Consider the following 65,253-nt stretch of genomic DNA (forward strand, 5'->3'; position numbering starts at 1 on the left):
TGGAATAGACCTCAACAATCTTCATTTCCTCTTTTGCACCGCTGCGTCTCCAGATACGTGTGTGTGTGTGTGTGTGTGTGTGTGTGTGTGTGTGTGTGTGCGCGTGCGTGTGTGTGTGTGGTCTTGTGTTTATTTCCATGTCATCATAATAATTATTGAGTGTATTTCACAATATTTTCTCAGCCAGGGCAACATGTCTGTATTTGGGGGGATGGCTCTGTGGGGGAAACTCCCCGGCCGTCCGAGCAGCCTTGAAACACCACATCCCCATCAGGTCAAACAGGTTAGAACGCCCTGGACCAGAGATCTGAAGGGCTTTGCGGGCCGCTTCTTAAAGGACGCCCCCTGACCCTAGCCCCCCGAAGGGCAGGGAAACCCCCCCTAATGTCAGGGAACCTGGAGAATAAACCCAGAAGAGGGGTCCCTCTCCAGGGATGGTAGGAGTGCAATAGGAGACGTAATAATGTGCAGACGTAATGATAGCATAACAAGTGCTATCTGAGAGATATGCTCTATCCATCGCTATCTCTAGTCTTTATAGTGCAACACTTAAAAGATGTTGCTGTAGTTATTTCATGATTTTGTTTATGTGTAGTTATAGGATTCTTTAAGGGGAGAGAGAGAGAGAGAGAGAGAGAGAGAGAGAGAGAGAGAGAGAGGAGAGAGAGAGAGAGAGAGAGAGAGTTCTCATTAGACTTGAAAACCAATGTGGGGCTGGGGGAGGCGGCACACCTGTTGCTCGTTGACCAATCAGTGGTCAGCAGGTTAAGGTACGCTGTCTCTGATCCACAGTGTCGTCCAATCACAGGGAGAGGGTTGGGCTCACAGAGGGAAGATTGCATTGGGAATCGGGATTGGGAAGAGTGTTTTTGTAAGTTGTGTGTGAGAAAAAGAGTGTGTGAGCGTGTTGGTTATTGTGCGTTGAGCATGTGAGTGAGTGAGTGAGTGAGAGGATTTAAACAGTTACTTCTCGGAGGTGGTGTGATTAAGAGGAAGGATATGGCTATTTTAGTGATGTGGTTGACATGGTGTGAATTATTGCAACTGTTCGTATGAATTCTGCATTCTCTGTTCGCAAACCACATGAACAATTATCACTATTTTAAAATGACGCATTTTTACTTGGAAAAGTGACTTTTGTGCCTGGACAAGTGAAAGGTAAATGTACTTATCCGAGGGACAAGGCCTCACGAAGAAGTTAATGTTGACACACACACACACACACACATACACGATGCAAAGGAAATGGCTCCTACAGTCATACATATAAGTTTTTCATTAGCTCATCTTACAACTGGGCTCAATAGTCAGTGATATTACTTAATCAGTTACTTCAGGTGATCTTATAACTGGGTCATATTGTCAGAGATATTAGTTATTCATTGACTTGCTGTTATGGGGTTATTGAACAGCTAGGGCCTTTAGTAAAGACTGGAACCACAAAGACGGGACATAAAGTGAATAACAAAGAGGTTATCACTTTACTTTACTTAACTAATTAAGTTAGTGTTAAAGTTCAACCTTAAAGCTTCTCCACACAGAGCAGCTGCTGGAGCTCAATTTGAATTAGTCTCTAAAGCGCCACCCAGTGGACAAAGATGGGACTAGTAATGATAGGACTTATGAAAACCAAACTTACGTTTAGACACACTGATTGAGACTCCACTGTTGTGTGTGTGGTCATATCCTCCCTCCACACACTGATGAAGAGGTGATGGAGACTCCACTGTTGTGTGTGTGGTCATATCCTCCCTCCACACACTGATGAAGAGGTGATGGAGACTCCACTGTTGTGTGTGTGGTCATATCCTCCCTCCACACACTGATGAAGAGGTGATGGAGACTCCACTGTTGTGTGTGTGGTCATATCCTCCCTCCACACACTGATGAAGAGGTGATGGAGACTCCACTGTTGTGTGTGTGGTCATATCCTCCCTCCACACACTGATGAAGAGGTGGTGGAGACTCCACTGTTGTGTGTGCTAATATCCTCCCTCCACACACTGATGGGCAACCTGGATGGTGTTACATCCAGAGCTATATATATACTATACAGACTATATACCGGTAGATGTACAGATATATAGTGTGTGTATCAGTGGCGTGCACACATAGACACTAGGTGGTGCTAACGCACCAGGACTTTTGCCCTTTATCAACGAAAATGCCCTTTTGAAACATTTTTTTTTTTTTTTATATCATTAACATTTTACTGAGGCCGGTTTTGAAATGATCTTTTAAAAACCTAAGCGATTAAAAACGACTGAAACAATGCCCAAAAATGAGCCACGTCCCCCTTGCACAGACCAGACTCAATTCTCTTCCTTTGTCACGTGCACTCGCGCTGGCACGCGCAGGGCACCACATGCGCTTCAGTAAACAGAAGCGTCTCCAGCATAGCAGGCACGGTCGCAGACAGGCATCTTCTCCCGTGTTCCCACCAGCCAGGTAACATACAGATCAAGTAAAATCGTATAGTTTGCCCTCTAAGCCCAACGTGTAGCCTAATCATTTTGTTGTGCAGTAAAATGTCTCATACAGCAACAAACCATTAAGCATTTTTAGCCGACTGGTCACCTGATAAAGTTTTACGCTGTATAGCCCAATGACAGATAACGCAAGGACGACCATAGGCTTATTAGGCTACAAATTATTTCGGTAGAGTTTGCAATTGCAAATCTGCAAATGTGTTAGGACGAACATTTTCTGTTGTATAGGTTTTGTCAGGCAACATAAATTAACACATTTATTTGTTTTGACCAAGAAGTGGAGGGTGAACAGAAGACAGTGGAGGGCAAAGTGAAGTTTATCTACTTCGCCGAGATGTCTAGAGTTCATCTTGGGACTTAATAATGACTGTATATAGTTAATATAGGATGTGGATTTTATCTGTTGGTGGTGTGACTTTTTTCTATAGGAAACTCACGTGTAGAGAATGATACAAATAAAAGTAAAATTTCATTCAACATGTGCCTGTAACTTTTTTATAATAAGGTGTTCCGCGTGCGCTAAAAAGTGCCCTTCCCTTCCCCCCTGAGCACCTGCCCCCCAAAATGTCTGTGCACGCCACTGGTGTGTATATATATATATCAAATAAATGATTGTGATGTAAGTGTTTGATTGGCTAATTTCATTTGATGCCTCAAATAGTGACTTAAATAGGCCTATTTCCTTTACAGTAAAAGAACAGGGGTGTTTCTAAGTTTCATTAACATCCGGGGAAATGAAAATGCCAAAATTATTTGTATGTATTATTTTGCATGCACATTTTTTAATAATGCTTTCCCTAAATAAACAAAATACACCGTTTATTATAGCTTTAAATAGCTGCCTGACTGCTGTGCTGCTCATCCCCAACATCTTAAGTTCCATTCAAGTTATTTCAGAGTAAAATGAATACAAGTGAGACAGACCTTACACACGCACACACAGAGATCTGACTGGGGATAGGAGAGGTTAATTCACTTGAGGTGGTAAACAGGTAATATTTTTAAACTGTTCATTCTCTTGCCAGATGGACTATCTAGGCTAGGCTACTTATAAATATTTGTATTTTTTTTTTTTTTTTCACCCAGAAATTATATTCAGGGCTAATTAAATAACATCCGGGGCTTTAGCCCCGAATAAACAGCATAGTGACGCCAATGGGTTCTGGGTTCAGGGTCTGTGTTTAGGATATCTGTGTTTAGGTTCTGGGTTCAGGGTCTTATCGACCAGGTAAACACCCGTCCTGCTGTCCTCTGAGCTCCAAGAAGCGCACCAAGTTCCAGGTGGTTAATTACCTCAGACCTCGTTCGCTGAATACATTCATGATCCAAAATCTGACGGCAGCTGACCTCAGATCTGGTGAACTGGGCTTTTATTTCATTCACTTCATACGTTTCGACCAATCCTGTTGCTGGAGGCAGAGTTATTTGCAGACAAACTACACCTGGGGCCTGTACTACGAAGCTCGATTAGAGGGTTAGCGAGGTATGTTGAGCGCAAAGCCTGGGTTAGCTGGACCACGAAAGTCGATCTCTTATAGCGTCGCTGTATCACCATGGTGACTTATGCTCGCAACCAAACCTGGTTGGGAGCAGCTTTTCAGCTTAGTCTACCCGGAGATCCAATAGTATGGAAGTAAATCTGTGCCATCGGGTTTTGAAAATAAAAACACATTGAATTATAAGCACTGAATATTTATGCATTGAAATAACCAATCTGAATTTTTTGCCTCTGAATTTAACTCTTTACATTTTCAATATATCATATTCACCTTTATTTTTCAATGTTAAAAAATTCAACGTTAAATAATTCAACGTTAAAATATTCAACTCAAATATTTTCAACTTCCAAAAATTCAGTCCGCCAAAGTCACCATCAAAATTCAATGTACGAAATTCAGTGTTAACATCCGGGGATCCAAGAAAGAGCAATCGATCCTAGATGCTAGATCGCGGTCAAACGAGTTGTCGCGTCATTCTCGTTAGAGAATGACTCTCACGCGGGAAGGTAAAGCAGATTTAGCCATGTCCAACGGCAACCGCAGCAGTAATGGTACGGAGCCCCGTACCATTACTGCGAGACATCGCAAACCAACTTCCGGGTCAGAGGAAAAAACTAACAACCACAACGATGGAGTTTGGGGGTTTTATCAATGTTTATTTTGAGTTTGGCCTCAAATATTCGGACATCAAATCAATACTTGCCAGTAGGCACGCCTTCCACATAAGTGAGAGACATCTGAAGAGGATACTGCGAGATAGGGGACACTCGCCGCAAGGCGTACTCTGACCTGTCGGTCCTGGTGGATTTTATTAGCGACCAACTGCAGTACTCTGGACAGCTTCACGGGTACCGATGGATGTACGCTAAATGCAGGGAGCATGGACTGCGTGTGAGGAAAGAGGATGTGCGGTTGTTGTTGAAAGAGCTCGATCCCAGAGGAGTGTCACGAAGGGCGAGACGTCTCAGACGACGAAACAAACTACTAGTGTAGATAATAATAGTGTACATAATATACAACTAGTATTACTTTTCATACCCTGACATGTTTTGATTGTTAATGTTCCTGCAGTCTTCTTCTAAATGTCACATGATGTTGCTGTGGTGTCAAGACAGCTGATTTTATACAGGTTTCAGGTCATCCTACTTGAACCGGCAGGACGACCGCACCCCCTGCTGTATACAATCAGCTGTCTTGACACCACAGCAACATAATGTGACATTAAGAAGACTGCAGGAACTTTTCATGGTATGAAAAGTAATACTAGTCTGATTACAAGAATAATTAAGTAAATTGTGATCTGATCATTAAGTTTTTCATCTAGCTAATGTGGCCAGTGAAAAATATGGACTAAAAATATCAGGAAACAGCACCAAACTTGTTTGTCAATTTTTTGTTTATTCAGAGTTCCACATACAGGATAGCAATATAGTTACAGTAATAACAAATCTTCCATTCTCAACAAAAACATGAATAGCGTGTGTTCTCTCAGTATTTGAAACCACAGGTTGTAAATGCACAGATAATTTCAAAATGCTTTTCTGTCGGTAACATGTCAATATTTGTACTGATTGGCCATCAGAAGTTCAGAGTTCGATAGATACATACATTTTTTTGATCCCATCATTTGAAATCCAATGATATTCTATCATGAAAGACTCAGAATAAGTATTCACATTTAGTTACTGAAGCCAGTTACCTTTTTTGTTGAATACAATTCTAACTGAAAAAAGTGATACATTTGTCAAAGTAAAGTTCTGAAATTGATACACATTTGATTTACTTTTTACAGGCTTTGTCTATAAAGCCCCCCCCTCATTTCTGTGTTTCTAAACTATCGTTTAAAGGAATATAACATTTGCCAAAAGCTAGAGATGTTGAGCTATGACTTTAAAGGAAACTTATAAAGGAAAAGGACAGCAAGGTGAATTACTTATGTGACCAAAGAATCCTGCCACTTCGAAGCTCAACACAAAACACAACTAAATACGTCTGACCTACACACATGCCCTGATGGCCTCTCTGAGGTGCATGTACAAATTCACTGCCTGATATGGATCTGTTGCTAGAGTGAGATTGGACTCAGCCATAAAGAGGTTGCATAGTTCATATAGATCTGGATCACACGGTTTGGTCTGGCGAAAGATACATTCATTTTTGCACAGTTGAAAATCATAAGCTTCAATTGGGGAAAGGAAGTCTCTTGTCCCATAGAGTTCGGGGGACGTAAGCGCCGCGGAACGGCTGCGCCGCGGTCACCGCTGATCGCTGCCAGCCTGCAACTCTAATCGCGTGATTAGAGTTGCAGTCCCCGCTGGGGACGTTAAGGTTTTTCGATGGCCTGATGGTGTGTGTGTTCCAGGCCTGTCCAGTGTCATCCAACTCATCCTGTTAAAAGCAAGAACATAAAAACAGTAAATACATTAAGGAAGAACTATAAATGCATATCCAGGGCTGTTTGCTTATTTTTTTTAAGTGGTAGCACTGGTGCCAGCAAGCACAAAAATTCAGTAGCATAAAAATAAATTTTGTAGCAGTGTGAACTTGCATAACCATAACCCTTGCATTTCACTCTAATTACCTTTGAGCATGTCATCTTGGTCCATTGGCCCATAGAACAATAATATTAATATCTATATCTGTATATTGTTTATCTATACACATAATTATCATAATAATGATAAACATTTTTAGAACATTTCCTTTTAATTAAAACCAAACTTTATATATTGAACACAGCCCATTCAATTAATTAGTATACATATCTCTACAATCTAGGATAAATTAAATAGGTTGTTGTGAATGTTTTTGGAGTTTTTCTTCCATGGCTTATTAAAAAATGTGTCTATATAGGCTACTGTTGACTGCTCTCAGCTCTCTGCAGCTGAAGGACAAGATGTGTCCAGCCAAAGTGGCGGGTGGACTCAATAACTTAAGACTACTTTTCCCAGTTTGGCGAGTGTTAATTTTGAGCCCTCTAAGCAGTGTTGTGCATCACTTATGGAAGTAAATCTGTGCCATCGGATTTTGAAAATAAAAACCCATTGAATTCTAAGCACTGAATATTTATGCATTGAAATAACGTAACTCAAAATAAAATGTTTGTATCATTGGATATTTTGAATAATTATTAGCTATTGCATATATAAACCCACACATGCATAATCCCATTCACAAATATATACATGTTTTAACAATACTTGCTACACTTTTGTAGTTGGTTATTTATTTAGTTTAATTGATTATTTATGTTTTTTCTTGAAGTGCTATTTTTTTTTACATTACATACATTGCACATACTGCACCCCTGAAATCTTCAATATATACGTTATAAAACAATGTACATGGGGTGAGTAGTGGTGTAAAATAACGTGATTCTGCAGTGGGAGCATTATTTGATAGAGCCAATTGGTCTATCCACATACTGTGCAACGTGCGATGGTACAGTAGGTCAGGGTTAGCATGAAGGAGGCAACATGCGAGATTCTCCTCACGGTACTTTTAGTATACTATAGCTTTTGACCATACCACGCCAGGTCTCCAGGGCACTATATATATTTAACACACAGGTGGAAAGTCCGGGATTCCTGCCTACAACAAATCAGTAACTAAATATCTCATATTAAAAAGGGAGACTTCGATCGTATACTGCTGTTTATTCTAGCCGAGCGAAAGAGCACGCACTTCTTCACTCCACGTTATCTCGTATATCCAAACAAAAGAGGGAGGCGCTACATATTATAAACCTGACTGTTACTGTACCCCTGAAATTTTCAATAAAGACGTTATAAACCAGCATCAAAATATGCCCGTTGACTTGCGCTAGCCTAGCTAGCCTAGTCTCCAATGATAAAGAACACCAAGGCTAACTTGGGAATCAGGCCCTATGTCCAAAATTCCGAACTACCCCGTCCGTTAGTATTGTCCATTGCTGAATCTTACAGAAACAACCCATACGAATGGCATATATATATAAGAAAATGTACTCACCGAAGCACTATTACTGCTGCTGTTGCCGTTGGACATGGCTAAATCTGTTTTGCCTTCCCGCGTGAGAGAGTCAGGTATCCAACGACGCGCACACTCGTTTGACCACGATCTAGCATCTAGGATCGATTGCTCATTCTTGGATACCCGGATGTTAACACTGAATTTCGTACACTGAATTTTGATGGTGACTTTGGCGGACTGAATTTTTGGACGTTGAAAATATTTGAGTTGAATATTTTAACGTTGAATATTTTAACGTTGAATTTTTTAACATTGAAAAATAAAGGTGAATATGATATATTGAAAATGTAAAGAGTTAAATTCAGAGGCAAAAAATTCAGATAGGTTATTTCAATGCATAAATATTCAGTGCTTATAATTCAATGTGTTTTTATTTTCAAAACCCGATGGCACAGATTTACTTCCATACAATAGTATCTGTCTGCGTCCTGCAAGACGGAGGCGTAACTTGTACTAGGAGGCGTAACTTGTTCTTTTCTAAACCGCGGTCCACGCGAGATCTTTCTCTTTTCGCGGTAAACAAAAAGCGTTGTAAATCACGGTTCACACGAGATCTTCATTGAAGTCAGGTCTTAAACATGAACATATCTGTTGTAACTCTGCCTTTGTAACTATGACTTTGTATTCTATCAGGCCATGAGCGCGGAAGAGCCAGACCCCAAGGTCAGTTTTCTTTGTTATCATCAAATAAGGTTTCTAGTGCAAAAGATTCTGAAAATGCAAACAAGTTTGTGTTGTCTGTTTCAGTCTTTGAGCAGGTTTTGCGCCTGGGCACGCCAATCCGGGGCAGAAAGTCATCTACCATTATAGAATGACTATCAGAAATCCCAGTTTAAATGTATTGTTTATTAGTTGTAGTTAGCCTACTAATCCCCCGTCTATAGCCAGGAAGGCTTGCAGACACACCCTCAACATATTCCCAAACATACCTTTTGGATATTTGAGGCTTTGTCTATCTAATTATTTGACTTTATGATGAAAGCTGCTTTCTAAGGTGCTAGCTATGCTTACATTACTTTACGACCTGCCACATTTGAGATGAACACGTTTGAGATGCACACTGAACAGTCACTTAATACTCAGGCTAGTAGATGTTGCTTGCCCGAGTTTGCACAGTGCAACAGTGATGACGTACCTGAGAAATCCATGTATGAAGACCGGCAAATATATATAAAATGAAGGCTTGTAATGTGAACGCCATAATATGAAGGCTTTCTCATAACTATCCTCCTGTTAGTGGCATTGTTCTTGTCTTGTTTCTATCAGTAATATTTAGTTTAATTCATTGTTTTCTATCTCATGCAGGACCTTGAAAACATGCAGCAAGCGATCAATAACAATATGTATTCAATACAATTATTTGAATTATTAAACTGCTGTCTTTAATTATTTAATCATTTATCTGCTGTCTTTTTGTTAAAGGTATTAAGGGATTAAGTAGGCTAAATTTAAGCAGGTTCCCCACGTTAAACTGCTATATGCATTACATGTCATTGTAAAATTGTAATAGGCTTCTTTTCTTAAATGCATATTACTCAGGGATGTCGGTTTCACGTAAGGCTATGATTAAGCTAATCAAGAGCATATCAAGATTAAGCTAATCAAGAGCATATTTTTAAATGGGCGGGTCGGGTGCATTATTTTTATATAAGGCCTAATATTTGAGGTCCGAGTTGCGGTCATTTATGTACCCGCGCACCACTGCTACATACAGATCACTTCCGCGATTTAGAAAAGTACTAGACACGCCTCCGACTACAAGCTACGCCTCCGACTACAAGTTACGCCTCCGACTACAAGTTACGCCTCCGACTACAAGTTACGCCTCCTACTACAAGTTACGCCTCCTCCTACTACAAGTTACGCCTCCTCCTACTACAAGTTACGCCTCCTCCTACTACAAGTTACGCCTCCTCCGACTACAAGTTACGCCTCCGACTACAAGTTACGCCTCCTACTACAAGTTACGCCTCCTCCTACTACAAGTTACGCCTCCTACTACAAGTTACGCCTCCTACTACAAGTTACGCCTCAGACTACAAGTTACGCCTCCTCCGACTACAAGTTACGCCTCCGACTACAAGTTACGCCTCCTACTACAAGTTGCGCCTCCTCCGACTACAAGTTACGCCTCCTCCTACTACAAGTTACGCCTCCTACTACAAGTTACGCCTCCGACTACAAGTTACGCCTCCTACTACTACAAGTTACGCCTCCTACTACAAGTTACGCCTCCTCCGACTACAAGTTACGCCTCCTCCGACTACAAGTTACGCCTCCGACTACAAGTTACGCCTCCTACTACAAGTTGCGCCTCCTCCGACTACAAGTTACGCCTCCTCCTACTACAAGTTACGCCTCCTCCTACTACAAGTTACGCCTCCGACTACAAGTTACGCCTCCGACTACAAGTTACGCCTCCTACTACAAGTTACGCCTCCTACTACAAGTTACGCCTCCTCCGACTACAAGTTACGCCTCCTACTACAAGTTGCGCCTCCTACTACAAGTTGCGCCTCCTCCGACTACAAGTTACGCCTCCTCCTACTACAAGTTACGCCTCCTCCGACTACAAGTTACGCCTCCTACTACAAGTTACTCCTCCTACTACAAGTTACGCCTCCTACTACAAGTTACGCCTCCTCCGACTACAAGTTACGCCTCCTCCGACTACAAGTTACGCCTCATCCGACTACAAGTTACGCCTCCGACTACAAGTTACGCCTCCGACTACATGTTACGCCTCCGACTACAAGTTACGCCTCCTACTACAAGTTACTCCTCCGACTACATGTTACGCCTCCTAGTGCAAGTTACGCCTCCTCCTACTACAAGTTACGCCTCCTACTACAAGTTACGCCTCCTACTACAAGTTACGCCTCCTCCTACTACAAGTTACGCCTCCTACTACAAGTTACGCCTCCTCCTACTACAAGTTACGCCTCCTACTACAAGTTACGCCTCCTAGTGCAAGTTACGCCTCCTCCTACTACAAGTTACGCCTCCTACTACAAGTTACGCCTCCTACTACAAGTTACGCCTCCTCCTACTACAAGTTACGCCTCCTCCTACTACAAGTTACGCCTCCTACTACAAGTTATACCTCCTCCTACTACAAGTTACGCCTCCTACTACAAGTTACGCCTCCGTCTTGCAGGACGCAGACAGACCCAACTTCGGAGATCGGCTACTTAAAGCTAGGATGGGCGATTTTGGAGAAAACAGCCGTTGAGATTCCGTCGCGTGCTCTCTGGCCCGTCCCTGCCACGCTACCTGCTGTAGCTCCTCCCACCGAACGTCAGTTATGCGCGTTCATGTGAATTCAGTTACATTGATAGGAAGACGAAACACCATGTCCGATTCCGAGGTAATTAAACATTAGTGCTGATAGCTACATAAGTACATATATAGCATCAACATCTTACTCACAGACATACCATGTATGTTATCTTAAAATCATTGCAATGGCGCTGGTAGGCCTAAGAAAGGTAGCTGTATCAGCCAAGCAAGATAGCAAACTAATTGCAACTGTAGTTCGTTAGCATAAGCTGCCAGAGCTAGTAACCTGGTCATCAATATATTATATACTGACGTTTTGAAGTCATGAATTGTACTACAATAACGCTAATTTTTTGCATTATAAGAGTGTCCAAGAAGAGAGCCAAGCTGGCTCTGCGGACAATTATCCCAGGTCCTAGCAGCACAGGACGTGGGATATGTAGGGTCAGCGGACGTTCTGCTGCTAGAGGCAGGCAGCCTAGGGGCAGAGGCAGGGGCAGAGGAAGGGGACGAGGTCGCGGTAGGAGAGGTCCTGACACGATAGGGCAAGAGGACATGGCCCGTGTGGAAGCAATCAGGATTCAACGAATCACAAATGAGCAGGTATGTTTATTTCATGTCATACTTTTAAAAATCAGGCGAGCCAATTGTCAGTATAAATGTGTAATAAGTAATTGTACATTTCCTGGCCAGGTTCGAATCAGAAACCTGAACCTAGAAGCTTCCCACCATCTGCTGGAGCCGTGTTTGGAACGGGAACCATCCCTCATCTTTGACCTCCTGGCCATGTCCATCCCTCATCCCACATCTGACCCACAACAGCCTGGTCCCAGTGACCCACAGCAGCCAGCCTGGTGCATTTGCACCAAATGCAAGGAGATGCCTACGGATATAGAGAGGAAATGCTGTGGACAACTCCTGGACTCCTGTGTCTCCATGATGCCTCACATGGACGCATACATAATGCAGGGGGGGGTTCTACGGCTGGCCAGGAGGATCTGGAATGATGTCCGTGCTGTGGCTGACCATCCAGACCCAGGGGAGGACAACAAACTATTTAGGTTTGCCGCCTATAGGCAGTTTGTTGTTTGGCAATACGGAGCACTGGCTCGGGGACACAGGGTCGTCATCCCTAGTTGTTGTGTCTGGAGGATACGGGACAAGTACCCAGACCCACTTGGACAATATGTTGGCTTCCTCACAAGGAGACTTTAAGCATCATTAAAAAGTGTTTAAAAAATACATGTTCAGTTTCCTGTTATTATGACCCATCTTTTCATTGTCGGTTACAGCAGACAATAACTATAGCATATCATAATAACAATGCACATTCAGCAGGTGTAATGCTGGATAAAGGATGAGGGCAGGTGCGGTAAAAAGCTTTTTTATTAAATAAAACAATAAGATAATAACTCACACACACAGGAACACCCTGGCCTTCGATGACTACATGCAGCACAAGTGCAAATTCTAAATAAGTATAAAAGCACTACATGACAAAATGCCTTTTTAGCAGAACAATCGTGCAACTGCATTGAAAATATGTCAATTATAAACAAATTGATCATAAAAAACTATATACAAAATCCTATTTTTTTTTTTTAATATATTTTATAAGAACAAAGTGTAAATAATTCAAAACTGTGAAGGACATTTAGACCTAATAAATCGAATATTTACAAATATCAAAAATCAAAAAGTGAGCAGCGTAATACTATTCCAAACAGCCCCCAGCAGCCTACAGTCAGCTCCAGTTTAGTTGGTATGGGACCTCCAATCTCTTCTAGGTCTCTTACTGCATTCCTTGCCCTGTTGAAAGAATAAAGTCACTACTTTTCCTAAGTGTTTAATTTCCCTTTACTTGGGATATGTACTGTATCATGTGTAGATAATATGTCAAACAGGATTCATTCCATACCTACTCCTCTGTGGAATTGGGTTTGCAACAGGTCCTGGGTGGTGGGATGCTTGCAAGAACCCCATATTGCCGTGGGTCATTAGGCCTTTTTTTCTGGTCTTTGGCAAACCCTTGTCTGATGTCAGCCGGGCTTCTAGGATAGCACTCTGCAGGTCTGCCATGTATCCGTAGTCCTTCTCCACCTTCACAGTGTATAGACTCCAAGTCTTTGACTTTTTATTGTAGAGCTTGCAGTACCTGACACAGGATGAAATAATGTCTCAATGTATCCACATCAGTCATGCAGCTTAGAATATTGTAAATCTGAAATAGATATATATGAAAATTATTGAAAACGTACTCTATTGAGCCATCAGCCTTCCTCTTCACCGGTCTGTGAACATGATGGTTATAGTCCAACGCTGCTAAGAGGGTGCCTGCTTTGTAAACAGGTGGGCTAAAGCTGAATCGCTTGCTGGCATACATCAGTATATGATTATGGAAGGATTCCAGCTCAGCGGTTGACCTTACAGAATAAAAGAAACAGATGAATAAGCTATGACCCCATATCTATACACATATAATATAACTTTAGTTCTCATTTGAAAGTGGCCATGAATACAGCGTTATAGATATGCTTGTAAGAGCCATTACCATGAATAGTGTTTATAACACCATGTGCCCAGTATTGTGACAAGTGTAAGACAGTGTATAGCAAGCACCTCAGCCAAGTCATTAGCCTGAGCACTGTATCTCAAATGCCCATATAGCAGGACTTAGCCACTTACAATAACCTTCTTATGAAAAAATGTTTACTTACCTGAAACTCAGGAACTTCTCCACATTCTTCAGCCAGTGCTCATCCAGCACTATTTCTGACAGAACCTGAAAGGCCTCAGAATCACTCTGGATCCACTCCTTCTCCCTGTCGGCCGACAAGGGGCCATGTTCACAGCAAGATAGGGCCCACTCATGCTCTCCTTGAACATGGTGGAGAAGACCTGTCCACATATCCCACAGTAGAACAGAACTGCATCATTTCTTATTGTGTTTTTTTTTTTTACACAATAAATAATACCTATTTTGTCATTATATAAATGCTAGTACAAGTTTTTAAAATAAATATAAAATAAAATAACCAGTCAATTTATCAATAAAATCAAAATGTAATAAATGGTCAGGAATCGCAAAGTGAAATCCAAAACAGACCAATACTTACACCGAACTGATCAATGTTCTGTGCAGTCTTACAGCAATACCAGAAATGGTTGCATATCTCCTTACTCCAGGTAAGGAGAATTGAACATCCTTTCCGAAGGCCTGCCTTGACACGGAATGGAAAATAACATTTAAATAAAGCTCAGACTTTGTCATCAATGTTGATTTGGCAAATTCTCTGGAACCAGGAACCTGATGTAATCACCATCTGTGTGGTAGACACCTGGCTTATAACTGAATGGCAGGAAATGGCACGACCTTTACATTCAGTCATTGTGATCATCATCTCAAAGAAGTTGTTTTAACATAAACAACATGAGTAGAAATCAAGTAGGAAAAACTGTGTTGTTCGACTTGGTATTATAACAATCTATTATCAAGGACCAATAACAGAATCGAAGTCAGGAACTTACTGCATGGATTTTTTTACCCAAGTTCTTTGACCCATGCCAGATGTCAAGGGTGTGTCGAACACCAGAGTCCTTGAACCTGCCTTTTGTTGGATCTGCATGGAAGGATGCAAACAGATATGTGTTAGACGCAGGCTAAAACATTTTGACAATGATCAATCATGAAATACATAGAGCAATACTTCATCCGTAAAATTATGCACATAAATATCTTTGCACTTACTGAAGAGCGCCGAGATCTGTGAATGAGCATCAGTGCAAAACTCCTGTAGGCGAATCTCTTTGTGGAGAGTCTCAAAGGTCCGGATGAAAGCCTCCTTCTCCATGATAACCGAATTCTTCTGGGTCTCCCTCTTATCAATATTGACAATTGATATGATCTCTTTACTGTCGTTGTCCATCGTTGTGTATGTACAGTACTGTGCTGAAAACCCAGGACTATCCATACGACCGTCACCTATGAAAGATGAAAAAAAACACAAAAATAAACATTGCAGATATAATAGATAAAAGCCACATTCTCTCACTTATCAATGTCAAAGGTGAACATAGTATGAAATTACACATTACACAAAAAGTAAATAAATCAAATGTAGTTGAGCCACATTGTAATCAGCTGTGTGTAGGACTGCAGGAGTAATATTTGTAGGAGAGGGATTTGCAAACTTACCAAGGGCCACTACACTGTCCTTTGATTTCAGCCGGGTAATAATGGCTGACCTCTTGTCATCCCAGTCGTCCTCGATGGCGTCAAAGCAGTAGGCGTCCTGGATTTTAAAGAATGTGGTTCTGTGTACTATTCCCAAGTTCATGAATTTGAACAGCAGAGCCACCTTCCCGTAGTTGTTCCCAGAGAGTAGGATGTTCGAGGACAACATGAAGTCACCTGCATGCATCCCATATTTTAGAGTGGGCTGGGAGTTCCACCTCCAGACACTGTGACCCTGATGACATATCTGAAAAAGGAAAAAAGAGCAACACAGCACAGAGCAGTAGCTGTCATTAAATAGATAATAAAGCATGTGTACACTATGCCCTCAAAGTGAAATATATGATCCTACAGTATGTCTTTATTGCTAACTAAGTACTCACCCATTCCACGACAACTGATGTGCCCCTGGAAGTTATTTTCACCTCAAATGGTCTAAGTGCTCCACATTCAGCATCAGTTACTGGGTCCTTTGTGTTGCACTTGGGGATTGGTAAGACAAGATACTGAGCCAGCTGTTTAAGACAGCTATGGTAGACAATGGAAGCTGGTTGTCCAATTATATCTTCCTTGCAGAGGACTTGGGTCTTCTCTGGTAGCGGTGGTATCACTTCTGAGGAATTGTGTCCATCATCAAGGTCATGAACAGTCTCCTCCAGACCAACAGCTGGTAATGTGTCCAGCCATTTGCTCTTTTGGAGAGCTCCACCAGTCCTGTGATAGCAACATATACAAACGCTACAGAGTTTAGGAATAACATTTGCATATTGAAAGGCCTGAACCACAATACAGATATATCAAACATGCAAGTTGCTGGAGCAATTATAATATTGTTTTTCGTGTTATTTGGGGAATATGCCGTTTTATGTTTTGACTGCTGCGTGGATTAATTGTTCATGGGAAGGCATTTAGGTTATCACCTGGCATGGTGTATGTAATTCGGGGCAGCTGACAGTTTTGTACCGTGTCCCAAGTCATGGGAATTGTTTGCTTTGTATTGAACTGAATTGAATACCTGATATGGCAAATAGACGTAATTGAGTTGCATGTTGTAATTTAGTTGCATCATGTGCTACGGTGAGCAAGAACCAGCAATGGATAAACGGGTCACAACACTCAAAGATATTTGATTTATTATACGTACCGCACACAGAGATAAGGCACGTAATCGATGTCACTGTCATCACTGCATTCACAGTCTTCCCCCATCATTTCTTCCTCCTCTGAAGATGACCCATTGTCCATCTCCATTTCTGGGTACCAACTGTCATCTTCTCCACTGTCATCTTCCCAGGTGTTATCGGCCCAGCCAATTCTATGAAGGAGATTTTTTAGAGGGCTAAGTTTAAAAAGTGTAGTGCATCAATAATACAGGGATTTGATGGAACATACAAGTGAACACTAGATCCGAGGACACACTTACGTAGAGTTCCGGATGTCATTAAATTCTTCTTCAGTTATGACTTCAATGTCATTTACCTGTGGAGAAATACTAAAAATACAAAAACAATGAAATACAATATTAACATATTTGAGTACTTGAGAAGTCAATAAATGGAGAGGTATTAATGTTGATTAGTTGATACAGAAGTAACTTTTTCCACTGTTCCACTGTTCTTTCTTTACCTTGTAGCCATACTTTGAAAGGTAGTGGCAGGATTGGTGTCCTCTACATCTTCAGCATCCAAGAAGTCATCGGCTCTGAGAATATAAATAGTGTTATGAAATAAAGATCTTTGAAATTAGTTATTAGGCTATATTGTCTTCTATAAAGGTGGAAGCTGAAAATAAATGTACACAATTTCATATTTTGGAAATGTTAATGGAAAATGGTGGTGGGGTAGTGATCACCTGTCTAAGAGTGTCTCTGAATGAATGCTTGAAGCTTGGGGAAGAGGCAGGTTTCTCCTGCGCTTGCATGGTGTGGATGAAGTAGGGGATGTGAGGTTCTCATAACTGCCAAAACAGGTGAAGCACAAGAGTGATTGGTCAACAAAGAAAAACGTTATCGGAATTAAAAAAATATATATATTTGTTAAAATAACACAGAAAGCCAGATTACACACAAGGAAATCGTCACTTCAAAGCGATCGCAAAACTGAGCTAGGCTGCTGCTAGCTTGCAACAACGTTATAACAATACATGGAATATCTTATGCTAGACTTCCCTCGCTGTGCTTATCTTGGCAGTTGCGTCAAAGTAGCTTTTACACAAACGTGACTCGGACATTATCCACAGTTGAGTTGAGGCCTAGGCCACGTGTTAGCACAATCTCTGTGTTATTCCGACAGGGTTGGTGTGACCATAACTAACCTATAAAACGGACCGGGAAAAGAACCATGGGCTGATGCAAGACATCCTACAGAACCGTATTGAAATGGTTACATTACAGAACCGTAATATAACGGTTATCATGGCTTTGCTTAGTAAAAACCATACCAGCCGACACTTCACATATTCATCACAATATACTATGGAGAGATAACACAATTCCTTACCTGTCTATAAGAAATGTAGCCATCTCAGCGTCCGATTTTAAGTTTCTCAGGTCACGTAACTCTCTCCATCGCTCATAAGCCACGCCGATGTTTACTCTGGTTTTATTTCGAGCTCTCTCCGCCTCCCTTTTAGTAGCTGTCCTTTCAACAAGTGTCTTTCCTCTTTTTTTCGCTGTCTTAGTGGTGTTAGTTGATGGTATCTGGGGAATGGGAAATTTATGGGCCGTTGATGAAGACATGGCTATTCATTTGTTGTCCGCCGTAGTAGTACAAAACTGTCAGACCGCTAGGCTCGTGAACGCTCACGCAGGGACGCACCAACGTCGTTGCCAAGGTGACCGGACAGTCCCACAGCCAATAAGAACGGAGAATCGGAGCCTCGCTCTGATTGGTCAAAGTGTACATGAGCGGTGGCAATTTTTGGGTGCGGCCCACAGAGGCAGGGGAGAGCAAAGTTATGAGCAGATATTCTCAGAGCACTTCACCTACATATAGCTGACTGGCTATTAGGACAGTTTTGCCAAATATTACAGTAAAGAAATTACCCACCCTAGCTTTAAGCAGATAACACTTATTTTACAAATGACATTTATTCTTGTTGCTAACTTTATATTTGCATTGTATGTAATTGTTTAATGGCATTTAGCTAGTAAACTGAGTGTATTAACATAAGCTAGCTAGACTGATACATTTAAAAACACTAGCTAAATTCAATACAAATATAAAGTAAAAAAAAGTGTTGTCTGTATTAGGGCTGCAACAACGAATCGATAAAAATCGATTACTAAATGCGTTGGCAACGAATTTGGTCGTCGATTCGTTGTGTCGCGCGATTAATAAGTTACTCATAGGCGCAGCACTGTTTACAGCCATCCGCGGACAGGTTGGTTCACGGTTCATGCACGCCCACAGCGAGCTTTAGTGTGAGCGACCACAGCTTGTATTTTGGTCATAACTTAAAACTGGACTGTAGGCCTACATAAAAGTGTTGTACCTTGTGATGGAAAATCTACATGTTGTATTGTTTTGGTCTATATGAATTTAAGTTTTGTTGCTATTCTGTGTAATTTTATATAGTGTCTGCCTTCTGCTCTCCTTTTGGGTCATTTAAAGTGTGGACGTTCGAGAGTCGTGTGATACATTTTATTGCCTGCCTGTTCCTATCTTTTCGTGTGTCATCTCCCAAGCAATGCTTTGAAGTATGGGCCTTTTCCTCAACACTCTGGCTAGCGTAAACAAAGTCAGAGAGCTACATGTCACGGCCGCCGACCCCACCTTAGCCTCGGGGGGGGGGAGCTTCAACTGTAAAGATAACAATCTGGTGAACAAAGACTTTTAGTATTGGGGGACCACCCCCTCCAGATGCCAACCCAAGTGAATAAAAACTCATTGATTGGAAGACTCAGTGGACTTGTCTGAGCGTACCTTCCGAGAATGAAGTAACACGCAAAGAGGAGCTCCCATCTGGGGCCTCAGATTATTGTAATGTATGCCTGTTATGTCAACACAGTCTCACTCCCTACTCGTCAAACGTGTGACGCATGGCCAAGGATCCCTGGCGTCAATTTCCGACGAAAAAGTGGTACCCTTTTCGTCGTTTTTCAACGCGGGGTCCGAACAGATAGACATTCATGTTAATCCCTCAGCGTCGGATATAGACGAAAGGAAATCGATGTTTATCAACGGTGATGCCGTAGCTATTGTCTATTGATTTGTTTGACAGATTCACCATTAAACGTGTTTCTAATGCCATTTCTAGCGAGAAATGTACCTTTTCCTTGAATAATCTTCAGTCAGTGAATGTGTATGATCTTTATTAATATTTATTATCTGAATGGGAAATGCAATATTTTAGGACCGATTCACCGTTAAACGTGTTTCTAATAACATTTCTAGCGAGAAATATGCTTTTTACTTGCATAATCTTCAGTCAGTGATTGTGTCTGATCTTTAGTTTTATAGTTATCAGGAACACTTTATCGGCTCGCTCGCATGTTTCAACGACGTCAGGTTGCTAGGGACGCTGCTTTCGCTAAACTAGCAGCTCACGTGTTTCCTGCGTTTGTGTTATTAAACCGTTACTTTATGTAACTTTTAATGATATTGTAATAACCACAGGCGAGGTAGTGAGCGGAGTAAGCTTGATAGCAGGTTTATTGGATTCCACAATCGGACAGGCAGGCACAGCTCCACCGGAAAACTACAACAACCAAAACTCCCGCCCGGAAGGAAACCCCCGGAACCCCCTCTCAGAAGGCCCGCCCCTTCCCCCCAAACCCTGTGACGCTACAATACAGGCCCCCAGGACTGGTGCATATTTCCGGAATCCACCAGTGCTCAGAGGCCACGCCTGGTATTGCAGTCGGTTTAGTGGGCTGTGGACGGGTCCCGGAAGTAGATATCCTTGTTCACTCCAATACAAGTGGGGAGCAGGAATGTGTCTCCGCAGAAAATGTGTGGATATCAATCAAAGGTTCATAATTATCTTTATACCGTGTACTAAAAAAATGTACGTTTCTTCTTTTCAAAACGCCACCTCAAGCGTTTTATTAGCCGTTATCTCGCTGGGAAGAGGGGTGTGCAGCTGAAAGGAGTCGTAGTGAAACAAATGGCATCCGAGAGGGCCTAGTTCAGTGCTCCGTTAACGTGTCCGATTTTTGGACTGGTTCATCTGCTGCTCAATAACTCTTACGGTACTCTGCTTGCAATCATTGTGATTCATCATGTATTGATCCATTTATTCAAACGATCCAAAGACAAAGAACAGGTGCATTACGGTATAATTTTATATTGTTGTTGGACCGGAGTGGGTGGATGGGCACGGATCCCTGGCGTCGATTTCCGACGACAAATGGGTACCTTTTTCGTCGTTTTTCAACGCGGGGTCCGTCAGATAGACCTTCATGTTCAACACGGTCTCACTCACGTGCAGGCCCCCACCCTCGTGTTCTTCCAAGGCCCTCCCCCAGCTGACCTAATGATTCGCCCCCACACTGATTGACAAGAAGAACATTACAATACAAGCACATAGAACAACTGGCATAACGGACAACGAAATACAATGCAACACATAACACACAAACTATTTAACTGTCCCAGGGTCGCTACAATATCGTAAATACGAATTCGTTCTCAGCCTATTTTTGCCATTTATTTACCGTGTTACTATGGCAGAATAAAGAATAAATTCATGCATCATCATTCAACTTGAACATGTGTTTTTACAGTATAGAGTGGTGGAGAGGGACGACGTATGTTGGCAAACCCGGAAGTGAGCGTCGCCCTCGGTTCCCTTGACAAAAAGCCAACGGGTTTTCCTTTGGATTAGTGCAGAAAAATGTGCATCTTTGAAGCAACTCCTCAAAAATGGAAAATAAATAAATAAATAAAAATAACCGTGCTCCAAAGAACGAAGTGTAAACCAATGCATTCTGAATGGGAGTGTTTCTCCAATTTTTCCATGCTACACAGAACGAAATGTAAACCCATGCAAATAAAGACTTCATGTTCATAATAATTTAAATATCATTAATCTACAGAGTGTGTAGGGAGGTATTATATTTTTTTCAACGGGGCTGAATCCAGTCACTTGACCGTCATGGTTGCTATGGTGGTTGCTATCGACCGCCCCCTCTAATACTCGTGGCTCTAAAAACCACGCGGCAAAGGAGCTGCCGTAAATTGTGTTGTTTTTGTCGTAAACTAGGGTCCGATGGTTGAAAAATAGACAGATATTCCAAGGTATCCTTAAAAGGCAGCTTGGATGTGTTTATTTTCTGCAGTTTAGACTTCTATAACTCATTTTTGAAAGCAGAACACCAAGCTCATTGATTTAACAAGGGAGGGTTATTTGAAACAATTTATTAAATAAATATTTGTGAGAGGTCATTCCTTCTCCTGATTTTACTTCCTATTTATGTCTAGGGTAAACCCCTACTGTCCACAAGCATCCCCCCCCTCCCCATATGGATTTGGAGAATTGTTGCCACGTCCCAGTGGTGGAGGTATCATATATATATGAAAGAGGGCATTCAATTATAGCCTACTACAATGATCAATTAGGAGGCCGAAGCCCTAAAGGAAGTGATCCAATAGGTGACTGAGTCGACAACATTTAAGTAAGCTGTATAGGGTCTCTTATATATCAAAGGGGGTCTCAAAGGACGCATACGCTTCAACCTGTGGCTCCAGCACTACAGGAAATGACTCTGCAAGTGCTCCATCTCGTTGCAACTCACCCAGCGGCTCACTTGCAAGATTTTGGCCTGAAGTTCTTCCCAGACCTACACCCTAGCCATCCAACATGCATATCTGAGAATCGGGCCTCTCTTTAATAATGACAAAAAGTTATGAGAGAAACACACATTAACTTTTTGTTATCTCATAAGCGGCGTGGTGCCGGCTCCTTTTGACCTTTTGACCCCAGACTTCAAAAACGTGGCCACAGGCCAGCTGTGTCTACACACCTTTAGCCACAAATGTACACCTCCATCCCACAAAAAATGGGGACTAGAAACTAACCTCTGTCTTATGTACATTTACTGTACTGTTGGAGGTCACGCCCCTTTGCCGACCTTTTCGAGATAGCTAGGGATGCTAAAATGTTTACACACATTTCCCGGGGCCCCGTGAACGACATATCCGAGATTTGGAGTTCTAGCCCTTAGAGAAAAAAAGTTTTCCCAAATGGAGTGTCATTTGGACAAAGCCCCTCAGAAGTGTAGCCTGCAAGACCTAATGGTTCAGAATGTGGTGGAAAAACAGTTTTTGAGATAGGAAGGTCCTACCGCCCTGAAATTTTAATACCTTATTCTAGGCCCTAACTGGGACCTCCGCACCGAAACTTGGCCCGGTCGGACCCCGAGGGCAGGGAGGGGGGGCCCTTCCTGCCCGAAACTTGGCCCGGTCAGACCCCGAGGGCAGACCCCACCCTTCCGGCCCTCGGGGTCCGACCGGGCCAAATTTCGGTGCGGAGGTCCCAGTTAAGCCCTAGAATAAGGTCTTAAAATTTCAGGGCGGTAGGACCTTCCTATCTCAAAAACTGTTTTTCGACCACATTCTGAACCATTAGGTCTTGCAGGCTACACTTCTGAGGGGCTTTGTCCAAATGACACTCCATTTGGGAAAACTTTTTTTCTCTAAGGGCTAGAACTCCAAATCTCGGATATGTCGTTCACGGGGCCCCGGGAAATGTGTGTAAACATTTTAGCATCCCTAGCTATCTCGAAAAGGTCGGCAAAGGGGCGTGACCTCCAACAGTACAGTAAATGTACATAAGACAGAGGTTAGTTTCTAGTCCCCATTTTTTGTGGGATGGAGGTGTACATTTGTGGCTAAAGGTGTGTAGACACAGCTGGCCTGTGGCCACGTTTTTGAAGTCTGGGGTCAAAAGGTCAAAAGGAGCCGGCACCACGCCGCTTATGAGATAACAAAAAGTTAATGTGTGTTTCTCTCATAACTTTTTGTCATTATTAAAGAGAGGCCTGATTCTCAGATATGCATGTTGGATGGCTAGGGTGTAGGTCTGGGAAGAACTTCAGGCCAAAATCTTGCAAGTGAGCCGCTGGGTGAGTTGCAACGAGATGGAGCACTTGCAGAGTCATTTCCTGTAGTGCTGGAGCCACAGGTTGAAGCGTATGCGTCCTTTGAGACCCCCTTTGATATATAAGAGACCCTATACAGCTTACTTAAATGTTGTCGACTCAGTCACCTATTGGATCACTTCCTTTAGGGCTTCGGCCTCCTAATTGATCATTGTAGTAGGCTATAATTGAATGCCCTCTTTCATATATATATGATACCTCCACCACTGGGACGTGGCAACAATTCTCCAAATCCATATGGGGAGGGGGGGGATGCTTGTGGACAGTAGGGGTTTACCCTAGACATAAATAGGAAGTAAAATCAGGAGAAGGAATGACCTCTCACAAATATTTATTTAATAAATTGTTTCAAATAACCCTCCCTTGTTAAATCAATGAGCTTGGTGTTCTGCTTTCAAAAATGAGTTATAGAAGTCTAAACTGCAGAAAATAAACACATCCAAGCTGCCTTTTAAGGATACCTTGGAATATCTGTCTATTTTTCAACCATCGGACCCTAGTTTACGACAAAAACAACACAATTTACGGCAGCTCCTTTGCCGCGTGGTTTTTAGAGCCACGAGTATTAGAGGGGGCGGTCGATAGCAACCACCATAGCAACCATGACGGTCAAGTGACTGGATTCAGCCCCGTTGAAAAAAATATAATACCTCCCTACACACTCTGTAGATTAATGATATTTAAATTATTATGAACATGAAGTCTTTATTTGCATGGGTTTACATTTCGTTCTGTGTAGCATGGAAAAATTGGAGAAACACTCCCATTCAGAATGCATTGGTTTACACTTCGTTCTTTGGAGCACGGTTATTTTTATTTATTTATTTATTTTCCATTTTTGAGGAGTTGCTTCAAAGATGCACATTTTTCTGCACTAATCCAAAGGAAAACCCGTTGGCTTTTTGTCAAGGGAACCGAGGGCGACGCTCACTTCCGGGTTTGCCAACATACGTCGTCCCTCTCCACCACTCTATACTGTAAAAACACATGTTCAAGTTGAATGATGATGCATGAATTTATTCTTTATTCTGCCATAGTAACACGGTAAATAAATGGCAAAAATAGGCTGAGAACGAATTCGTATTTACGATATTGTAGCGACCCTGGGACAGTTAAATAGTTTGTGTGTTATGTGTTGCATTGTATTTCGTTGTCCGTTATGCCAGTTGTTCTATGTGCTTGTATTGTAATGTTCTTCTTGTCAATCAGTGTGGGGGCGAATCATTAGGTCAGCTGGGGGAGGGCCTTGGAAGAACACGAGGGTGGGGGCCTGCACGTGAGTGAGACCGTGTTGAACATGAAGGTCTATCTGACGGACCCCGCGTTGAAAAACGACGAAAAAGGTACCCATTTGTCGTCGGAAATCGACGCCAGGGATCCGTGCCCATCCACCCACTCCGGTCCAACAACAATATAAAATTATACCGTAATGCACCTGTTCTTTGTCTTTGGATCGTTTGAATAAATGGATCAATACATGATGAATCACAATGATTGCAAGCAGAGTACCGTAAGAGTTATTGAGCAGCAGATGAACCAGTCCAAAAATCGGACACGTTAACGGAGCACTGAACTAGGCCCTCTCGGATGCCATTTGTTTCACTACGACTCCTTTCAGCTGCACACCCCTCTTCCCCAGCGAGATAACGGCTAATAAAACGCTTGAGGTGGCGTTTTGAAAAGAAGAAACGTACATTTTTTTAGTACACGGTATAAAGATAATTATGAACCTTTGATTGATATCCACACATTTTCTGCGGAGACACATTCCTGCTCCCCACTTGTATTGGAGTGAACGAGGATATCTACTTCCGGGACCCGTCCACAGCCCACTAAACCGACTGCAATACCAGGCGTGGCCTCTGAGCACTGGTGGATTCCGGAAATATGCACCAGTCCTGGGGGCCTGTATTGTAGCGTCACAGGGTTTGGGGGGAAGGGGCGGGCCTTCTGAGAGGGGGTTCCGGGGGTTTCCTTCCGGGCGGGAGTTTTGGTTGTTGTAGTTTTCCGGTGGAGCTGTGCCTGCCTGTCCGATTGTGGAATCCAATAAACCTGCTATCAAGCTTACTCCGCTCACTACCTCGCCTGTGGTTATTACAATATCATTAAAAGTTACATAAAGTAACGGTTTAATAACACAAACGCAGGAAACACGTGAGCTGCTAGTTTAGCGAAAGCAGCGTCCCTAGCAACCTGACGTCGTTGAAACATGCGAGCGAGCCGATAAAGTGTTCCTGATAACTATAAAACTAAAGATCAGACACAATCACTGACTGAAGATTATGCAAGTAAAAAGCATATTTCTCGCTAGAAATGTTATTAGAAACACGTTTAACGGTGAATCGGTCCTAAAATATTGCATTTCCCATTCAGATAATAAATATTAATAAAGATCATACACATTCACTGACTGAAGATTATTCAAGGAAAAGGTACATTTCTCGCTAGAAATGGCATTAGAAACACGTTTAATGGTGAATCTGTCAAACAAATCAATAGACAATAGCTACGGCATCACCGTTGATAAACATCGATTTCCTTTCGTCTATATCCGACGCTGAGGGATTAACATGAATGTCTATCTGACGGACCCCGCGTTGAAAAACGACGAAAAGGGTACCACTTTTTCGTCGGAAATTGACGCCAGGGATCCTTGGCCATGCGTCACACGTTTGACGAGTAGGGAGTGAGACTGTGTTGGTTATGTTGTTTGTTGATGCATGTTGTGATGTATCTTTGTTCGTACTTTTAATACAAATATATATAACCACTAATTGTCAACAGTATTGTGTGCTTTTTGCATCTAAATATCTCATCTGCTTAGACGCAATATCTGATACAGAAATTGCCACGACAACCTTCACTGTCTTTGGGTTAAAAAAACTCCTTCAACTCAGTATCCGTCTAGTCCAACCGAAAACTCTGTCAGCTGCTGCTGCTGCAGACGGTGTGCAGACAGGCTCGGAGTCGGCACCGCGTGCATCAACAGTCATTCAAAGCAGCGGTAGTAATCACACAACCGGACGGTGTAGAAAGTCCCCTCAGTTAAAAATAGTAATGCAGTTTTTAAATCCATGTTAAAATCGGCAGGATATAGAGCTAGTTAGCTTAAAAAAAATAACTAACCAATGGTCACAAACAGTGTCAAATGTGATGTGTTCAGGTCGGCTCAGTAATATGATTGATGCGTTCAAATGCAGCAGTAAAAAAATAATAATAATTGAGATTTTGGTGAAAACTTGTTTTCCCAGTAATATAAAATAGTCAAGATAGAATTATGACCTGTTTAATGTCCTATCTTGAACTATCATCATCTTATCAGCAATTAAAGCAATAATACAAGTTCTAGTTCAAGGAGTCTCGAAAATGGTAGCAATAGGTTTGACCGGTTAACCATGGACATCCCTTATATACATATAAAAGTATATCATACATTGTATGTTTTTTTTTTTGTGTTATCCCAGTTATGTTTGTTTAATCTTTTTATTATTTAATATTACTTTTGATAGTTCCGGGACGTTGGAGCAATAAACTGGTGTTTTAACACTTCAGTCTGCACTGTGAATTTGAAGTAATGTTCAGTTTTTGAATAAAGATGCGGCAATTCAAATATATATATTTTTTTTTTTTTCTATCCGATTCATCGATTAATCGAAAAAATAATCGACAGATTAATCGATTATTAAGATAATCGTTAGTTGCAGCCCTAGTCTGTATTATGTCATTTCTTCTTTGGCAATATGAGCGCAAATGTTTTGAAACCTGTCTAGCAACACACAGAGTCAGTTGAACTAGGCCCGTTGATCAAGCCTCTTGTGCTGAAGAAAATGACAGCAGCTTCCCCAGACCAACGAGTCTGGCAATAGCCAGGCTACACTTACGACTCATTAAATCATAGAGGTGTGTGCTTTCTAGGGGTGTGTGCTGGAGTTGTAACAGAGGACGCCTCTCATTTGGATGCTGAATAAGAAGTTGATTTCCAACCTGCACACTCAGCTCCTCGTGGCGGACCAGCCACTCGCCGCGCTCCAGGCTCTTGGCCGCGCTGTGGTCCGCAGACAGCGAGTTCAGGGGCTCCACTTCTGACGAGGTGAAGAGGGTGATATGGCCGTCCACCGCCAGTGGGCCCTCCCCTTTACCGTAGACGCTCAGGATCCGCAACACCCCGCTGTGACTGGACATGTGGGAGGAGCCAGGGGCGTCCACACCCAGACTCTCCGAGGTGGCGCCGCGCTGCGTGCTACAGTCTCCAAAGGCATCACAGTCTTCTGCAGAGGGAGAAAAAAAGAACAAGTAATTGTATTGATACACTGTTTGCATAAAAGGAGGAAGTGTGTATTTGTACACATGAAATAAACTTTTTAAATGCATGTTTATTAGGGCTGTAACGATGTGCATATCGAAACCGGAATCACGACACTCAAAACAACAAACCTGTCTCGCGGTGTGAGAAGGCACAAGCGCGATACGCCCTTTCTAACTCTCCGGTCAAATTGTCCGATGGAAATTTGCTAATAATCTGTTTAAGTAATAGTCTGCTGACACCGCCCCCTCTTATCGATGCCGTAAGTCTGCGACGAGATGCCCTCTCTGTGATGACAGCTCTCCGTGGCTACGGAGGATTGCATTTCTCCACAGCCTGCGAAGTCCTCATATGCGATATGAACGACATTTATCCAGAGTGGGACAAATGTGAAAAAATAGCCTGTGTGATCCTGTCTCTAGTGTTTTGTGTGCTTTGAACGGCAGTTGGTCTGCTTATAGGTCGGAATGAAGCGGCCACCGATTGACAGGATGGGTACTTTATTCTACCGGACTCGTTTGTTTCTTCACTAGACACACGCACACGCTACCACTCGCTCTCCTCGCTCGTCCACTCACTCGCTGACGACACACACACACACACACACACACACACACACACACACACACACACCACACACACACACACACACACACACACACACACACACACACACACACACACACACACACACACACACACACACACACACACACACACACACACACACACACAGCCTCGTTATCGCGAATTAGACGTTCATGTTTTTTCCCCATCTATTTGAAAGTTAGGCTATTAAACATGTTGCATTCTATCCGGCCTGATTATGTCATTAATTAAGCTACATAGCCTAATAAGAATCTATAATAGGATATTTGACTAAACCACAAAACTAGTTGAGGGTTTTTGCCTACCTGCAAGCATCCTCCAACAGCAATCTTTGGTTATTTATTTATTAATGTAGCGATACATTAATAGTATTCTTTCTGTTCAAATCTGATCAGTGTTCCAATTAAGTGTTGTTTAAGATTAAAAAAAAATCGTGGGATGTATCGAACAGTGGGTTAAAAATCTTGATCCAAACCGAATCGTGAGTTGGTTTATTGTTACAGCCCTAATGTTTATGTAACATTGAGACCGAGGGTTTAAAATGTGTACTGCAGACAAAGATTCAGAGTTTTGGAGAGGGATGTCTCCTCCAGCATCCTCCCCCCTAGACTCAAAGCTCAAGCGGGGGCCAGGTGGAGGACACCGAACGAACACCAGCGCAAAATGATCTGAGCATGACATGCGAGACAAGCGCAATTATTCTATTTTGACAATAGCAAGTGACAACGTGTCCTTCCCTGTAAGCTGATCAGCTAACATTTATACATTTTGAGTTCATTGATCTTTGAGAATAATAAACCAGCTCATGCAGTGGTGTAGTGGTCCCTGGAGAAGTGGGTATACTCTAAATGTTTGCCCTTTTTTTAACGCAGCCCAGAAAAACACCCTTTTTTTAGAAACAGTGATATTTGAGACTACTCTTTTTAGTTTACTTACATTGGCACATAATTTCTGCTGCTTGATCTCAGGGAGGAAGGATTATGAAATGACTAAACAAATACTGGCCCACAGACTAGTGAGAGACAACTATTCCTTATTCCTGGAATGACACTTATTCTCTCACATGGCAAATCAGTAATTTCTTTTGTAAACGGTGTCTTTGAACAGCTGATTCGCAACACATAGCATGGGCCAGAGTGTGCCACTATTATGAAATTAACATGACTTGATCAGGAGCAGTAGGTATTACTGGTCACACAGGCAGCCAGCATGAATGTAAAATATAGATGAGGCAAACATGGTGTTTCAGTAATTTTTTGAACATTTATTTAAATAACATACTACTTATGTAGTATGTTATTTAAATAAATAACATACTAAAGTCATTTCAGTGATACTGCATCCTTATTCATATTTCACCTTAGATTAAACATTAGATTATTTCTCTTCCACAACAATCATCTCGTTAGATATGTATAATATCAATATATATATAAATATCATATGATGATTGTACATCATCATTCAAATTATTCAACAAAAAAATATATGTAACAAAACAACAATATTTAATTCAATTCAATTTTTTAAATAAATGCATTTACAACACATCAACTGTGATATGCTCTCTGAGCCCAGTACTGGGTTTCTAACCATGATCATACTACAGTATATTCCAGACAGACTTGCTTTCTGCAGGAGTTTTCACACTGCACTGTCTAGAACGCACAGAAGAGGCAGCCCGATGGCTCTTCAACCAGGTCTCAAACAGCCTCCTCTCCGACGGGGGCGGGGGGCAGAGCGGGCGTCGACGGTAACTGTACCGGTGTACGATCGCTAACATTAACTGCTGAGCTGCTGGCTGATATTGATTCGCGAGGACGTTTGAAATTGTCAAATGAAATTTTTGTTTGGATAGCTCGCTTCATTTTACCGGATTATTATAGAAAATCATTAAAGTAAACTTGTAAAAGTAAATTAGTCTTTCGCGATATTTACTTCGGCATGACCCGCCTTTCTCTCCCTCCGATTGGCTCATTCGTCGTCATGCCTACAGTTAACCAATCTAATCAGTAAAGGCAGCGAGTAATGGCCAATAAGTTGCAGAGTAGCGTGGGTCATGGCTTCACCGGGTAAAAGTGCGCGATTTCGCTTGCAGATACTACTGAATGGTGCGCATCTGGGGGGGGTTTAGAAGTGGGTATACGCAATGCTGACTGAAAAATAAGTGGGTATACGCCGTATACCCGCGTATACCCTGGACTACACCACTGATCCCAAGCCTTTCAGCCAGCAAGGCAGCATCGCAAACTTTACGGTGAGATCCTGTGATAGCCGCCGGGCTAAAAGAATCAGCGGGTTGCTAGCTAAGATGATAGCCGGAGATATGCTGCCCATGAGCGTAGTAGAGGGGACTGGGTTATCTGTTTTAGTGGGTGTAGCTTCTGTTAAATTAAATGGTTTTATGTGCGACTTCACTGTCCGTCCACACCAGAAGCGAATTGAGCGACCAAATCGCCGGAAGTCATTCACTTTCTATGGGCAAGAGCGACCAGAGCGACCAAAGCGACCAACGCTACCAGCGACCAAAGTTGAGCGACCAGAGCGTCAAAAAGAAGTTGAAAACTTTTTAACTTTATGCAAATGACTATTATTCGCTTCAGCGACCAAACACTGACAGCCAATCGGAATGTAGACGCTCTTCGCTTGCGTGGATCCCAGGGAACATCGGCAGGCACTTTGGTTCCTACCTACCTTTATTCACTCACTGAACAAAATGTCGGCTGAAGTATTAATCGCGGCTGTAACTGGGCACCCGGTGTTGTACGAACCCACCCTTTTTCAGTTCAGAGATCGAAACGCCATAGTGGTTTGGATATCAAGTGATGATAAGCGGGAGTATTTATAGGCTACATCTAGAACGTTCGTATTTAAGCGGGAATCATTATAATTTGCTCTACATGCCACCAATCTAACCAACCAATCGCGTGTAGCATGCTTAAACAAAACCAAAAAAGTATTTGAAATCGTCACATAAACAAACTAATCGACAAGACGAGGGATAAATGACAAGGGATATATCTCTTGTCTTTTATCCCTCTATTCCCCACTATTCACGGAGCCTGAGGTGAATAATTTTTAATTAAATAGTCTAGATAGATAGTCAAGTCTTTATTAATACCAAACGACACAATCGTCGGGAATCCATTTAGGTGGTTCGTCCCACACAGGACAGTAGCCTACAAGACCACACAGAACAAGTCTGACTGGACATACACACAATACATCACATTAAAAATAGACACGCGTTGATAGATAGATAGACAGAAAGGCCTAGATAGATAGATAGATATGTTCCATTATTTGCCTTGCGGAGCCAACCAGTCCTGTGCACGTATGCAAATTAGCCATGTGCGCCAATGTCTATTTGTTTGAATGCGACGAATGAGTGCAGATCATGATTTGCAGATCCAGATCAGTGAAACATATTTCAACTACTACAGCACGCAGGGTTTTTTGTTCTCGGTTGTAATTAGCCTACATTTTAGGATTTTTTTTTACATTGGGGGGAATCACTGTCCTACTTGTTGTCGAAGCACTTTATCGAACAAGCAAAACCGTCTCCGCAATATGGCCAAGGTGTATGGGAGAGTTCACTATTTGATATGGCTGTCTGTAGGGCCTACTAAACGCATACGGCTCCTTTAAATGCGTCTGCATAATTGAATTGTACGTCATGAGCGACTTGAGCGACCAAAGCGAACAGAAAAAATTCGCAGCGAAACATTGTGAGCGACCAAAGCGTCTTTGACGCTTTGGTCGCTCCTGGTGTGGACGTACAGTTAAACAATTTCGTTGCAAAGGGGAGGCACGCATCATCAACTGCCGTTCCTAATTAAAACAACGCCGACACATTTTGCCTATTGGGAATTTACAGGTTCACAATCCTGCTCTTTGATATTTTGTTTATCATCATTTTTATATCAACTTAACTTCATTAAAAAAATGCATTATTGGTGTGCTCCTGATAGCAACCTTTGAAATAGGACGGGTGGGCCAACTGGGCTGCTGTCTTAAAGGAATGCGCAGATCCTTTGAGCTCTGCAACTGCTGCAGAAATAAAGAGAAGAAATCGATCGATTTTTTGATTTATGCCTCCTACACGTCGACTCACAGAAAACGAGTCGTTTAACATCCCTAGTATACTATCATATAAAGTGCTCCGGGAGTCGCAAACGGTAACAATCACTTTCTCCTCCATGCTGCAGTTCACCCGGACTGCACTGCACTGAGTTGGCCGGTTGAACGCTGTTTGGCCGTTACGTTACACATGTCACTCAGTGGCCAGGCTTTTGAAAGCCGATTGCCTGTCATCACGCGAATGTCGCGTCAAAGTTTAAATAACTTTAAAGATTGATAGATTGCGGGGAACATAGGGACCCTTTTTCCCAGAAAGGGTTCCATGTTACCCGCTTTTCCCCAAAAGGGTCCTATGCTCCCCGGTATGTATGGCTACAGGGAACATAGGACCCTTTTTGGGAAAACTGGGATCATAGAACCCGGGGAACCATAGGGATGACCCGAAGCATATTACCCTCGCTGCACGCAGTGTCCGGTTCGCCCTGTTGGTGCTTATTTTCCCGATAATAACCGGCATTCTATACATTATCCCTTACTTATTACACGGCTCTTCTCAATGCTGTAGACTACATTCGTATTCGGGTTGCTAAGCGGCGTCAACGACCTTTGGCAAATTATTTCTCTGCTGATCAACGCTACGAATGATAACAATACATTGGAAAAAGACACACTGTGAAGTTATTTTTTCGATTTGGCAAGTAGCCATTATAATAATACCAATACTCTTTGGCTGGGATGATGAGGCATCAGGCAATCAAGTCATTTTAGCCTGAATACATAGGTAAGAAGCACCAGAGCAGGTTGCTAGTACCATGGACAGTATCAGAACGATAACCTGTTGAACTAAATGGATTTTGTGGTATGCTACACCACGGGATGCATCTGCAGACCACTGCCACATAAATAAAGGTAAGACGCGATATTTATTGCTTAAGATTTGCTGGTGTTGTGGCGAGGTCTTTTGTGTTTTTGCACTCAAGTGGTCGGCTGTTTTAACTTGCAATTGATAGTCGGTGGAGTCAGTCTTGTTGACACTAAGTGACTTTTTGTCATTCTGGAATCTGGAATAATTCAGGGGGGGAGTTCATGAGTTTTGGTCAGAATGCCTGATGTAGGCTAGTTTTGATGGAATGCGTGTTGTGAATTGAGAACAGCCAGCTCCTGATGTGATAGGCTACGATTTTTGTAGTGCTTTGTGTAGCCACACCTTGGCCCTTTCTGAACTTAAACACGCAGTTAAATTCCTTTCCTAGCTCCTCTTGTTTATGTTGTTAGCTTAAGCCATATCATGTCACGTGGTCGACATGGATACATGGAGCAAAACATAGTGGGTAATCTGCCGAGCTTTTTGAAAAACGTTTTCTTATAAAACGTGCCAGACAGATTTTGTATACATTTTATTCCTTAGTAATTAGCTACAATGGTTATGCCGTCTTTCAGAAACTTTCATTATCGGCACTAAAGGTTCTGACGTTCTGCATCTCAGTGTGGTTTTCACAGTGCACTGAGGCAGAGCGGAAGAAACTCCAGGGAGTGGTAAACATAGGGGTGAAACGGATCAGTGTGTCCACGGTTCGGTTCAGATAACCGTTTTGGGCCTCGGTTTGGATACGGTTCGGATTAGGATCATGTCCGTGGTAGTAAAAAGGCGGACTTTTTTTTGACGGAGGGTTAGGGGAGAAACACAAAAATGACATGAGACCCACAGGCTATTTGCAATGTGTTAATTGACTGCAATCAGATAACTTGCAAGGCTTGTTTGCTGCAATAAATGGTCCCCTAAATGCATTTGAAAACATGTGGGTGCACCGAGTAACATGTAAGCGATAACGGCCGACGAAGGTTTAGAACTCTGGCGCCGAGCGCAGCATGAACGCCAGAGGTGCCTCTACCTGTCCATTATTTCCATCGAACCGGTCGACCTCGAAGGCCGTTATCCCGCTTATCACCCGTTTGTATTTATCTCCGTATAATTAGAATATAATTGTATCAATTATATATCAGGAATCGTGCGCTTGAACTTCAGAAAACAACCTATACACTACCTCATTGGCTCGGGCAGCACTGGAGAGAATGCATTCCGCTGGGTCCTAAAACACCCTTTTGTATCGGACGTAGGCTACAGTAGGCAAATACGCTACACTAAGGCAATGCTTCATTAAACTGAAATCCTCGGATCTCCAGAATGCTCCGACTGTGGTAAACGAACGAACGGTTCGGATACAATTCGAATCCGCTGCAGGCCTAGTAAAAACGCACAGAGATCACTGGCTGCCCCTGCCCTCCGAAGGGAAATTATACATCTCCCGCTGCCTAAGCAGAGCGGAGGAGAAGTCACAAAGGACAGGCACACCCCTGGCTTTACCGTTCAAACCTGATGCCTCATGCAGCCGCTAGGTCCATCAGAAACAAGGTCTTCACGGTTTCAGGAGACAGCTCTTCCAAAAGATGTATCCCACCCTGAACACAACCATGGCCACGAACCCGACTGACTGGACCCCCCATAACCTACACGGCATGTATTGTACTTTACTTATTATTTATATACATTATTTACATTTCTCATTTGGTTATACTGTTGTTCTTGTTCTATTTATCTATTTATTTATTTTCTCGAATGCACCATGGGGAAAGCTTACTAAAAAAGTCGTTGTTACTGGACTCGTGCATGACAAAAGGCTTCTATCTATTTCTATTCTATTCCTATTCTAAAGAGAGAAACAGGAGTGCATCCTCATTGTAGCCAGCACTTCTAAAAATGCACTTCCGAATGCGTCTCTGTCCCCAGCACATTTCAAACCAAACTGACGCCAATGTCCAGCACCCTCCCCCCTAGACTCAAAGCACAAGCAGGGGCCAGGTGGAGGACACTGAACGAACACCAGCGCAAAATGATCTGAGCACAACATGACATGAGAGACAAGCGCACTTATGCCGCTTTTCCACCGCACATGTAGCTCGACTCGACACGACACGACTCGACACGACTCGACACGGTAGCAGCGCGGGTGCTTTTCCACCGCAAATAGTACCTCCGGGACGTGGGCGGGGTCGTCTGCGCGAAAGGGCCGTGACGTATTTTTGTACGCGACGCAAACAACACCTACGTAACCCACACATGGACAGAACCCACATAACAACAATGGAGAACATCGATGCGATGGTATTCGTGTTCGTATTATTAGCTGGCATGTTGAAGAAGTGGAATATGTTGGCTGCGGCGCTACTATGGCTGTTCTATCGTTACCAGCATGGTTGCCATGTCGCTCTCGTGACTTCGTCACACTCTCTGGCCAATCAGTGGCCGGCCGTCTGCCGACGTCACCTTTTAGCATCGGCTCAGCCGCTTGGAACCTAGAGCGAGGCGGTACTAGAAAAAGCAGCCACTTGAGGTACTAGATCGCGGTGGAAACGCAAAAAAGGCGAGCTGAGTCGAGTCGAGTCGTGTCGAGCTGGTACCATGCAGTGGAAAAGCGGCATTATTCTATTTTGACGATAACAATGCTGTGTTCCAATATCCATACTATCCGTACTTACTAGCCTTAGTATGAGTACGTAGGGCGTTCCGATTCAGATCGGGCGAAAATAAGTGTACTGAAAGGACCCGGATGTTGTACTCAAAACGGTCAAATGGCGAAGTGTGGATCGATTTACACATTTCGTACTCAACAACGGCAGCACTCTTAGCTACGTAGCGGAAGAGGGCGGAACCAGGCTAAGCCAAAGTCTGCGCATTTTCCACATAGCCTGCTTAATGGAGTCATTTTGAGTTTTTATAGATTTTCATAGCTGCTAGGCGTAAAGAGTTCACCGATCAAAGCGGGATGTTTATTGCGGGGGAGGAGCCCGGCCGCAATCGTGATCGTAATTTCCGGTTAGTTCACCACGGAGCATTCGATTTGGAACAACACTGACCTCTGAAAAATAGCGCACTTAGTGAGTGTGGATAGTGTACTACGTTTAAGGGTACTCATGGAAGTATGGTTATTGGAACACAGCACAAGTGACAACGTGTCCTTCCCTGTAAGCTGATCAGTTAACATTCATAAATTGTGAATTCATTGATCTTTGAGAATAATAAACCAGCTCATGTGGCATCTGTCTTGAAACCCTTCTGGGCCCTTGACTGATTCCATCTTTGAAATACAACTCCCAAGTTTGACTCGTGTTTAACAGGGCGCTGGTCATGATGCTTTTCCAAAGAGGACCAGGCTTTTCAGCGCAGTTAGAATCCATACATTCTCAGTTGATCCAGGTTGTTTGCTTGCATTAGGCTGGGGCGATTTGGCCTAAAAATAAAATCTCAATTTTTTCTAACTAATGGACGATTTTCGATTTAAACCTCGATTTATTTTTTCTGTTTTTCTCTAAACAAATTCCATTGAAACCCATGTACGTGTGTGGCGCTTTGGGGTGTCGCACCACACTCACCAACGCAGGGGTCTACAACCCGCTGATTAAGAGTATCACGATTATCAACAATCATGGAAAGCTGAGTAGGTTTATCAGTTTTAATAACAGTATGAACAAATAGAACACAAAAATGACAAGTTGTCCTTTGTATATCTATAGTAGCAATAGCACATGCTAAACAAGGACAACATCTACTCAGAATAATTGAATGAACTGTTTACATCCATGGCTAACCAGTGCATGAGAAGGAGATGACAGGAGACTAATGTTTCACTCTTTCAATTGCTCTAATTTGAGCTCTTACTGTTGTTATCTAACATACCATACAGTAATTTAATTGTGTAAAAGTGTGAAATTACTGCCCCTTAAAAATGACCATGAATTAGCTATACTCTCATTTGCATAGTGATTAACATTATGAATTTAAATTGTGTATACCAACTGTATGTTGGCTGACATTTACCTATAACTTTTTTTCCCTCCACTCTAACCAAGGATGCCTGTTTTTAAATTCCCTAGCCTGACACCCAGCCTGAAAGGCTGGCCAGGGTGCCTCATCTAAAAGTAACAAGGAGATATAAAGTGGGATTAAAACATTGTCTTCTGTTGACTACTTATTATGTGGTTTACACATTAATATGGGAGGACTGGACACACACACACACACACGCACGCACGCACGCACGCCCACGCACGCACGCACGCACGCACGCACGCACGCACACGCGAGAAGGAGGGCTCGGCCCGCTAACTAACGTGCAGAGATGCAGGGGCAGCTTCGCGCTTCGTAACAGAGACAGGGCAGAGCGCGAGCGCGCAGCGGAATTTTATGAATGGGAATGTAGGAGATAACTTCCCCTGCTTAAAGTATTTTATTGCAGTTATACCAAACCGATATTTCCGAAAAATAAACACAGAAGTGAAAGATCTGTCACAAGACGATTGATACGTATCCGTGCACATTTTTAAGTGGGTATACGCAATCCTGGTGCGTTCCTAGTGGGTATACGGCGTATACCTGCGTATCACGTAGACTACACCACTGCTTGTAACTAAGAGAACACATGTGAGTTGTTGATCACAAATTATTTGTATACATAACGTCATCTTTGCAAAAGACGTTTAACTGAAAAGTGTTTCAATCGACCCGGCTCTCCCCCAAGTCTGTCGGGGGCGGTGAATGTGATTGCAGTAGCTGAGTTTTGCGCGCGTTCTGGAAAGTGAGAGAGGAGGCTACTACGGAGTCTATTCAGCAAAACAAATCGGAAGAGTCTAGAACTGTTTTTAAATCGCGATTTTTCGGTTCAGCCATTTCACAAACCGTAGGAAAGAAAAATGCAAATTAATCGATTAAACCGAAAAAATCGCCCAGCCCTAGCTTGCATGTATGCAATGTGTATTACTAACCTACAGCAGGCATGCCTCCACCAATATCCTCTTCAACCTTGATTGAAATGGTGTCTGGGGTCTGCTGCTTTCCACATAAAGAAGGAAACACAGAAAAGACATTCTTTCATTGGCACAGAATAGTTGTTAATCCCCACTTACGACTCATTGATTCATGAAAGGTGTATGCTTTATAAGGGTGTGTGCTGGAGTTGTAACAGAGGAAGCCTCTCTTTTGGATGGCGAATGAGAAGATTATTTCCAACCTGCACACTCAGCTCCTCGCGGCAGACCAGCCGCTCGCCGCGCTCCAGGCTCTTGGCCGCGCTGTGGTCCGCAGACAGCGAGTTCAGGGGCTCCACTTCTGACGCGGTGAAGAGGTTGTCATGGCCGTCCGTCGCCAAAGGGCCCTCCCCTTTACCGTAGACGCTCAGAATCTTCAGCTCCCCGCTGTGACTGGACATGTGGGAGGAGCCAGGGGCATCCACACCCAGACTCTCTGAGGTGGCGCCACGCTGCGTGCTACGGTCTCCAAAGGCATCGAAGTCTTCTGCAGAGGGAGAAAAAAAGGAAAAAGTAATCGTTTTGATACATTATTTGCATAAAGGGAGGCATTGTGTATTTGTACAAGTGAAAGAAACTCTTTAAATGAATGCAACATTGACACAGAGGGTTTAAAATGTGTACTGCTTACAAAGATTCACAGTTTTGGAGAGGGACGTCTCCTCCAGCATCCTCCTCCATAGACTCAAAGCTCAAGTGGTGGGCCAGGTTAAGGACACTCAACGAACACTAGCGCAAAGTGATCTGATCACAACATGACATGCGAGGCAAGCACAATAATTCTATTTGGACACTAAAAAGCAACGTGTCCTTCCCTCTAAGCTGATCAGCTAACATTCATACATTATGAATTCATTGATGTTTGAGAATGATAAACCAGCTCATGTGGCATCTGTCTTGAAACCCTTCTGGGCTCTTGACTGATTCCATCTTTGAAATGCAACTCCCAAGTTTGACTCGTGTTTTAGCAGGGCGCTGGTCCTGATGCTTTTCAAAAGAGGACCAGGCTTTTTAGCGCAGATAGAATCTAGCATCAGCCTAGAATCTATGCCATCTAGAATCTACTACATCAAAGAAAAAAAAAGGCTCAATGAGGAAAGTACACACCTTCACTTTTAAAATGGGGCTGCAAAGACTTTAAGGATAGCTGTGTGCCTACAAGTATGCGTTTCCAGGTGTTATGTCTGGCAGGCGACATCCCTTGAGAGAAGCTGCTGAATGGAAGCACTTGATGAGCTGGCCTGCGTAGAGACAACAAAGTTAAATTAGTACTAAATTTGTAACATTGTATATAGTCCAGCAGCAAGTTGTAAGAAGATATAAGATAAGCATGTTTAGTGAATTACATTAGCCTAATACTTAAAATTAGTTCTATGAAATGATATTACATCCTTGATTTGTTTACATATTTTATAGTTCATCTCATCAACTCGATACCATGACATCAAGCGCTTCAGAAATCTGCTAATAACCTTTGATTTGAATCAGGTGTGAAGGGGAAAACATGCCTATAATAGTGCGTTTCAGGTACACTTTTAGCCCGTAAACAACCAGTTATAACTGGGAGTACAAGAGGGTAGAAGGGTGCGAAAACAGGGGTTGCCTGGAACGCACCATATGTATTTAGGATGAGTTTAACAGGTCGATCATCTCCTCATCAGTTAAACGCTAGAACTACTGCGGTCCAGTGGCCGGTAGAATACAGTTGTATTAGTTTGTTGTATGGTGAGCAGACATTGTTAAACATTGCATTCCCTTGGTATCCAAGCAGTAGAGATCAGTGCCTGTAGCCCCTTTGTTGAATTGTGCCCATTCTCGTGTGATGCCCCTTGCTTGCTGAGGTGCACACTCGAGTTACAGTGCGTGTATTTATGGTTATGAATGGGCGGCCATGTATTAGTCCGCTGTCCTTTCTCTAATAGGTCCATGGTATTTACACACATAACTGATGCTATCTACCTTACTTAACATTAGCGACAATAACTTGGCTGTTAGCTGTAGCGCTAATGCTAAAGCAACATTATAATGCTAACAAGGTAACCATATACAGTACAGCAACACAATGATATGGCGTTAGTTAACTTACTTTGTCGAGGTTTGTAGCTGAGCCGAGGAGAGTTGGTACTGATCCAGACTTGATTTTCAGACGTTGAGCAAGTCCAGCTCTGTATTGGCCCAAGTTGAGGAAGCAGTCGTCAGTGAAATGTTTGGCGCTGCCGTGTTCTAGCAACGGGACGGCCATGTGTTCCTGACCTCATCTGACTCCCGCGCTGCGTTTGTATCCAGTGGGCGTGGCCTATGACGTATTGGATCCGGCTTCCTCATCCGTCGATTGATGCTGCCAGAGCATGGACATAATAGAGTGGCGAAGTCACGCCCCTTCCGGTAGGGCTCATGGGACCTATGAGATCGAAAAATATGAATGGGTGTCAATTAGGGATTATCACGCTGATACGTATTACTTCCGCTTTTGGTGATCATTGTGCACTGTGACATCCGGTGAATAACTCATCACTCTGGCGAAACGATGATGGAGGACCGGCAGTTCACTTTCACTACATCCCTGATAAATCTACCCAAAATCACGTTTTCTGACGTTCACAGACTCACTGAACAACATTCCATTACAGCCCGCTCCAAACTGGACAAGGGATACAGTTTTTTTTCGAGAAATATGTCTACGACTACGAAGGTGAGTGTCTAGCTTACGCTAGGTAGGTTGGCATGTTAACGTCAGTTTGGCGTCAGCTCAGACATTTCATTTTATTATTCTGATGTTAGCGTTTGTCAGTGTCAACTACCTAACGGCAACATACAAGGGTCCCTTTGCTAGAATGAACAATCCACAGTACATGCATTAATCATGGTTTTTTCTACCAGTGTCCAACATCATTGATAGGGAGGTGGCTGTCAGGTCTAGGTGTTACAGGTCGATGAAGAAGCGAGAACAGCCCCACTATTTGAAGGTTATTTTAGGAAGCTAAGGAATAATGGCAAGAAGTTTAACCCCTTACACTCTTACTGGTTTACATCAAGTCAGTCACCAGCCATGTGCAAAAAATTGCTATACCTTTGTGACATATGTACAGTATGCAAATATCAATATCATGATAATGTAACTTTGCATTTAAATTCTTTAATATCCTGTTTGTCCAACATGTTAATGGTGTAAGGGTTTAACTACTCTACTGCGGTTGCAGATTTCCTAGAATTTTTGGTTCATTGCAATGCTCTTCCTTACATTTCTATATAAGTTGCAACAATCTGTTTATTTTAGTTTAACTTTATCAACTTAAATATTTGTAGATTGTTTTCCAAGCTGACGGCGCCAATCTTCAAGAAACCACATGCAGCTGTACAGCAGGCAAGGTTCTTTGCAACCATCTAGTGGCCTTGTTGTTCCAGAGTGCCCATTACAGCATGTTGCAGGTGAGGGCTGAGGTCTGGGATGATGTTCACATGGGCAGGTTGATTGGAGTGACACTGGTTCTAGAGGTCTGCCTTCGATTATTAACAAGCACATCCTCAATCCCGGTTTGCTCTTCTATCTCTTGTTCTGCAGGTGAGAGCTGTACCACCTCCTATGGCCTGCACAAGCTCTCTGCAAACATGGCATCGACCAAGGACTAAGGTAACATTGTAGCTGTGCGGAGCTGCACCGCATTGAATAGACTTCCAGGCTATTTTCAGCCGCGTCGTACCCCGCCCCGCGTGCCACGCTTCGCTCTGCGAGCAGTGTGTTACAAACGTTACACACTGTTCGCAGAGCGAAGCGATGCAGCCGAAAAATAGACTGGAAGTCTATTTAAAGTGGTGCAGCGGATAGGGCTGCGCAGCTGTACGTCTGGCTACGTTGGTTAACATGGGAGTGAATTGGAAGCGGCGCCGCTCCACGTGGCTGCGGCGAGCAGTGGCTTTATACTACTACAAGTAAGATACTATTACAATCATGGCTACTTGTTGATATCATTCCCAGGGGATCCATGCAGAGCCGGTTCCAGACTTGGTGGTTAGGAGACCAAAGCCATCCCCCAGGAGTGTATGCAAATCAACTCTCTATCAAGCATACACAGGTGATGTTACTACTGTAACTAATATCATACTGTTGGCTGCTGTATAATACATAATTGTATCTTGCCACTTTAATACTCATAGATTATGTACCAAATATAACACTGCAGTGAGCTATTCTCCAGAAAGACTCTTGACATCAGAATTGAAAAACCAAAACAAGAGATGTGTGGATAATTTCACACTAACAGTTTTTCATTTTATGTTTCAGGATCCCTCCCTGACCTGCAAGTCTTGTCTCTTGGGGAAACACTGAAAAATATCAGGCCTCAACCACTGATATCCTCAGTGCTACATGGCTTGTCTGAAGTCTCCATGGTAGACTCCAGCTTCGGACCTGTGCCGCGGGGTTCACCCCTGTCCTACCAGTGTCCTCCTGTGGTCAAACTCAGAAATGATGTTCAACATCCAGATGCACCATCATTCCCTAAACTGCCTTTAGAGGGGTCAACGTGTCCCACTACTTTTCCAAAATTTGCCTCAAACTCCCAACAGTTTCTCCATTTGGACAGCTTAACTGTGACACATGAGATGGCAGCTGAGAGAGAGGAGCAGACACGTGAGCAGTCTGAGTGCCCATTATGGCAAGCTTTACGCAAGCCTAGAGTGACAGCTAGTAGGTTCTATGAGGTTAGCCATGTGAAAGGACCGTCTTCTGGTCAGACCCTGGCAGGGCGGATACTTAAGGGTGTACGCCAAACACCCGCAATGAAAAGGGGCCTTGATCGCGAGCCGCAGGTGCTGGAACAATATTCAAAACATTGCAATGTAAATGTCTCGCGCTGTGGATTTGTCATCCATCCCGATGCTCCTCACCTCGGGGCTAGCCCTGATGCGAGAGTATATGACCCAAGTGCCGTTCCGTGTTTTGGGCTGGCTGAAGTTAAATGCCCAGACATCTCTAACATTTCTGAGGCAGGACATGTTAAAATCGTGAATGGTCAGGCAAAACTGAAAAAGAATCACAAATACCACTGGCAGGTTCAAGGTCAATTGGCAATAACTGGATTGAGTTGGTGCGATTTTATAACCGACACTGAGGAAGACTTCACAGTCGAAAGAGTCTGGAGGGATGATGAATTTATAAAGGAGATGAAAAATAAGGTAGACCTGTACTTCTTTGGTACATATATGAATGTGTATTTTCAGCAGAAAGTGAAATGAACTGAAAGAATAAAAGGATTTAATTAATTCCCTTTCTCTGAGTACATAATTTACTACATTACATATTAACATTTTGAATACTTTCTGGATAGACTGACTGGACTTTAAAATTGATTATAGATGCAAGACTTCTCATTCAATTATATACAGAATTACAGCTCCGGGAAAAATGAAGGGACCACTCCAAATGTTCAGTGTCTCTCGTTTTAATATTTATTATGTTTGAGTAAACACTATTCTACAGGGATGTAGCCTTTTAAATCAAGGGGTCCCTGGAAGTTGGTCAACACGCAGCAGACGGTCCACAGCTGGTTGACTGTCCCAGACAAGGTGAGAGGGACAGTGCGATCCCAGATGCGGTACTCCTTGACTCGGCGTATTGCCCTTTCCACAAGGATTCGAAGTCGGGCGATTGCTTGCGTCTTCAGAGCATCCTCTTCGGTGAACTGCGCTGTGGTTAGAGAGATAAGTTAATTAGTATTATTTCACATTTGGGTCAGTTTTAATTTGAAATGTTCATTCCTTTCATGCCTACCTGTCATCTTGAAGGGTGGCATAATTAGCTTTGCCCCACGGTCAGCTAGCAGCTTCTCAATGGTGAAGCCCTTGTCTGCCATGCAGCCATCTCCTGGCTCCAGCAAATCCAGCAGTCCACAACGTTCGGTCAGCTCTCGGTCAGAGATGGAGCCGGTGAAGAGACTCGAAACAAAAGTAACAGCACTACACGGGGCAATTCCAATCAAGGCTTTAAAGGTTGTCGTGTTTTTGTAGGAGGAGAAAACCTCAGACTGGAGAGTGAGGGATGACGGATTCTGGCATCGCACCTCGGTGCAGTCGATGATTACCCGAACATCGGGACTGTAATGCACAAATTTGTGCGGCATGGTGTTCTTTACTTGCTGTTTGCTCATCCAGATGGGGAGGGAGCCAAGGAGCAGGTAAAGGTAGTTGGCCCACGTGATAACTACACGGGAGACAGTGGACACACTGACCTGAAACATGTCAGCCAGTACCTTCTCTTGCAGGCCTGCAGCAATCCGGCAGCAGAAAATAAAAAACTCATCAAACAGTTGCAGTCTACGTGTTGGACTGGGAGAAATAGGTTCAAAGCTTTGTTGGTTCTTCTGAGCTTTTGACCAATACACTAACATGGAGGCAGATGGTCGAATAGCCTCCCAGAAGTGACAAAAAACCTCTCGTGATGTGAATCTTGTGTAAAATAAAATGTCCTTGTCTGAGACACAAAATCTTTGAAAGGGCACATGACCCACTTTCATCTGTGACAGCTCTCTTGTCAGCTCCTCTACCGTTTCCTCTAATTGCTGTATGCGTGCAGCAGCAGCATCCAGCGCACCTGTATGAGATGAGAAAAAAAATTAACACATCTGACCCAGATTTTGACTGTGACTTGCATATTGGAAATAGTTTGGACCTCTAAAGAAATTGCTTTTTATAGCTCAATATTGATTTTAAAATTTACTTTTTATAGCTCAATATTCACCTTTACAATTAAGTAAGATATAAAATGCAACATTTCAACTTGTAATGAAGCTTTTCACATTGTGGTATTGGTCAAATGCTGGGACATCAATAAGACTAAACATTTTGGGCCGAGTTCTGAAAAGTTGACCTGCCTCCTCGGTATAACCTACCAAGAGCCCATTCTGTGATTAAACCATTGGTAGCACATCCTGTCAGGGAGGTGGTGTAAGAACAGTATGGGGTACTAGTAGGCCAATATTTCAGAACACTAACAAACCTGGTTTAGGAGCAGAACCGTAATCATGGTCTGGCAGCACCACCGAAGCTGCAATCTCCGCCACCGGCTCTTCTTCACACGGCAGCGGTTGCTCCAGAGGAAGGGCTGGGTGAACTTCATGGCCTAAACGAGTTGAGGCTCTTTTATACGGACTCCCTTCTTGGCAGTCCCCAGTTGTTCCACTGGAAACGGGAGGGTACAGACCCGATTTTTAGTCGCTTGACATCACCCCGTTTGGTTGCCATCCTTATCGCTGTAGCGTTGGTGTAGTCTGAATCACTGAAGTGCCGGCTACACACAAACGTGCTACCTAGTTTAATTTTAAAGTTTGGCCCTTCATCCCGGCGAACCGCTTGGATCCACTTCTTCCTGAGACTAGTATCAGTCGGGAATCCATGAAAATGTAAGTATGGTTGGCGTTGTTTGTTCGATGCACAAAGTGGTACAGAGCAGTGACATCTAGCTGTTGTTTGCGCCATCGTTGAACTTCGCCGGAAGTGTTCATGCACAACTAAGACAAATCCCGCCCCCGGAACCAGGAAGCGTGATAATCCCCTATGGAGAGAAAATAATTATTTTCTGGGCCCACTCTTTATATGCCCTGGATTACACATATGTTGTTTGTGGATTTAAATGATAATTTTTCATGTAAAGAAAACTAAAAATGTTCGTGAAGAAGTTTGATAATTTTAGGTTTTATGTGAGGCCGCTTTGTGAACTACAGCTCTGCGCTGCTCTCGACGCATATGATATACGGCACCACACCCGCCCTTGGAACTCGGCACAGAGATGGCGATCTCTCTGACCCACTTCACCGCTTTTTCCAAGGGGAGGATAAAAGCATCGAAAGAGGTGAAAACCATTATAAGTCGGCGCACATGCAGAGTTTCAGTTATGCCGATGGGAAGATTGTCGGTCGTCTCAACGCCAGTCGCAGGGAGCTTGACGTCACATACGAGCCGTGTAGTCTTTCTCGTTGTGTTTTCTCTACAGCCTTTATCTGAACAATTGCACAAAAAACGGTCGAACTCTTTGCATGAAAAATTATCCTTTAAATCCACAAACAACATATGTGTAATCCAGGGCATATAAAGACCGGGACCAGAAAATAATTATTTTCTCTCCATTGACACCCATTCATATTTTTCGATCTCATAGGTCCCATGAGCCCTACCGGAAGGGGCGTGACTTCGCCACTCTATAAAGGATGGACCACGGACTGGCCGCCCATTCATTCCTATACAAACTGCTCAGTGGCGCAGGGTAACATACAGGAGCGATTTGCTTCCGCGTTATTGGGCCAAGACACGTGGCCTAGTCCGTGACGTACCGGATGCAGAAATATAGAACGCAGGCGTGCCCACCCCCCCACTCCGGTCCAACAACAATATAAAATGATACCGTAATGCACCTGTTCTTTGTCTTTGGATCTTTTGAATAAATGGATCAATACATGATGAATCACAATGATCGCAAGCAGAGGACCGTGAGAGTTATTGAGCAGCAGATGAACCAGTCCAAAAATCGGACACGTTAACGGAGCACTGAACTAGGCCCTCTCGGATGCCATTTGTTTCACTACGACTCCTTTCAGCTGCACACCCCTTCCCCAGCGAGATAACGGCTACTAAAACGCTTGAGGTGGCGTTTTGAAAAGAAAAAATAATTTTTTTTAGGACATGGCATGAAGGAAATTATGAGCCTTTGATTGATATCCAGACATTTTTTGCGGAGACACATTCCTGTTCCCCACTTGTATTGGAGTGAACGGACATATCTACTTCTGGGTCCCATGATTTGAGGGACCCCTCGCAGCCCGCTTAAACAGCTGCAATACCAGGCTTGGCCGCTGAGCACTGGTGGATTGCGGAAGTATGCAGTGTTCCTGGGGGCTTGTGCCCGCTTGTGCCCTGCGCCACTGAGCAGTTTACATAGGAATGAATCATGGACATAATAAAGGATGGACCACAGACTGGAAAATGGCCGCCCATTCATTCCTATACAAACTGCTCAGTGGCGCAGGGTAACATACAGGAGCGATTTGCTTCCGCGTTATGGGGCCAAGACACGTGACCTAGTCCGTGACGTACCGGATGCAGAGATCTTCTTCTTCTTCTAGTTTAGTGGAGGATCATAGTTTTTCCCCATATACCGCCACCTACTGGACTACTACACAGGAGTTTGTGACAAGGACGTTGGCAAATGATAAAGTTGAAATCATAAAAATAAATTCAAAGAAAAAACCAAACTAACGAAACAAATAAACAAAATAAAACAAACTAACAAAAGAAATGAATAAATAAAAATAAAAAATAAAAAATGTATATACTTAAGGTTAAATTCTTCTAATTAGGTTAGTATCTTTTAGCTAATTTATCAGCAATTTCATTGCCATATATTCCATGGTGGGCTGGAATCCAACAGAACTGAATAACTAAACCAAGGCTTATAATATTTAAAAGAAGATGCTTTACCTCTCACCAAATCTTCACGTATTGAATTATTACCATTTTTTTAAAAAGCATTTCACAGTCTTTTGAAGCGATAATCCAGAGTGGGTGAAACTGACACTTTTAGGACCAATGCCTTCAGCCTTCTCCACTCTGAATTGTAATTTCAACAGTTTTCAATACTGTAAAATATAATCCAGGTCCTTAATCTTTATTCGATGATGCTCTTCTCTGCGTATTTGATAAATCAGTAATTATAACTTTTTTGGTAATCATATGGTTTATCACACTGTTCATTATTTCACTGTTCTTCCTCTCATTCCTTTCCTTACTTCTTCTTTGGCTACCTGTCTTTGTTTCCCCTTCCACTCTTCTGCCCCAGCCAAACAGCCCAAAAAAGTGTTTTGTTAAAATTTGGGGTGGGGGGTCTTGTAATAAAAGCTTTTTTTATTGTAACACTTGGTTCAAATCCTATTTCTTACACATGCAGCCATTTGGACACCATTCTATGATAGCTGATAACCAAGGTACACACTGTAATACTATAATCAAGAGGACATACAGGCAGTTCAAATAAAAAGAGAACTTTATTGATCTGGAAACTTCATAAATATGTAAGATTGCTCCATATAATACCATAGTAACATAGTAAACGTATGTAGGCCTAAACAATTCAGTTCAATGTTATTGCTTAAGAAACAGATTCCTTCCAACTAACTATTTACGAAAAATGCAATCAATAATCTATATAAAAGTAAATGTTTACATATCGACCAGCAACGAAGTTGGAGTAGCCTACCCAAATAATGAATTGTAATCCACCAACATTGTCAACTGTCATACATAGCTAAGCATAACCCTGTCATACATAGCTAAACAAGCAAATGAAAATGAAATACCTACCAACGCAACTGAAATGTTAATATTAGACAATTAACAATATTATGAAAATTACGCAGGTCTCCCATAATCATTCAGGTAATCAATACGTCCGTGCCTGTTACAGCTATTTCAATGATATGTGTGTTATATATCCGTGTTCAACGCCATTCATGTTAAGTAAAAGGACAAATCTCAGACTTTGGAAGTTAATGGAGTTAATGGAAGTTTATTCGGAATTTAATTTAATTCGGAAGTTAATGGAGCCGTGCACTTCAAAATAGGTCCATAGCAAGGAGCTGTCACACTAAATTTGTACCGGGGGCGAAATTTGTACCGGGCGCGTCATCATTACGTAATCCATTACAAACCTGCCCTGCAACAGATGATCGCGTCGTCCGTTGCCGGGAAGGTTTCAAAAAACATTCGCGCTCATGTTGCCAAAGACAAAATAACATAATACAGTTAACGGATCGCTAAATAATGTAATGTTTTGTGTTTCCTTAATAAACAGACAATGTATCTTGCGCCTTGTCACATTCTTAACCCGGAACAGACATCCACATGCAGCGCGCCAATCCAACTGCGCATGCTCCGTGTGACGGTCTAATAACTGATGTTGATATCATTACAGATAACACTTGTTTTTACTTTATATTTGTATTGTATTTAATTGTTTAATCAAATTTAGCAAGTAAACTGAGTGTTTAAAGCAGGTCAAGGACGAAATAGCACAATACAGATAACGGATCGCTAGATAGAAGGTTCGCGAATGTTCACGTCATTCGACGCGATCGTCCGTTGCCAGGCAACGGACGACGCGATCATCTGTTGCCAGGCAGATTTGGACTGGATTACGTATTGATGACGCGCCCGGTACAAATTTTGCCCCCGGTACAAATTTAGTGTGACAGAGCCGTTTGTTTCAGTACGACTCCTTTCAGCTGCCCACCCAACATAAACTGCTAATAAAACGCTTGAGGAGGCGTTTTGAAAAGAATGGCTAACATAATGGCTAACATAACTAAGCATAAGTGGACGACGTAAGTGATTTATGGTCAGAATCCCTATAATCATCGTGTTGAATAGTGGTGCCGAGATGATGCCTCATGAACCACCAAAGTGGTTTGTGCTCGAAGCTTCAAATGAGTACGCTAGGGACATCTAGTGGTGAATGAAATTATGACAACCCAACCCAAAATTTGATTTTTGCTTCGTGTGCCGATACAACATTAAATCATTTGAGAATTGAAGTAATTTCAGTGATACATGTGTGTGAGGGTGCCATTCATAAAATGGCACAGAGCTCATGCTAGAAAATAAATCATTTGGCAAAAGTGTGTCTCAGCAGACGCTTTTATCCAAAGCGACTTACATCGGTAAATACACACATTGACACCCTGACGTCAGAGTCAACCATGCAAGGCGACAGTCAGCTGTCAAGAGCAAAGTGACAGGGACACAACAACACTAAGCTAGGAGGAGCTGGGGAATGAACTAGCACCCTACCGGTTACAAGTCAACTGCTCTACCTCCTGAGCTAAGCCGACCCACACTGCATGATAACTGAGAAGGAGTGATTGATTTAATAGCCATTAAAGTCGAAATCTCCCGCCAATACTGAACCCATATTTCGAAGCAGTAGCCGAGGCGAAGCCTCGAACGTCACACCCTACGTCATTTCGCCAACGTGAATCCTACTCGAAGCGGAGCTTCGCTGGGGGAGGAGCCGACATACTCGACACACGCCCCGATGCCTCGACGCAAAACGTAACCTCTAGTGTTGACTAGTCGGCGCCAACGTTAATAAGTAACTCTTATTAACTCAGCAAAGGGATGTTAGCCGTCGACATTTTCCCCAGATGTTCTAATTATGTTTCATTGTTAGACGTTTGATCTGGACTCAAGCTGTAGGCCTACCAGTCAGATGATTAACTCAGTGGAGGAGGTGAGACACCATATCAATACTTTAAACATCTGTTCATGCAACATTGGTGAGTTAATCACCATTAAATACGATCAGATAAGACCAATGTGTTCATGAAAGGGCCCCTCCATGGAGAGAATGGCAATTTAGGAGAACAATATTACTTTATTTATGCAAAATATGTGGGATTTACAACAGTTAATTGGCTGCTCTATAGCAACTGTTGACTTTGATAGATTCAGTATTACCTAGAATGTGTTACGGTTGTAGTTAAGGTTGTTTATCTACGAAGTGGTAAGGTTAGATGAACAGTATTGGACATTATGTTGTCTGTTTGTGTTGAAGGAGGACATTGCGGATATCAGGGCCTACTTTTCCACAACAAAATGGAACCGCCTCTGTATGGCGAGAAAAAAAGATTCCTGCAGATCAAGGAAAACCATTTGGTTATGTCGTCTCTTGGTAAACCACTCATACTTAAATACTATTTTACTGAGTACATTAATAAACATACAGACACAGGTGGTGCTGCTGTACACATCACTGCTTCTTTTGTGTCTGTGTGTGTGTGTGTGTTTCTGTGTGTGTGTGTGTGTGTGTGTGTGTGTGTGTGTGTGTGTGTGTGTGTGTGTGTGTGTGTGTGTGTGTGTGTCAGGCCTGTCCTTTGTGGCTCCAGCCTTCATGAGGAGAGAGAAGCCCGGCCAGGTGAGAGTCTGCTCACCTGAAGAGACGGACTATGAGGAGGAGCAGCTCTGGACCTCTGGATTGACCGGTGCAAAGACATTTACAAGACATTTCTGGAAGGAGTAATGTGCAGTGAACATTATCCCTTTCAAAGCCCTGAAGATACATTAGCCTGCAAATACTGCTTAATCATTTGACCAAAGATATAGCAACAAAAAGGGGTTTTATTGATTTAAAGGGATTTTATTGCATCTGAAAAAAGGAAAACCTGTACTAAACATATTTAACAATAGGTTGTACCTCATAGTAAATTAGCAGGTTATATTACCCATTTTAGTCAGTTAGTTGAAGTGAGTCGTTTATATACTACTTTATAGTCAGTTAGTAGGAGTTAGTAGCATACATCCTTACTTACAGTTAGTCAGATATAGTATGTAAGTTAGGTTTTATACTTCATTGGTCGTTAGTAGCTTATACTACCTTTTTAGTCATTTAGTAGTGAGTAGGATACTTCCTTACTTAGAGTCAGTAAGTAGTTATTTGGTTAAATATTAATTTATCGTAAGTCAGAAAGTTAAATACTACCTTATAGTAAGTTAATAGTAATAGGTTTTATACTGCCTCGTTGTTAATAGCTTCTAAGCTACCTTTAAGTCAGTTAGTCATAGTTAATATAGTACATCCTTACATATGGTCTGTTTGTTGTAGTTAATAGGTCACACCTAACTCATATAGTCAGTTGTAATAGTTAGCAGGTTACATCCTAACCTAAAGCCAGTTATGTCAGCAGGTGCTCGAGTGTGGAAGCCACCAACAGTCAGACAGGGGTCTCTACAACAGCCCAGTACGTCAGATGCAGTTCTGTACAGGTATAAAACAGCACACATCACCTTCAGCAGCCTTACCATGTCCTGTCCTCTATGGTACGAGACCTGCTTCATGTCTGTGTGACAGCAGACTCATGGATTAAGGGTATTAATGACACCAGCACGATGTATAACCTTAGACGTATTGTTGCTAGGAGGTAAGGTACCTACTAGGGGTGTACGGTATAAACGGTGCTGAACGTATACCGGTGTGAATTTGCGCTACGGTATGGATTTTGACGTTACCGTGAGACCGGTGTGACCGGTAGACAATGTTGTGTGTAACGCGTAACAAAGTAAGTAATGCGTTAATACAGTTCCCTGACTACTTTTTCATGTAAAAAGTAAAGTTACGAGCAACTACTGAAAATATGGTAACGAAACATAGTTCCTTTTTCAATTCGGCACCACGTTACTTTTCCCAAGGACAGATTGACAGCGATACTGCCTTCTCAGGCCGTATGCTATTGCGCAAGCACGCAGGCGCGCAGCACGCGGCCGCAGCAAGCGCTCCTGCGTTGCGCAATAGTCCCTTCACAAGCTCTCATTCCACAATGTACGAGACAGACGCTGGTAGCGGGAAGCCGTCTCTGATATCAGACATTGCTTCTCAGGCATTTTGAAAGCCAGTCCTTAACACAAAATGCCAGTGGTGGAACGAGATGACAAACGTTGTCACTGTTTACCTGTCTAAGGACATGGTTCCCTTTCAAAATGTCGATAGAAAGGGCTTTAAAGAGATGGTCAAAACACTCGATCCCAGGTACGCGTTACATGCCCGCACACACTTCAGCCAAATTGAGATGCCAAAACTATACGGCAAGGTCCACAAGCAAGTGGAGAAACAAATCCATACTATTAATCATTAGTGTTTTTCAGAGATGGAAGTAACTTTAATTTAATTTTTTTGATGTGGTTTTGATGCCTTTCCAGTATTTTTCCCCCTTCAGAGGCATTTATATCGAAATTAGAAGATACAATTAACATACAGTGATATAATACCGTTACCGTCTATTCCTCAAATCTTACCGTGATATAGGGCTGGGCGATATTGCAAAAAATATTATCACGATTTTTTTTTTCGATATCGATATTAATCACGATATATAATATAAAAAAATATATATATTTTTTTTTTCTTTTCTCTTATTTTCATTGTTGTTGATAGGCTGTGTGTGTGTGTGGTGTGTGTGTGTGTGTGTGTGTGTGTGTGTGTGTGTGTGTGTGGTGTGTGTGTGTGTGTGTGTGTGTGTGTGTGTGTGTGTGTGTGTGTGTGTGCACCAGGTAATGGGCGTGTACTTAGGCATTAACCGCAAAACTGCGATCTGACTATTTTGTTTATTTCTGCCGCATTGGCTGTCAGGTAAATCCACATCAGAAATGTTGTTTAAAAAAAAACAAAAAAAAAAAACCTTTTTTTCATATCGAGCATTTATGTCTAATGCTTATCGCCGTAATCGACGTGAGATTTATCGCGATTAATAATCGTTATCGCCCAGCCCTACCGTGATGTACATTTTAGTCCATACCGTACAGCCCTAGCACCTACCCACATTAAAAAAACTGGGAGTACTCCTAACTAGACGTTCTGTCTGTCAGAGTCTCTCAGGGCGGGGGTGGAGTGACCAGGAGGTCTCTGGAGGGACCACTCCTTCTCATCCAGAGATCGACCCCCCGGAGGAGGAGTAGAGAGGGGCTCTGCAGTCCAGGAGGAGGTCTCCTTGGGTTAGCTCTGATCCCACCACTGCTTCACTGCAATAACACCTTTTTGTGCACGTATAGTCTGTAACTGTGTGTGTGTGTGTGTGTGTGTGTGTGTGTGTGTGTGTGTGTGTGTGTGTGTGTGTGTGTGTGTGTGTGTGTGTGTGTGTGTGTGTGTGTGTGTGTGTGTGTGTGTGTGTGTGTGTGTGTGTGTGTCAGTTCTCCATGAACATTGAGGGCTCAAGTGTTTATTCAAGAGAGACGAACCTGAGAAATGTTCTCAGAGTTAACTACCAAGAACCGGAAGTACCTAAGGATGACGACTACTTCTGTAAGAGGGCTCTCTGTCTCTGTCTCTGTCTCTCTCTCCCACCTCTTTTTCCCCACCTCTTTTTCATTCACAAACCAATTTTTAATCTTCCTGTTTCTGTCTATTTAATATAGATTTGTAGCTGAAGCTCTTTTGGACGTAATAAATAAATGAACTTTCTCCAGTCTGTGATGAGTGTAGGACTTTCTTCCTCGAAGAGTGCGAGGTCCACGGTCCTATCGTCTTTGTGGCTGATCGCCCCGTTGCTGTCCGAGAGAAAGACAGAGCCAAGAAGACGCTGCCCGCTGGGTTTGAGGTATATGTCGTACTTTAACGCAACAAAGTTCTCCCCGTCCAATGAGACAGTATAACATTCATTGTTTAATACATTTCCCAGCTAATGTATATAAAAACAGTAATGTGAACAGTTATATTGCCAAAGCAGATGGATATATCTCTCCCCCAATGGTTCTTCTTCCTGAATCGTGCTTTCCGTCTATCTCTCCCTCTCTCCCCCCATTTCCCTCTATCTGCCTCTCTTTGTGACTCCCTCTCTGAACTCCCCCCCCCTGTCCCAACCCCCTCTTTCCTTTCCTCCCTCCCTCTTCCTGTCTAAATCTCTCTTTCTCACTTGTTTCCCAACTACTCATCTCCATTCATTTCTCCATTCATTATATCTTATCTTCCTCTCCCCCCCCTCCATCTCACCACCTCTCTTCCTCTCTCCATTCCTCTCACCTCTCTGTGTCTCTCCCTGCCTCATTCTCTACATCTCCCCTCTCCATGTATGTATTCTATATCTCCTCCTCCTCCACCCCTCCCTCCCTCCCTCTATGTATCCCTCTCACTCTACGACTCTCCTCCTCTCTCCATCTCTGTCTCATGTGGGGTAGATCAGAGATTCTGGGATCCCTGGGGCCGGTCTAGGGGTGTTTACTGTGGAGACGGTGGCCTTCCCATTGGAACACACTTTGGACCCTACGAAGGACACAGGACAGATGAAGAGGGAGCCCTGGAGAGTGGATACTCCTGGGAGGTCAGTGTGTTTGTATTCATTTATTTTGATCTAGTCTTGTATGTGTGCTTTTGTGAGTTTATTGGATGGCATAGAGTCTGATTAACACATTTCTCCAGATCTACAAGAGCAGACACAATGATTACATTGATGCAAAGAGAGAGACACTTTCTAACTGGATGAGGTAGGACCCTATTCACTTTTATACCATCTACTGCATGAATAATGTTCACAATTTTCTTACTTACATTACTTATGATAACATTTATATTTCTCCATGTCTGTTATCTGATTAGATCCACAATATTTTCTGTGTTGCTATGACATATGCAGAAGATACACTGTAAAGGTGTGTTGACGTACCTGTCTGTGTGTTAGGTACGTCAATTGTGCTCGTAATGAAGAGGAACAGAACCTAATAGCGTTTCAGTACAAAGGAGGGATTTTGTATCGCTCCTGTGGCCTCGTGACTTCAGGAGCAGAGCTCTTGGTCTGGTATGGGGACGAATACGCCAGACATCTGGGAATCGGATTTGATCGACTGTGGAACAACAAGAGCTCTACTAAGGTCTGCCTTTCTGTCAGGGTTTGGTTTCTATGCGGCACTTCATGACCACATCTCTCATTTTAATTCAAAAGAGCTTGGACAATAAACATCTACATTAACAAAGCAGTCAAGAAATTATACAGGAAATAGTAAAGTTTTAACATAAATTTAAATATAATAAACAAAAGATGACAACATAATAGGAATATATTCTTACTTGGAAAAATGTCTAAATGAAAACAGTACCATGGAGGTTTCAAAAAAACAATCCAATTATACAAATTCAGGTATGCTTGATTAGGATGTGCAGCCTTATCAAGCCCCAAAGCCTAAAGCACCTGACTCTGGCCAGGTGAGGCTGCTTAAACCAGCCATCAGCAGCACTCTCAAAAATAAATACATATGACTCTCTCATTCTCCTAGGAGGGAAATCCCAGCTGACACCAGCACAGGCTTTCCCCTGTCCCGAGTGTCCGTACTCCTACACGTCTCAGATCTTCCTCCACAAACACATGAAGAGGAGCCATGGCGACCTGTACGGCCGACTGCTGAGGAGTGGAGAAATCAAGGTGGAGCCTAGTCTCCTCCCATACGTCGCAGCCTCCTATCAAGAACCAATCGGAGCCTCCCCGGGAACCGTCCAAAGCACGAGCCAGATTCCAGCAGAAGGAGCCGGACGCCACAGATGTGAGAAGTGCAGTAAAACCTTTAGTCGCTCTGATAGTCTGAAGAGACACCAGCGCATCCACACGGGAGAGAAACCATACCACTGTAAACAGTGTGGGGAAACATTTAGTCTATCTGGTGAACTGAAGAGACACCAGCGCATCCACACAGGAGAGAAACCATACCAATGTAAACAGTGTGGGAAAACATTTAGACAGTCTGGTCATCTGACTGTACACCAGTGCATCCACACAGGAGAGAAACCATACCAATGTAAACAGTGTGGGAAAACATTTAGTCAGTCTGGTGATCTGAAGAAACACCAGCGCATCCACACGGGAGAGAAACCATACCACTGTAAACAGTGTGGGAAAACATTTCAGTCTGGTCATCTGACTGTACACCAGCGCATCCACACAGGAGAGAAACCATACCACTGTCAACAGTGTGGGGAAACATTTAGTCTATCTGGTGATCTGAAGAACACCAGCGCATCCACACAGGAGAGAAACCATACCACTGTAAACAGTGTGGGAAAACGTTTAGTAGATCTGATACTCTGAAGGAACACCAACGCATCCACACAGGAGAGAAACCATACCACTGTAAACAGTGTGGGAAAACATTTAGTCAATCTGGTCGTCTCAAGCGTCACACACAACTTCACAGAGGAGTCTCCACCCAAACAACCATGTGAAGAAACTAAATGGTTCCCAGACATCTGTTATTCAGATCTAATCGAACATGGTCCTTGCTGTTTATGTTAAAAGGGCACATGAACGGTTAATTGTTTATCTTATCAACTTTATGTATTTATTTATATTCATGTCTGTATGAGTGAAGGTTTTTACCCGAAAAATAGTTTGAGAGAGATAATGTTAACTGAATTATTCTCTGACGTCATTGTTATATTTATTACATTTGTATGTATTTATTTATTTATCCTGTAGAAATTCAAATAAAATCAGATATGCAGTGTTGACATGTCTGGTTTTGTCTGGATAGAATAGATGCAGTCCAACATGTTGGTGAATTATATTTGATATGCTGTTATGTATAACGAGGGAACCACAGCTCCAGAGGGAACCACAGCTCCACGAAGATGTTCCCCTTCCCCGGATTCAGTGACATTTTGAATTAATTATTGATAATTATGTTTCAATCTTCCAATAATAATTACTATTCACCGTCCTTCAATGGAAGTGAGAAAAAAAAGGATGTCTGATTTAAACCGTTGAAGAGGCCTGTGATTTGGTAGGCTAATACAGTGAACAAATGATAGATATATCAACCAGTGGCGGTGGTCAATAGAGGGCGCTAGGGCGCCGCCCCTCCTTGAAATATTCACTTCACTTGTTTTTTGGGGGGGGGGGGGGGGGGGGGGTCCAGAATTGCGAAAAATTATAAGTATAAAAAAAACATACAAACTGGTAAGCTTTTCCCACCATCGTATTGGTTTAAATTTAAATAAGCCATTTTTTAAGCCAATCGTGAAAAGGCCGACAGTCGGCTGACTGGATCTGGCACTCAAATTGTCTTGACCCCGTGGAGGAGCTGTTAATAAACATAAAATCAGGGCGCCCTGGCATGGAGGGGGTACCTGGAGGTAGCCCATGGAAAGCCAAGAAGGCCACAATCCGGCCCTAGAATGGCGCGGTAAAAGTGCAAAACCGCACGGAAACCGTACGGATTCCGTGCGGTTTGGCAAGAATTCCGTACGGAAACCGTATGGATTCCGTACGGTTTTGAATGACTAATAGCCGCGGGCTATTAGTCATTCACTCCGGCTATTAGTCATTCACTCCGGCTATTAGTTATTCACTCCGGCTATTAGGTATGCAGAACGAGCCCCTCCCTCTTCTTTGCTTGACCACTAAGTTTGAAGGCTGTCTAACCAATCAGTGAAGAGAAATACCAGACTAAAGTAACGCATTGTCGAGACTAGAGCTGCAGTGCCTCCATGTTTCGCCGTAACATAAAGCTGTGTTGTCTTTACTAGTTTCACTGCAATGTAATGACCACCACTAGCTAGTGGAAAATACATTTGTGTCTAGTACAGTGTTATATTAGGCTATAATTGTGATGGCAAAATGTGCGAAATAGCCGTCAATATTCGGGGTGTCCACATCCCTCGATTGTTGCGTGTCCCCCGATCTAAATGTTCTCAATATGGCATTTCACTATTATATATATTCCGTTGCGTGGCTGTCCTGGGAGAGCCGTATACGCAGCGTGACTATGACTTTCCGAGCGGATCATGGGGCTCTTCAATCATTTATTGAGGGGGGACCGACCAGAGAGTTCTGTACCCTCCTCATCGACCAAATACAGAACTTTATATCTGAAGGTCCTGAGGGCAACACAACCCTGGCCCTGAACAGTGTTGGTAAGCTTTGAATTTAATTTATGGTATTGGGCGTTGCAATTTAGAGTTTTTAACATGCATTTAAAATGAGCAACAACCTTTAATAACCTTGTGCTTTTCCCCTTATCACAGCATTGCAGAAAGGACAGTACAGGCTGGTGGGGAAGATGATTGCCCTCTGCCTGGAGCAGGGCAGGTCTCTCCGAGATTCCTATCACAGCGCCTCTACAGACAGGTTTGTAAGCTGTCCCCTCTTCCTGCCAAGCTCCAAAAGGCAAGTAAATGGTTAATGTTAATTGAAACCACTTTTTGGAGAAGTGTTTTTGTGTCAAGATACTGTGGTGTGCTCTATAGTGTACTGATGTTGAATTTCATTGTATGATTTATGTCATACACATATGTCAATGCATTCTTTACTGTTAGAAGATAATTTGTGCCATGAAAGTGCTTAGAAATCCCAAATAATGATTATTGTTCCTAATGTATGATATTAGATTGCAGATGCCACACATGTGGAAGGTGCCAGGGAGGCTATGGAGGAGGCCACAGACGAGCTCTCCCTCATGGGCTCCTTCTCCTTTGTGCGGAGCCTCCCGCATAGGGATGAGCTGCTGGGGGCAGCCCTCAACTTCCTCACAGAGGGCCGTATTTTGACTGCTCTCAATCAGTAAGTGGAGCTTGGAATTGACTATTTAATGGACTGAGACCTTTGTGTTGGAGTGAAAAGTTATCATGGGTTCCAAAATAATCTGAATTTATATTAATTGAAAGGATTCCTTGTCTAATTGATTTTTATCTTCACATTATGTACAATGGAGTAGGCTGGAACAGGCTTCAGATCAACATACCTTATATTTTCTATGATCTATTATCTCATTGATTTTACAGATTCAAAGAGGGTTGAGACCTTCGGATTCTAGCTCTTTTGAGGATCCACCATGAGGAGCTCAAGGGGGTCTTCATGGACACACCTGAGCCGCTGCTGGCCTCCCGGTTGGAGTCCACATTCATGACGTCCTACCTGTCTGAGCCGGGCTCCAATCGGAGGAGGAAGGAGGCCAGGACCCTTATATATTGGAGGGACTGGCTGATCGAGGTGGAGGGTAAGGAAGTGTTTCTATCTACAACCCTTATCTATCTAATTGTTCTTTGTTATATATGCTTATTCTGATTTGATGCACAATTCAAAACAGGGGACCACCAAAGAGGAAAGCTGTAGAATGCTCAAAAACAACAATGTTCAACTGTTTCAACATTAGTAACTGGTAACAGGTGATATTATCATGAATGGATATAAAAGGGGCATCCTGTAGAAGTTAAGTCTTCACAAACAATAATGGGTCACAATACACAAAGGAAAAATACAAGACTGTTTACAGCTCTGCATGAATGAACAAATGCACACATGAAAATATTTACTATTTGATTTGTGAACCTAGGCATACCTGTAAATACAGCACTGCATAGGGAATTATATTGAACCGATTGTGACAGAACCAGCATAACAATTTTATATTTTTTTCGAAAGAATGACACATTGATTTTTAGTGCACACTTAGGGTTAAACAAGGACTTTTGAACATTTCTATTGTGATCTGAGAAATGCAACATAAATCAACATAAAACATAACCTACATTTCTCTGCTGAGATTAATAAAGTATATCTTATCTTAACTAAGGACGACGAAAGATTGGCACATGTCAGGCAGTGTAAAATTCCTGTTAATGTTCACATGCGGTCGTTCTTACAAGTTATCTCTTATGTACTAACAGATGGAGATACGAGTCTCACCCTGGGGCGGTTCTGCTGGCGTTTGCCACGGGCCTCAAAGGATTCCTGCTGTGGGTTTTCCCATCGGACCCCGGCTTGAATTCCTCCATGAGGAAGATGGACCGCCCTTTTCCCCACGGCCAATACCTGTTCCCTGGTCCTCAGGCTACCGGTGTATCCGGACAATCGATTTAAGGAGGCCATGGAGGAAGGAATAACCTCCTGTGGGAGTACCTTTGGCGTGGCCTAATTTGGTGCCCAACCCCATGGAAGGACGCTTGGAGTGCCCCCACCACCACAGGGAAGGACGCTTGGAGTGCCCCACACACACACAGGGAAGGACGCTTGAGTGCCCCACACACCAGGGAAGGACGCTTGGAGTGCCCCACACCCACACAGGGAAGGACGCTTGGAGTGCCCCCACACACACACACACACACACACACACACACACACCCACACAGGGAAGGACGCTTGGAGTGCCCCCACACACACAGGGAAGGACGCTTGGAGTGCCCCACACACACACAGGGAAGGACGCTTGGAGTGCCCCCACACACACACAGGGAAGGACGCTTGGAGTGCCCCACACACACAGGGAAGGACGCTTGAAGTGCCCCCACACACACACACAGGGAAGGACGCTTGGAGTGCCCCACACACACACACACACACACACACACACAGGGAAGGACGCTTGGAGTGCCCCCACACACACACAACACACACACCACACACACACACACACACACACACACACACACACACACACACACACACACACACACACACACACACACACACACACCTTTTTTCCCACTCATGACCTGCACCTTGACGTGGTGAGTGGGCTTTCCACCAAGCCAGGTCAAACTATTGTTTTCCAGCCTCACTATGTTAAAGGTAACAAAAACAAATGTCTGACTGCAACAAAGTGCTCTATCTCTGTAAAGTACAATGGGGAATTACAAAAGTCCTACATGGTTGAACTGTATCTTCCAAATGTTACAGACAGACTTCTCAGTGACTTCGCTGAATTCATTGGCTTGGCTGCGTTCTGTTCCTGTTGTGGTAATAAGAAGTAGAGCCCCCCCATCTTCATCTGCCTGCAGCTGCCTTCTCCGGGTCAACTTCGTCCTGAATGGGCTTCCTTCCAATCGGGCCCTGCTCCTCACATTAAGCAGCCCAGCTTTACCCAAGACCAGATGTTTTTTTCACTGTTTATCCCTCAATAAAGTTTCTTTGATGTGTTGTTAATCATGTATGACTAATGCTGCCCTACTGTGTGAAAGGTGTGAAAACTTTGGGATAGCTTATGGTCATGATGTTTACGTTGAGAAATATGTAGTAGGCCTACTGCTTAGAAATGAATTTTTATGAAGCTTGTTTATATGCTATTTCCCCATGATGATAAATTAACATTTAATTGCTGTGAGTTGTGAAGATTATACAAATAAATAGTAAATGCGCTGAATCAAATACTCATTTCCCATGATGATATATTAACATTGCATTGCTGCAAGATTTGTGAAGATTATACAAATACATTTTAAATCCGCTGAATCAGAATACTCAGAAAACTTTAGTGATGGATTGTAAATGCCCTTACCGAAGTACTGTACAATAAGTGCAATTTGGAGGTACACTTGTATTTCACTTGAGTATTTAATTAAACCGACTTATCTCCAGATGTTTGCGATAAACTGAGGATGACGGGAGAAAATCCTGAAAATAATGATTGAAGCGCCCCCATGATCCGCTCGAAAGTCATAGTCACGCTGATTACAGGTGTTTTTAAAATGCGTATACGGCTCTCACATGACAGCACGCAACGACACATCATCTTACATCATTTGATGTATTGCTGTATTAAACCAGCAAACCATCGCAAGGAAATGTAACAAAGCTGTAGCTGAAAGATTCATCCACAAACATCAGAATAGAAAAACACTGGCAGGGACCATTTTAGCGCATACTGCTGCCTGCTTGTGGCAGTAATGCAATTCTGCTGAATTATTTGGAGGACTTATAGCCTACTTGTAGTGAGGTATTTTTAACAGTGCGGAATCTACAGCTGGTCACTTTCACTGGCTAAGCAAAATGAATCCCGACAGTTGAACCTCTGAATTGATCCTGAAGACTATGTCCTAGAATAATTCATTTGTATTCCGTTTTAGTAGCCATCTCACTAAAGGTCACTTAATAGCCTATTCAAGCTCACCAAGTCCAGTATTCAGAATTCAAAGCATTTATTCACAAATACGTTCTATTTTTTTGACAAGCGGAGCCAACAGTCCTTGCAAGTAGCCTATGCAAATTAGCCATGTGCGCCAAACAGAAGATACGCAATGACTGATTGTTGCGCATTGTTGTGGATATGTAGGCTGGTTAATTGTGGTTGTTTGTGGTCTTAGTGAAACAGCCTTGCCTTGGAGTTGGAGTGATTGTGTGAATGTGCGAGAGAGAGTGCACCTGCCGTGGTGATGTTGGGCTTGTTGTGGGCTTATATGTGATCAATGATGTATCCGTCTGATCGTATTAGCTGGTTAAATAATGTCACAAGATCGTCATACTGCAGGCTCTCATTTGCAAATGCCTGATTGTGTGCCCTCTCCGATATGCTATATACCTTGGCATTTATTCAGTTCATGTTCTTCTGAGTGCGCAAGAACGGTCCATTATTGTCGTGTTTGCATTGTAATGCACAACTTTGGCCCCTGCCTGTTATAAAATAACGTGCATCCCAACAACTTTAGCCATGCAGGCTCCTATTGTCTTTAAAGTGTGTGCGTGTGTGGTTTTGTGTGTGTGTGTGTGTGTGTGTGTGTGTGTGTGTGTGTGTGTGTGTGTGTGGTGTGTGTGTGTGTGGGTGTGTGTGTGTGTGTGTGTGTGTGTGTGCGTGCGTGTGTGTTGGCATGTAGCATATATAGATTGATTGTCTTGGCTTGCTTGCATCCATGAAATATTGTAATGTTATGGCCTACTCAATGGCCTACTCAATGCACACTGCCATCTCAATATATAACCTAACATATACAATATATCACTGTACTAGACACAAATGTATTTTCCACTAGCTAGTGGTCATTACATTGTAGTGAAACTAGTAAGACAACACAGCTTTATGTTACGGCGAAACATGAAGCACTGCAGCTTTTGTCTCGACAATGCTTGCTTTAGTCTGGTATTTCTCTTCACTGATCGGTTAGACAGCCTTCAAACTTAGTGGTCAAGCAAAGAAGAGGGAGGGGCTCGTTCTGCATACCTAATAGCCGGAGTGAATAACTACTAGCCGAGTGATGACTAATAGCCGAGAGTGAATAACTAATAGCCGGATGAATGACTAATAGCCGGAGTGATAACTAATAGCCGAGTGAATGACTAATAGCCGCGGCTATTAGTCCATTCAAACCGTATGGATTCCGTACGGAATCTTGCCAGACCGCACGGAATCCGTACAGTTTCCGTACGGATTCCGTACGTTTTGCACTTTTACCGCGCCATTCTAGGGCCGGATTGTGGTCTTCTTGGCTTTCCATAGCGAGTTGCCCCGCGGCGGAGTGAAAGCAGCTTAACAGAGCAAAGTGTCCCAACTGGGGGAATGAGGACATTGTTTAGGTTTGCAGTCAGGTCAAGGACAGGTAAACAAACCACTGTCTGGACCAGAGCTCTACTGGTAACAGACCACTGTCTGGACCAGAGCTCTACTGTAACAGACCACTGTCTGGACCGGAGCTCTACTGGTAACAGACCACTGTCTGGACCGGAGCTCTACTGGTACAGACCACTGTCTGGACCAGAGCTCTACTGGTACAAACCATTGTCTGGACAAGAGCTCTACTGGTAACAACCACTGTCTGGACCAGAGCTCTACTGGTACAGACCACTGTCTGTACCGAGCTCTACTGGTAACAAACCACTGTCTGGACCAGAGCTCTACTGGTAACAGACCACTGTCTGGACCAGAGCTCTACTGGTAACAAACCACTGTCTGGACCGGAGCTCTACTGGTAACAGACCCTGTCTGGACCGGAGCTCTACTGGTAACAGACCACTGTCTGGACCAGAGCTCTACCGTAACAACCATTGTCTGGACCAGAGCTCTACTGGTAACAAACCACTGTCTGGACCAGAGCTCTACTGGTAACAGACCACTGTCTGTACCAGAGCTCTACTGGTAACAGACCACTGTCTGGACCGAGCTCTACTGGTAACAAACCACTGTCTGGACCAGAGCTCTACTGGTAACAAACCACTGTTTCCACGCTACCAAGTTGAGTAGACAATGACAACCACTCACAGAGCAGTTCCAAGCACAGAATGGTTAATTTACCTTGTAAATGAAACCAGGTGGGAAAAGGGTCATCCACCTCTTATATGATCCAGTCCAACACTTTCCACCTCTCTCCCCCTCTCCCTCTCCCTCTCCCTCTCCCTCTCCCTCTCCCTCTCTCTCCCTCTCCCTCTCCCTCTCTCTCTCTCCTCTCTCGTCTCTCTCTCTCTCTCTCTCTCTCGTCTCTGTCTCTGTTCTCTGGTCTCTCGCTCTTCTTCTCTCTGCTCTGTCTCTCCTCTCTCTCTCTCTCCTCTTCTCTCTCACTCTCTCTCTCCTCG

General features: G+C 43.1%; 4 protein-coding genes and 1 long non-coding RNA gene across 12 annotated transcripts; 4 read left to right on the forward strand and 1 right to left on the reverse strand.

The window, feature by feature from the left end:
• Positions 1 to 12,643: 12,643 nt before the first annotated feature.
• On the reverse strand, positions 12,644 to 40,952 carry LOC130378657 (uncharacterized). Of its 8 annotated transcripts, none has more exons than XR_008894833.1 (19): positions 40,554 to 40,563; positions 39,627 to 39,708; positions 38,671 to 38,954; positions 38,426 to 38,489; positions 27,598 to 27,881; positions 18,011 to 18,210; positions 17,364 to 17,468; positions 17,139 to 17,213; positions 16,936 to 17,004; positions 16,657 to 16,827; positions 15,896 to 16,226; positions 15,474 to 15,759; positions 15,027 to 15,260; positions 14,807 to 14,898; positions 14,395 to 14,499; positions 13,996 to 14,176; positions 13,537 to 13,701; positions 13,197 to 13,433; positions 12,644 to 13,087 (listed from the first exon to the last, which is right to left on the reverse strand). XR_008894833.1 is itself a non-coding variant. In XM_056585367.1 (16 exons), exons 2-16 carry the CDS (start codon positions 39,663 to 39,665, stop codon positions 14,045 to 14,047), a joined length of 2,523 nt encoding a protein of 840 aa, XP_056441342.1. In that variant the 5' UTR covers positions 39,666 to 39,708; positions 40,554 to 40,952; the 3' UTR covers positions 13,708 to 14,044. The 8 variants fall into 8 exon arrangements, 2 of the variants coding, with proteins under 2 accessions (XP_056441342.1, XP_056441343.1); XR_008894830.1 differs by lacking the exon at positions 40,554 to 40,563 and adding an exon at positions 39,099 to 39,196 and having other exon boundaries at positions 39,575 to 39,664; XR_008894831.1 differs by lacking the exon at positions 40,554 to 40,563 and adding an exon at positions 39,099 to 39,211 and having other exon boundaries at positions 39,575 to 39,644.
• Positions 40,953 to 41,136: 184 nt separating this feature from the next.
• On the forward strand, positions 41,137 to 44,160 carry LOC130378659 (uncharacterized). The gene is made up of 6 exons (XM_056585369.1): positions 41,137 to 41,159; positions 41,348 to 41,433; positions 41,774 to 41,896; positions 42,030 to 42,098; positions 42,444 to 42,540; positions 42,750 to 44,160. The coding sequence occupies exons 2-6, from the start codon at positions 41,401 to 41,403 to the stop codon at positions 43,700 to 43,702; spliced, it is 1,275 nt and encodes a 424-aa protein (XP_056441344.1). The 5' UTR covers positions 41,137 to 41,159; positions 41,348 to 41,400; the 3' UTR covers positions 43,703 to 44,160.
• Positions 44,161 to 51,125: 6,965 nt separating this feature from the next.
• Positions 51,126 to 53,939, forward strand: LOC130378653 (uncharacterized). The gene is made up of 3 exons (XR_008894828.1): positions 51,126 to 51,179; positions 51,373 to 51,489; positions 53,867 to 53,939. It is a non-coding gene; the product is annotated as an uncharacterized LOC130378653 (long non-coding RNA).
• Positions 53,940 to 54,193: 254 nt separating this feature from the next.
• On the forward strand, positions 54,194 to 56,024 carry LOC130378654 (histone-lysine N-methyltransferase PRDM7-like). Its single transcript, XM_056585365.1, is given in 6 exon segments — positions 54,194 to 54,299; positions 54,464 to 54,594; positions 55,172 to 55,216; positions 55,219 to 55,314; positions 55,413 to 55,477; positions 55,672 to 56,024. Coding segments are annotated over 6 exon segments (678 nt in total). The 3' UTR covers positions 55,907 to 56,024.
• Positions 55,770 to 57,476, forward strand: LOC130378655 (zinc finger protein 3-like). The gene is made up of 3 exons (XM_056585366.1): positions 55,770 to 55,861; positions 56,264 to 56,847; positions 56,997 to 57,476. The coding sequence occupies exons 2-3, from the start codon at positions 56,353 to 56,355 to the stop codon at positions 57,201 to 57,203; spliced, it is 702 nt and encodes a 233-aa protein (XP_056441341.1). The 5' UTR covers positions 55,770 to 55,861; positions 56,264 to 56,352; the 3' UTR covers positions 57,204 to 57,476.
• Positions 57,477 to 65,253: the final 7,777 nt, after the last annotated feature.

Source organism: Gadus chalcogrammus, unplaced genomic scaffold, assembly GCF_026213295.1.
Source record: "Gadus chalcogrammus isolate NIFS_2021 unplaced genomic scaffold, NIFS_Gcha_1.0 GACHA094, whole genome shotgun sequence".
NCBI classification, from domain to species: domain Eukaryota; kingdom Metazoa; phylum Chordata; class Actinopteri; order Gadiformes; family Gadidae; genus Gadus; species Gadus chalcogrammus.

Coding starts and splice junctions, on each gene's coding strand:
- LOC130378655 (XM_056585366.1), top strand. CDS start 56,353: ATGAAGAGGAGCCATGGCGACCTGTACGGCCGACTGCTGAGGAGTGGA. Junction 56,848..56,996: donor ACCAGCGCATCCACACGGGA/GAGAAACCATAC, acceptor GAAGAACACCAG/CGCATCCACACAGGAGAGAA.
- LOC130378657 (XM_056585367.1), bottom strand. CDS start 39,665: ATGTCGCCTGCCAGACATAACACCTGGAAACGCATACTTGTAGGCACA. Junction 15,261..15,473: donor GGACAGTGTAGTGGCCCTTG/GTAAGTTTGCAA, acceptor CATCTTTCATAG/GTGACGGTCGTATGGATAGT. Junction 14,899..15,026: donor ACAGATCTCGGCGCTCTTCA/GTAAGTGCAAAG, acceptor CCTTCCATGCAG/ATCCAACAAAAGGCAGGTTC.
- LOC130378659 (XM_056585369.1), top strand. CDS start 41,401: ATGAAGAAGCGAGAACAGCCCCACTATTTGAAG. Junction 41,434..41,773: donor AACAGCCCCACTATTTGAAG/GTTATTTTAGGA, acceptor AAATATTTGTAG/ATTGTTTTCCAAGCTGACGG. Junction 42,099..42,443: donor GGCATCGACCAAGGACTAAG/GTAACATTGTAG, acceptor TATCATTCCCAG/GGGATCCATGCAGAGCCGGT.